Source organism: Puma concolor, chromosome D3 (genome assembly GCF_028749965.1).
Source record: "Puma concolor isolate L17-30 chromosome D3, mPumCon1.1.hap2, whole genome shotgun sequence".
NCBI lineage: Eukaryota > Metazoa > Chordata > Mammalia > Carnivora > Felidae > Puma > Puma concolor.
This window is the reverse complement of record NC_141678.1, coordinates 28,921,805-28,983,452: the sequence shown is the minus strand read 5'-3', so window position 1 is coordinate 28,983,452 and position 61,648 is coordinate 28,921,805. Positions and strand designations below refer to the sequence as shown.

Sequence of the window (61,648 nt, the reverse complement as noted above, 5' to 3'; positions counted from 1 at the left end):
TGGAGAGGAATGTTCCTGGTGGAGGAAATAGCATATGAGACGCCAGAGCATGAGAGAGAACTGGCAGCCATACGGTGAGAGCGTGACTCTGGCTCCAGAGAGGAGGGTGATGGGGCTTTGCAAGGCTCCCCAGGCTTTCTCGTGCCGTGCGCCCGCAGAGCGCAGGGACTAAGGCACAGACTCTGGAGTCAGCCACGTTCCCCAGTCCGTGGAAGGCGGGGAAGGGGGACCGATGCTGAAACCGCGGAGCACGCTCTCATCCGCTCAGCTTGTCAGCAGGCTAAAGGTCTACCCAGTCCAGCGACGGTTTCTATAGCAACCCACAACACCTGGGTTGCCCAGACGACGGCTGTCGGGAGGGGAGCGTTCCTATTGGCTGCAGCGGACGCCTGTTCGCTGCACGGCATAGCCAATTGATCGGCGCAGACGGAGGGTCCGCCCACATCCCCGGGGAAGGGCTCGAGTTGCTGTGCGGTGCAGTCTCCGCCTCATTGCTGACACTGAGAAATGGGCGTAACTATGAGGGGTCCCTACAAGAGGCCTGGGGAGAATGAAGGCGAGGAGGAGGAGGAGGAGGAGGAGGAGGAGGAGGAGGAGGAGGAGGAAGAGGAGGAGGAGGAGGAGGAGGCGGCGGCCGCTGGGCATCTTGCAGGAGCTCCGGAGGCCGAACAGCGTTCGGAAGTTGATTCAGACTCCGACCAGGAGACGGAAGGTGCTCCCGGGCAGGGATGGGGGCAGGCCTTTCTCCTCAACTGGGAGCTTATCCCGCAGGGTTGCAGAGGGCAGGCTGGGGCCAAGTAGGCAGGGGACCCCTGTCCAGCAGGGAGCGCACCCCTCCGTGGGACACCTTCAGGACAGCCTGTGGTCTCTCCAGTCCTGTGCCCTCCCCACATGCTCCTGGCGGCATCAGGAGTTCCATCTTTAGAAGATGCCTCCAGGGGCGCTTGGGTGGCGAAGTCAGTAAAGTGTCCCACTCTTGATTTCCGCTCAGGTCCTGATCTCATGGTTTCATGAGTTTGAGCTTGAGGCCCGCATCACGCGCTGTGCTGACAGTGTGGAGCCTGCTTGGGATTCTCTCTCACTCTCTCCCTCTCTCTCTACCCCTCCCCCACTCACACTGTCTCTGTCTCTCTCAAAATAAATAAACTTCAGAAAGAAAGAAAGAAAGAAAGAAAGAAAGAAAGAAAGAAAGATCTCAAAAGAAAGAAATAAGCTTAAGAAAGAAAGGAAAGGAAAGGAAAGGAGAAAAAAAAAAAAAAAAAGAAAACACCTCCAGGGGCACCTGGCTGGCTCAGTAGGTGGAGCGGGGGACTCTTGATCTTAGGGTTGTGAGTTCGAGTCCCATCTTGGGTGTAGAAATTACTTAAAAATAAAATCTTAAAAAAAAAGAGGGGTGCCTGACTGGCTCAGTTGGTTATTAAGCTTCGGACTCTTGATTTCGGCTCAGGTCATGACCTCACAGTTTGTGGGATTGAGCCCCAAGTCAGGCTCTGAGCTGACAGGGTAGAGCCTGCTTGGGATTCTCTCTTTCCCTCTCTCTTTGCCTCTCTGCTGCTCCCTCTCTCTCTCTCTCTTAAAAGTAAATAAATGAACTTTAACAGAAAGAAAGAAAGAAAGAAAGAAAGAAAGAAAGAAAGAAAGAAAGAAAGGAAGGAAGAAAGAAAGAAAGAAAAAAGAAAGAAAAGAGAGAGAGAAAAGAAGAAAACACCCCCAAAGTGATGTTAAAATGCAAAAACTCCACCAAACTGTGTAAGAGGGGGTGTCCTACCCAGAAATGGGATCAGGGCTGGGTTTTCCCAACCCCCAGGAACAACTAAGCTAATGAATGTGTAAAACAGAATTGTTTCAGTTTCTTCCCCCATAAAATGTTCACAAAACATACGTGTTCTGCAACCCAGTGGAAAACACATAGCATGCACTTTGGCATCAGACAGGCAGGGTCCTGATCCTGGCTCTACTCAGATTAGCTATTACTTTCTGTGTGACTTTAGGGAAAGGATTTGCTTTCTCTGAGCCTCAGTCTCTACTAGCAGAGGAAGAAATGCTTCTAGAGGGAAACACAGACTGGATGGTGACAGAGGGTGGGGGGGAGGAGGCTACTGTGTGTAGAGAGGGATCTACATTCATCATCTCCCTGTCTCCTATCAGGCAGCCATGGGCCTGGAGAACTGGTCAAGGACACCCTCTACCTGAGGTCTTGCCAGGCCCATAGAGTTGTGCCCGCCTCCTGCTTTCTGCGCCAAGGGAGCGCCCCAGAGCTGAACCTGCGGCACCGTGGCCTGGGGCCCCAGGTAACCTTGGGGAAACCCCGGGGCCAGGCTTGGAGTAAAAGGACCTCAGAGGCAGCAGCCATGGAGTGGCCCCTTCTTGAACCCATACTGCACACTCCCCAACTTTGCTATGTGCCAGGCATGTCCCATCCCCTGTATCTGGGTGACAGGTAGGATCGAGGCTATGACAGAACTCAGTGTAAGGGTTGAGGGGCCTGCAGGGGACCTCTAACCTGCTGGGGGGGGGGCAGTCAGGGAAGGCTCCAGGAAGTGAGATCTGGGTGAAGCCTAAAAGAGAAGCAGGTGTCCCCTGGACATGTGGGAAAGAGAGAGCCGTCCAGTTGGAGGGCACCAGGTGGGCTGAACCCTGGAAACAAGCCAGGGTAGTGGCTAGCTGTGTCTGAGGCCTTCGCCCCTAGGAAAGACCAGGCCCCTCAGGCCCCTCTTTGTCCAAGGGTGCCCGGGCTCTGGCTTTCGCACTGAACTCCAATCCCTATGTCAAGCGGCTGGACCTTGGAGACAATGGGCTCTGTGGGGCCGGTGCAGAGGCCCTGGCAGGTGCCCTAAGCAAAAGCAGCAGCATTTGTGGTAAGTGCTGAGTTTGGGGCTGGTGGGCACATTTGAGTCCTCCCTTTCCTGAGGGGTGTGGGCTCCCCCCATAGCTGGGCCTTCTCACTTGGGGCCTGTTGGTGTTGCTGGTGCAGGGGTTTTAACACAGGGTGGGGCTGATGGGGGTGGAGTTAGAATCTCTGTGGTGCCCCCAATGCTGGCTGCTACTCCTCTCCTGATTGCCTACTCCCCACTCCCCTCCTTGGCTGGCCAGCACCTCCCCCTCCATATGGTGGCCTCCCATTGCCTAAATGCAGGGTGAAAGGGTCCTCCAACAGAGAGCCAAGGGGTGGACAGTGTGAGAGGGTGGAGGGCTGGGTGGGAATGAAGTGGGGCTGGATGCAAACGCCACCTCTACCACCGATGAGCCACCTTCTACCAGGGATGACCCTGGGCAAGCCATTCACCCTTGCTGAGCCTTACTTTTCAATCTGTGAAATGGCCCCAACAATACTACTTAGCCCTTGGAGTTGTACTGAGTATTAAATGAAACTGCATATGTGACATGCTCCAAGCATGGCCACCTGGGCCGTCATTGCCAGTTCCCAGAAATGCATCAGTGAAGACTTCTGTGGATGTATTATATCGCTGCCAGGCATGAATCATCAACAGGGTGACTGGATCTCCATCGCAGGCATCCTGCACAGCTCCATGAAGTAGGCAGTTTTAACCCCTTGACAAAGAAGCTTGTGGATGCGTGGGGTGGGTGTGGGCATCAGAGAAGCTGCCTGGGGGCCTGGGGAGAGGCAGCTGGTGAGTGGCAGAGTCACCATGCGACCCAGGATGGTCCAGCTGCAAAGCCCCTTCTGCTGCCTCAGGTCTGGAGGTTTGGGGGATAGAGGAAGGCGGAAGAGGGTGGTGCCGGGCTTCGGATCCCACTGATTGAGAAGTGGTGCTGACCCCTAGATGTGGACCTGTCGGAGAACCAGCTGGGAGCAGTGGGAGCCCAGGCTGTCTGTGCTGCCCTCATGGTGAACCCAACCATGCAGAAGATACAGCTGGCAGGAAATGGCCTAGACGAGCAGGCAGCCCCGTACCTTGCTGAACTCCTGCTGGCCCACACAGGCCTGAAAGCCCTGGACTTGAGCCATAACCAGCTGAATGACCAAGCAGGTAACATCTGACCAGGGTCACCACGGGGGCACTTGAGCCCATCTTCCTGGGGCAGGGGTGGGTGAAGGTTGGCAGGACCATTCTGAACATTCATACTCTGGCTCCCATTTCCCATGTTCCACTTTAGCCTGCCCCTCTCCCTGTCCTTCCACACAGAACCCTTAATCCATTCCACGGAAGTCATGGCCTGCTGCTGCATGTGCTGGGTGCTAATTTAGCCACTAGGGACCCAGTTGTGAACAAAACAAAGTCCCGGGCCTCAAGGAACACACGTTAACTAGATAATTGTCTACAATTATTGGTGCCACAAGATAAACAAAAGGAATGATTTTAGAGAAGAATGCTATAGAGAGGTGGTTGGGGAGGGCTCTGTGAGATGACATTTAAGCTGAAATGCGCAGGGTGGGAAGGAATCAGCAATAGCAAGACCAGAGAGAGAGAGAGAGCATTTAAAGCAGAGGAACAGTAAACATGCAGGCTTATTTCCCAGACTGATAGACACCGGTGTGACTGGGCTAGTGAGCCAGGAGAGAGGGACCAAGCTGTGAGTTGAAGAGGCAGTGGAGAGCTTCAGGCCTACAAATCTTGGCAAAAGGCATGAAGATTTTATTTCAAGTACCGTCTTCACGTACATCCACTTTGATGGGATTTCTTGATCTCACCACTTTCTCTCATGTCCCGGGGCCTTTGCACAGGCTATCAGCTTTGCCAGGAGCATGCACTTCTACCTGTCTGTCCTCAAGCACTCCAGTCAGTTACAGGAATCACTCAGGACCCTGGGTTAGGAATACAAATTCCTGGGCCCTGGGTCTGCTGAACCAGAATCTTGGTGGGGGGATGCCCATGCATCTACATTTTAATGGGTACCCCAGGAGATTTATCTGATCAAGAAAGTTTGGGAATCACTTTTCTGTCTCAAGCTGCTTAGGGTAGGAATGGTACCAGCCTTGGCCTTTGAGAATCAGCCTTAGAATTTAACTGCCAGAGAGCCATTTACCTTCTAAGAAAATTATCTTTTTTTTGAGGGAGAGAGAGAGAGAGAGAGAGAACACAAGGGGGGGTGTGTGTGGGGAGAGAGACAGAGAGACAGAGAGAGAGACAGAGAGGAGACACAGGATCTGAAGCAGGCTCCAGGCTCTGAGCTGTCAGCACAGAGCCCAATATGAGGCTTGAATCCACAAACTGTTAGATCATGACCTGAGCTGAAGTCAGTCGCTTTAACTGACGAAGCCACCCAGGTGCCTCCCTTCTAAGAGAATTATCATGAGAAGTCTGTGAAATTAAAAGAGAAGTTCAGGGCTGCTTGGGTGGATCAGTCAGTTAAGTGTCTGACTTCACCTCAGGTCATGATCTCGTGGTTTTTGAGTTCAAGCCTTGCATTGGACTCTCTGCTGTCAGCACAGAGCCCACTTCAGATCTTCTGTCTCCCTCTCTCTCTGCCTCTCCCCTACTCTCTCTCTCTCTCTCTCTCTCTCTCTCTCTCTCAAAAATGAATAAATAAACTTGAAAACAGGGAGAGAAGTTTATTTCAGACTTCCAAAAAACTATGTATAGATGTCTCCCAGATCTTCACAGTGAAAAAGTAAGCACCAGAGAGACAGCCAGGATAGTAGGGGCCGGAAGCTAAAGCTCTGTGAAGCCTGCACAAATATGGAGTACGGAGGTCTTCATCTTGGAAAAGGACAGACTCAGCAGGACCATTTTGTTTCCCTAAATGGAGATCTGTGGGGATCTCAACTGCCTTGAGGGGTGAAGAGCTTAGGTCTCAATCTCCCGATCTGACCCATGGCGAAGGTAGCCCCTGCCTCATAGTTGGCTACAGAGGTCATGAAGACCAAGTATGGGAATTTCAAGAGGCCAATCATGCATGTTGGAGAATCTCCTCACCCTCTAGTTGTTCAGAAAGAAGGGTTTCCCTACAAAGTGCGGACCACCGCTCTCTCTTCTCAGCCCTAGAAGCGTCTGTATCTGAGAACCCGCCGTGTCAGACCCAGTGCAAGTGTGGAATCCAGAGTCCTAGCTCAGGAAGGCATCACTGGGAGTCCTAGCAGCCTTGCAGGGAGCTCTCCAAGGTGCCAAAGCATCTTGCTCCAGGGGGTCCTGCTGGAGTAGGCTGGCTTTCTTTTTCTTTCTTCCTTTCTCTCTTTCTTCCTTCCTTCCTTCCTTCCTTCCTTCCTTCCTTCCTTCCTTCCTTCCTTCCTTCCTTCCTTCCTTCCTCCCTCCCTCCCTCCCTCCCTCCCTCCCTCCCTCCCTCCCTTCCTTCTTTCCTTCCTTCCTTCCTTCCTTCCTTCCTTCCTTCCTTCCTTCCTCTCTTTCTTTCTCTCTCTCTTTCTTTCTTTCTTTTAAACATTTTTAACATTTTTATTTATTTTTGAGAGACAGACAGAGCGCAAGCAGGGGAGGGGCAGAGAGAGAGGGAGGCACAGAAGCAGGCTCCAGGCTCTGCAAGGTCAGCACAGAACCTGATGCAGGGCTCGAGCCCACCAACTGTGAGATCATGACCTGAGCCAAAGTTGGATGCTTACTGGACTGAGCCACCCAGGTGCCCCTCTTTCTTTCTGTCTTTCTGCCTTTCTTTCTGCCTTTCTTTCTTTCTTTCTTTTTTCTTCTTTCTTCCTGTCTTTCTTCCTGTCTCTGTCTTTCTTGTCTTTCTTTTTTCTTTTCTTTTCTTTTCTGTCTCTCCTCTCTCTTTCTTTCTTTTTTCGAGATTTTATTTTTGGGGCTCATGGTTGGTTCAGTAGGTTGTGATTCTGACTCTTGATCTTGGCACAGGTCATGACCTCACGGTTTGTGGGATTGACCCTGAGTTGGGCTCTGAGCTGAGAGTGTGGAGCGTGCTTCAAATTCTCTCTTTCCCTCTCTCTCTGCCCCTCCCCTGCTCACTCTCTCCCTCTCTCAAAATAAATAAATAAACTTAAAAATATTTCGTGTTTAAGTAACTTCTACACCTAAGGTGGGGCTTGAACTCACAACCCCTAGATCAAGAGTTGCATGCTCTACTGACTGAGCCAGCCAGGCACCCCCCAAGCAGGCTAGTACTGCTTAATTAGTGCATCTGTTTTTCTTCCGTGCATTTCTTCAAACTAGCCTCACTAAACCTGCAAGAGGAGGAGCTGAGACCATGGAGAGGAGTCAAATTCAGATCCTTGAGGGACTCCTAGGCTGATGGGAAAGACTGGCCAGGCAAAGAGAGGTCATTAGATCAGAGCCTGGAAGGATAGAAGCATAGTGACTTGGGCCTGAGGCAGCCTAGCCCAGCTGGGTAAGCAAGGCTTCCTGATGTCATGAACCCAGGTTAGAAGGACGAGGAGCTGTTATCCAGGTGAAGAAGGGGGTCAACAGTTCTACACAGGGGGACAACCCAGAGGCATGGGAGCAGGTCAGACTGGCTGAATGCTGACAGAGTGGAGAGCATGATGGGTGGCTGGGGCTTCTCTGCATTTTATAAGCTAAAAATCTCTCGGGGTTTCTTACCCTGCACTGCACCCTCTTTCCTTTCTCCACCACAAGTGTCTCCTTTGCACACAGCTGCACCAGCCTCATCACCTTTTGCCTATAGACTATGGCACAAGCCTTCCAACTGGTGTCCTGGGTTCTAACCCTGCCCCTGCCTACCCCAGTCCATACCCTACACCTGCCACTAAGGAGCCCGGCCTTGTCATTTCTTAAAGCCCTCCCTGCCTACTAATCGGTTTGTGCCCAAAAGTCTTGGTCCAGCATTGATGGCCTCTCAGTATCTTTCCAGTGTCCATCATTGCTACCTCATTTCACTGGCTTCCCCCCACCCACCAGGCCTGTGGGAATTTCCTCAGGTGCTCTATGCTCCCACATGCCTCTACACATTTGCTCTTTCCCATGTCTGTTCTCCACTGTGCATGCACACACACCTGGTGAGTCCCTCAGTCTTCAAGATTATCTCCTTTTTCCTCACTTTCCTGACCCTCCTCAAAAGGGAGTAAGTCCCCACGCTGTTCCCACACATCCCCATTTGTAGTTGTATTTGTAGTTGTACTACTATTTGTAGTAGTCCCACACATCCCATTAAGTTGTATTTACATTTGAACAATGTGGGTTTGACTGCGTGGGTCCACTTATACACAATTTTTTTTTTTATAAATACAGTCTAGTATTATAAGTGTATTTCCTCTTATGATTTTCCTTCTTTTTTTAAGTTTTATTTATTTATTTTGAGAGAGAGAGAGAGCAAGCACGTGCATAAGCGGGGGAGGGGCAGAGAGTGGGGAGAGAGAGAATCCCAAGCAGGCTCCATACTGTCAGCACAGAGCCTGACACTGGGCTTGATCTCACAAACCATGAGATCATGACCTGAGCCAAAAGCAAGAGTTGGATGTTCGACCTACTGAGCCACCCAGGTGCCCCACATAATTTTCTTAATATTTTCTTCAGGTGGGGCACCTGGGTGGCTCAGTCGGTTGAGCATCTGACTTTGGCACATGATCTCACCGTTTGTGACTTCAAGCCCCATGTGGGGCTCGGTGCTGACCATTCAGAGCCTGGAGCCTGCTTCCGATTCTGTGTCCCCCTCTCTTTCTGCCCCTCCCCCGATCTCTCTCTGTGTCTCTCAAAAATAAATAAACGTTTAAAAATAATAATAATATTGGGGTGCCTGGGTGGCTCAGTCGGTTAAGCGTCTGACTTCAGCTCAGGTCATGATCTCTCAGTTTGTGAGTTTAAGCCCCACGTCGGGCCCTCTGTTGCCAGCTCAGAGCCTGGAGCCGGCTTCTGATTCTGTGTCTCCCCCTCTCTCTCTCTGTCCTTCCACTGCTCACGCTCTGTCTCTCTCTCTAAAAAATAAATAAACATTAGGGGCGCCTGGGTGGCGCAGTCGGTTAAGCGTCCGACTTCAGCCAGGTCACGATCTCGCGGTCCGTGAGTTCGAGCCCCGCGTCAGGCTCTGGGCTGATGGCTCGGAGCCTGGAGCCTGTTTCCGATTCTGTGTCTCCCTCTCTCTCTGCCCCTCCCCCGTTCATGCTCTGTCTCTCTCTGTCCCAAAAATAAATAAACATTGAAAAAAAATTTTTTTAATAAATAAATAAATAAATAAACAAACATTAAACAAATTTTTAAAAATAATAATAATATTTTCCTCAGGTTACTTTATTGTAAGAATACGGCATATAATATGTATAACATACAAAATATGTGTTAATCAACACTTTACATTCTCGATACAGTCTTCTTTCTAAAATCCAATAGCAGTAGGCTGTTAGTAGTTGAGGTTTGGGGGGGCGGGCGGTCAAAGTTATAGGCAGATTTTTGGCTGCACAGGGGCTGGCACCCCTAACCCCTGTGCTATTCAAGGGTCAACTGCTTCTCCCCCATTAAATGTGAATTCTTTTAGGACAGAGCAGGCCCATATAGGGTTCAACTTGGTGACTGTTGTGCCAAGCAGAGACCCTGGCACACAGCGGTCACTGGTATTATTTTTTGAGGGAAAGAACAGAGTGAATAAGGCCTGTCTTGGTGTTTCTGAAGGGGAGATGCTTGGACCAGCCCTGGCAGAAAATACTGGACTCACCGAGCTTAATATAAACTGGAATCACCTTCGAGGACCAGGAGCTGTAGCCTTTGCCAGGGCACTGGAGGTATGAACACCTCTGTCACCCATCTGCCCTCTGGCCTGTCCTGTGGGGACAGTCTCCCAGGTGCCATCTTCCTATCTTTGCAGCTCTTCAGAAATGACCCTTGGATCCTTCAAGCAGAGCTTAAAGAATATTTTGTTTGGTGATTTTAATTGTCCCAGCCCCATTTCGTGACTCCAAAATACCGTGCTCACTCTCATGTCACTTACTCAAGGGTCTGCAGTTCAATGTTGTACACCTTCTCCATTTATTACAGACATATGGCTGGTGGGGGACATCGTGCAGTCTGGTGACACATGCCTGCTATGGGCACATGCAGATGCTTCCCTGAGATGACAGCCCTGCACCCTGCGTCCCAGCACATAGTCTTAAACATCCCACCTGCTTCCTTCGATGTTGTGGTTCATAAGCCTCAGGAATGTGTGGCTCCTAGCCCCTGCCAGGATGCGCCTGGTGCTGGCTAGCTTTGTGGGGCCCTCCTCAGGGAACAGCAGCAGCTGCCTTGCCCCCCTCCTCAGGGGCTGACCTGGGGATCCTGCCCCACAGGGTGGTGGGTCAGGCTCTGTCCTCCCAGTGCACCCACAAGCTCCTGCCCTTCTCCCCATCACAGCCCCCCCAAAGCCCTTCACCGGAGTCCCTCTGTCATTCTGCTCTGTGCCTCAGAGGACCTGCCCTTGAGCCTCGCCACCCCCCCCCCCCGCCCCCAGCAGCCATGGAACCAGACCACTGTGTCCCTGGGGTCTGCTGCTGAGCAGTGGGCCTCTCAGTCTCTGAGGATCATCCACACCCACAACCACCCTTGGTGCCGTGCTTCCAGTCATTTGGTTCTCCCGGTCACCGTCATCCAAGCCACAAGACTCTTACCAGGAACCTCTGACCTTCTGCTCTCAGCCCGTGCTTTTTTGCACCCTGGGCCTCCCGGGCTCTGAGGCGGTGACCCCTGGCTTTCCCCACTTCACAGGTGGTCTCCTGGCTTCACTCTTTTGCATTCTAGGCAAACATCTTCCTGAGAGTCCTGGACATCTCATACAATGGCTTTGGAGATCCTGGAGCATCTGCAGTGGGTGAGGCACTTAAGACCAACAATGTGTTGGAAGAGCTCAACATGAGGTGAGGCACACGGGGTGGCCCTGTGTCACAGTCTCCAGATCCATAGCCACCTGAGGGACCAGGGACTCCATGATCCTGCTACTGTTTACCACCTTAGCAACTCCCAAGCCTACCACAGTTTACCCACGATGGGGCTTGAGACACAATCCAAGAGCACCCAGCTCCCTCCTTCTCACTCAAGTTTAGCACTGGGTTGTTGTTTTTTTTTTAAGTTTGAAAAAAAATTTATTTAAGTAATCTCTACACCCTACAAGAGTTCAAACTCATGACCCCAAGATCAAGAGTCACGGGCTCTATCGACTGAGCCAGCCGGGTGCCCCTCAAGTTCAGCACTTGTACCTTGGAGCTCATAATTCCTGACGGATAGGTGGGGGCTGCTAGTGAAAACAGATATGTAAAACATCTTCACTTAAAAAGGGGAGGAGGGGTGCCTGGGTGGCTCAGTTGTTTGAGTGTCCAACTCAATTTTGGCTCAGGTCATGATCCCAGGGTCGTGGGGGGCGGGGGTAAGGGAGGGGAAAGTAGGGGAGGGATGCTCCAGGTGTGCTTGCTGAGTGATCTCCCTCAACACTGGGAACCAGGGTTGTTATCCAGCTTTTACATACTGACCTGCCCAGGGTCCCTGGGGCATCAGTGGAGGCTGGAACATGAAGCCCAAGCAGGTGGATGCACCAGCAACACCAGGTTGGACCCTGGGACCGTCTGGCTCTACACAGCTGCTCGGAAGGTAGCAAAATGCATATGTCTTTCTGTTGCAGCAACAACCGCATCTCTGCAGTGGGAGCCCTGAGCCTGGGCCTGGGCCTCCGGGTCAACCAGACACTGAGGATTCTTGTTGTGAGTGCTAGCCTGATGGGGCAGGCCCCAGCATAGACCTGCCTGTATGTGTCCACACAGATCCCTCCCCTGCCTCATCTCCCCACTCCAGTGGCAGCAGGGTACGAAATTTCTAGAGCCCAGATGAGGGAGGGGACCTCCTGGTTTCCTCCTATGACCACTTCTTTCCCTTGCCATTCCCTCACCCACCTCTGACCTGACCCCGGCACTTCTTCCGACTCCTCCCTCGTCCATCCTTCTCCCCCCAACCCCCAGCAGTGTCACCTCCACCTCCCGACTGTCCTTGCTCCTTCTCAGCTCACTGGGTCAGCCCAGGTGTACCGTTGGCTATGCTCAGACCTACTTGAGGCCTTGTGTGACAGATGGGGTTTCCCTTTCTTCAGCATTGCCAGTCGGGTAGGAAAAGGGAGGGTGCAATGGAAGGTGAAGCCCAAGTGGGCCACTGTGCTCAGAGGACAGGTCCTGGGGGGCATCCAGCCCTGCCTGGCTCTCAGCTCCATCAACTGGCAGAAGAGCACCGTGTGGGCGTCTGGGTGGCTCAGTCAGTTACGCATCAGACTTCGGCTCAGGTCATGATCTCATGGTTCATGAGTTCAAGCCCCGCATCAGTCTCTACTGTCAGTGCAGAGCCCACTTTAGATCTTCTGTCTCCTCTCTCTGTGGCTCCCCTGCTCATGCGCACGCTCTCTCTCTCTCTCTAATAAACATTAAAAAGAAGAAGAAGAAGAAGAAGAAGAAGAGCCCCCTGAAGCACTCCCATCCACGCTCCCCCCTGCAGCCCAGACCTCTCTTAAGCTCTGGATCCCCATTTACAGCCACCTGCTGGACCATCCCCTAGATGTCCCATGGGCATAAAGCACAACCCGAAGGCATCCTCTCTCTCTAAGGGCTGCCTCTTGGTGGTGGGGGAGGGGGGGCTCCTCACTGAGTCAGAAGTAGGCGCCCAGTGCTCACTCCTCCCTCTCTTTTCCTTGCCTTCCAACCTTCATCTTACTTCCTGCAGGGTGCTGGGGCTGCCTGCTCTTCCTTCTCACTTCCCCTCAAGTTCCATTGACCTGTGCATTTCCCATCTCTCGTCCTTCCTTCTCACCTGCCAGTTGATCTTTCTAAAGCAGAAACATGCTCCCGTCCCCTCCTTGCTTTAAACCTGTCAACGGCTCCCCTCTGGATAAATCCAAGGTTAGTAGTATGGCATTCACCGCACATTGGGCTCTGGGCTCTGCCACAGCCCCTCTGCCTTCCACCGCTGAAGCTCATTCGCTCACCCCAAGCTGCTCTGAATTTTCTGCACATGATGCAATTTCTCCCCTTTGTTTTGCTCCTCCTGCTCTTGCTGAAATACCCAGCTCTGCCCGCCTCACCCGTAAAGCTCAGTGCGGGTGCGTAAACTTCACCTCCCCAGAAGAGTTGATGTACACTCTCATTGCACTTATCACACTGCATTTTCATGATGTTTCCTTTTCCTCTCCTCCCCGTGATGGGTGAATTCCTTAAAGGCAGAGCTGTGCCTTGTGTGTCCGTATCTTTGGCACCTGGCACAGATTTGGGCATATGGTGGGCACTCAGCCAGTGCATACTCCCTTCCCCTCTTCCCCAGCCTCACCGCCTCACCCAGGGTGTTTTGTCAGTGGAGACAAATTCTGAGCTGAGACAGTGGGGCTGTCCTGAGGCACTTGTCATCAGAGATGAAGAATCCTTCCCTCCCTTTTGACTTGCTCCACCTCCAGCTTCCCTGGGCTCAGTTTTTCTCAATTGTGTGTGTGTTTCTCAGATGTCCAGGAATCCCATGCGAGGCGAAGGCTGCTTTGGAGTTCTAAAGTCTGTCCGGGATAATCCAGGGTCTGCCCTAGAACTGCTGGATTTCTCTGTAAGAGCTTTTCATAAATCTCATCTGTGATCCTTCCAACAGCCCCACGAGTTCTCATTTAGAGGAAGAAAGTAGGGATTAGAGAAACAGCATGTCCTGCTCAGATACTCAGTGTGGCTAAGTCTGAGTGCCACCCCAGGCCTGAATGGAGGGTCACAATGCCACTGTGGCTTTATTTCCACTCCTGACTGGGGGATACCGTTGCGGTCTCATCTCTGACTCATGCCTGGGTTCTTCATTGGCTGAGAGAGAATTGCCTCAGAGGACACTTAGCTCACTGTTCACTGACGTTTGGATTTGAAGGTTCAGTACTTACCCACCTCACCCCCTGGACTGTTCTGCCTGCAGGTGGATATTGGTGTTGGAAGATTCACTCGTGTGGCTTTGAGGGAGATTAAGACTCCTTTTCATTCAGTTGTGGGTTTGTTTTTTTTTTTTATTTTTAGGGGAGAGGGGCAAAGGGAGAGAGAGAGAATGAGAGAGAGAGAGAGAGAGAGAGAGAGAGAGAGAGAGAGAGAGAGAGAATCTTAGGCAGGCTCCATGCTAAGCATGGAGCCTGATGCAGGGCTCAATCCCATGACCCTGAGATCATGACCTGAGCTGAAATCAAGAGTCAAATGCTCAACCATCTGAGCCACCGAGGCATCTCAATTGTGCCTTTTTAATATAGAAAATTCAGGGCACCTGGGCGGCTCAGTTGGTTAAGTGTCTGACTCTTGCTTTTGACTCAGGTCATGATCTCATGGTTCATGAGATCAAGCCCCATGTTGGTCTCTGCATTGAAAGGAGGGAGCTTGCTTAGGATTCTCTCTCTGTCCCTCTGTGTCCCCCTCCCCTGCTTGCTCGCTCTCTCTCTCTCTCTCAAAATAAATAAACTTAAAAATATATAGAGAAAATTATATAAGCAGTAAAACATTAAGGAGAGAATCCCCAAAAACAAGTTATTAAACTGAAATCTAGTCACAAATCACTGCTTATTCTAACCCTCATTTATTTAAAACCAGTTTTGTGGCAAAGTCTTTCCAGAGACGTTTTTACAGTTCCAATCCTTCAGGCTTGGGACAACTGATGCTTCCTTCTTCTTATTGCTTATTGCTTCCTTCTGCCTGCCCAGTTTCTACAGCTCCAAAGCCAGAGAGTAGCATGCCTTGACCATGTTCCGCTTGCTCTGAGAATTCCTGTCAGCACTGGATTCCATCGTTAAAAAAAAAAAAAAAAAAAAAAAAAAAAGGAATTATATATGAAACTTCTGCAAAAATACATGCTTATTCAATATAATGTATGGTTATTAACAGAAGCTTTTAGCATAACAGAAACACCACAGACTTTGGAATCAGGCCTGGGACCAAATCCTGAGTCCATCAACATGGGATCTTCTGAATTGGAGAGCAACACCTGTCTAGATGCAATGTTCCATTTTCCTATTCCTTGACTGTTATTAGTCTAATCTCCCTAGCCTAGATCTTCTCAGTTTTAAGGGCAATACTTCGGGGCACCTGAGTGGCTCAGCTGGTTGAGCGTCTGACTTCGGCTCAGGTCATAATCTCACGGTTTGTGAGTTCGAGCCCGGCGTCGGGCTCTGGGCTGACAGCTCAGAGCCTGGAGCCTGCTTCGGATTCCGTGTCTCCTTCTCTCTCTGCCCATCCCCTGCTTGTGCTCTGTCTCTCTGTCTCTCAAAAATAAATAACTGTAAGGGAAATACTTCTAAATCCTTACAGTTCGTGTAAAACCATTCCCAGGGCTCAGCCTGGTCTTTCTGTGAAATGAGGCTAAAATCTCCCACCCAGAGTCATTGTGAAGATGGGATGAGATAGCAGACCCCACAGAAAAGGCCTATGTAGAGAAAGACACTATTGGTGCTAGTATCCTTCCCCTCACTCCCCGTGCCTTTTCATTTGTTATTGAGGAATAAGGTTTATGCCGAAAAGTGCACATGGATTGGGGTGTGAATTTCCACAAACAGCACAGACCTATGCAACCAACCTGCAGGTCAAGAAATCACAGACTCCAAGGAGCTCCCCGGAGCCCCTTCCCTTCCCTATTTTCATAGTTTGGGGACTAATGACATTGTCATCCATAGGAGAGAAGCTGCCCTAAGGATTTTCTCCAAAACCTTGTGTGTACCAGCAAAAACCAGCAAAGTTCTCAGAAGGTGGTAATGTATTGCCTTGTAATGGGTTTCTCCTCAGGATATCCAAGTGGACAGAGAGTTTGATGACCTCGCTATCTCAGTGAAGGTAATTCTTCCAGCACTTTATATCAAGACTGCTGCCCACAGAGTGGAGTACGAAAGACTTGCCTCCAGTCTACACCCCGTCCCTACTGGCGTCTGTCCCTAAGTGACTGCGGTATGTGGCTTCCTCTCACAATGGCCACTTCAACTTCCATGTGGAGAGTTCTTGGCCTCATGATGCTTTATTACCACTTGAGTCTGCAGTGAGTCCCCATGTCAGCTGGGTGGTAAGTCTTGTGGAGCCTGTCTTCATGATGACTCAGACACTTGTACCCTCCTCTCCATCCCATGGCCTCTGTTAATGCAGAGGGTGGGCCTTCCTTTGCTCACACTAATTTCCGAAACATGAACTTGTGCTGTGTGCTACATGTTGAGCTGGGTATGGGGTCAAAGATCTCCAAAGTTCCTGCCTTGGTGACTTCAAGAGACCATGAAAATATAAGGTGGTGTGTGACTGGCATTCCCAAACTCAACTTGCAGAGCGCAAACTGACACAAGGTTTTTGGAAGGTTTTATGTACCAAGAGCCTTAAAACTGCCTATGCCCTTTGATTCAATGGTCTGACTAATCTGCTCTTCAGAAATAACCAGAGATGCATAAAAATATTGATGTCCAGGGGTGCCTGAGTGGCTCAGTAGGTTCATGCGTTCGAGCCCCGCATCGGGCTCTGTGCTAAAAGCTCAGAGCCTGGAGCCTGCTTCAGATTCAGTGTCTCCCTCCCTCTCTGCTCCTCCCTCACTCGTGCTCTCTCTCTCTCTCTCTCCCTGTCTCTCACAAAAATAAATATTTTTTAAAGTTTCACAAAAAAATATTGATGCCCAAAAATGCTCACTGAAAGGCTGTTTATAATATGAAAATTGGAAATAATCTAGATGCCCAATAACAGGGGACTGATTAACTAAGAATTGGAACTCTGCAATCATTAAAAGCCAAGCGTTCAAAAAACATTGAACACGTTAACAGTTTATGAAAAAGCACATGGTTAATGTTAAGTGAGAAAATCAGGATTGAAAAAAAATCACATGGTTTGTCTGGCAATTCCTTAAAAGTTTGAACCTGTAGCTTATCACAGACCCAGCAATTCGTGTCATAGAGAAATGAAAACATGTGTTCACAGCAGCTTTATTCATGATATCCACAAAGTACAAATGTCCACCAACTGATGAATGGGTAAATAAAATATGGTGTAGGGGCACCTGGGTGGCTCAGTCAGTTGAGCAACTGCCTTTTGATTTCGGCTTAGGTCATGAGCTCACGAACCTTGGGATGGAGCCCTGCATCAGGCTCTGTGCTGTGCGTTGGTGGAGCAGAGCCTGCCTCGGAGTCTCTCTCTCCCTCTCTCCCTTGCTCTTTCTTTCTCTCAAAATGAATAAAATAAACATTAAAAAATAAAATAAAAATGGTATGCCCATACAATGGAATATTATTTGGCCATAAAAAGAAATGAAATTTGAGGTGATGATAGCATTCTAAACTTGCTTGTGGTAATGGCTGCACAACTCTGTGAATACACCAAAAGTAATTGGACACTTTAAATAGATGAATTGTAGAGTATGTGAACCGTATCTCAATAAAGCTGTTTACAAGAAACAGGAGTGAAGGATCATGCTACCACAGGAATGTATCATGTAACAGGAGGAATGTGTCATGCTACAACATGAATGAACCTTGAAAACATGATGCTGTGAAAGAAGCCATTCACAAAAGACCACATATTGTATGATTCTGTTTATAGGAAATGTCCAGAATAGGTAAATCTACCAAGACAGAAAGTAGATTAGAAGTTGCCTAGGGCTGGGGCGCCTGTGTGGCTCAGTGGGTCGAACATCTGACTCTTGATTTCAGCTGATTGTGATCCCAGGGGATTGAGTCCTGTGTCCTGTGTCTCCATGCTGAGCATGGAGCCTTCTTGGGATTCTCTCACTCACTTGCTCTGCTCCTGCTCTCTCTCTCTCTCTCTCTCTCTCACACACACACACACACACACACACACACACACACACACACAAACTCTCTCTCTCTCTCTCAAATAAAATTTAAAAGAAGTTGCCTAGGGCTAGGGAGATGGGAGGGACTGGAGGTTCGCAGCGAAAGAGCATGGGTTTTTTTGGAGATGATAAAAATGTTCTAAAATGGATTGTGATGGGGCACCTGGGTGGCTCAGTCAGTTATGCATCCAACTCTTGATTTTGGCTCAGGTCGTGATCTCACGGTTTGTGGGTTTGAGCCCTGCTTCAGGCTCCCCGCTTACAGTGTGAAGCTGCTTGTGATTCTCTCTCTCTCTCTCTCTCTCTCTCTCTCTCTCTCTCTCTCTGTCTCTCCCTCTCCACCCCTCCACCACTCATGCTCTAAATAAATAAATAAATAAATAAATAAATAAATAAATAAACTTAAACAAATAAGTCACCTACCCTAACTTTACAAATGGATTGTGGTGATGGTTGCACAACTCTGTGAATATACTGCAAACCACTGGATTGTACACCAGTTTAAATGGGTGAGTTGTGGGGCACCTGGCTGGCTCAGTTGGTAGAGCATGTGATTTGATTTCAGGGTTGTGGGTTTGAGCCCCACATTGGGTGTAGAGATTACTTACAAACAAAAAACATATTTTTTAAAAAATGAATTGTATGGTAGGTGGATTATATCTCAAGAAAGTTGTTACTAAAACAAAAAATCATATTGTTGGATCCAATTTTGTAAAACCCATGTATAAGTATATACACAGGGGGAAAAAACTAAGAATACCTTGACATATTAATAATGTTTAGCTATAAGGTGTGGGTTTGGGGATGATTTTTATTTTCCTTATGTTATTCTTCATTTCCTACACTTTCTCCTCTGAATATGTGTTACTTTTAAAACCAGAAAAAATAAGTAGTACTTTAAAATGTGATACAGGCTACAATTCAGTTATGTATGTGGAATGATTGGAGCCGTGAGGGTGGAGGAGGGTGTTATAGACTGAATTGGGTCCCCCTGCCAAATTCCTACGTTGAAGGCCTAACCCCCAATGCGACTATATTTGGAAATAGGAGGCAATTAAGGTTACATGAGGTCATAAAGGTGGGACCCTGATCTGACAGGATTAGTGTCCTTGTAAGAAGAGACACCGAGAGCTTGCTCTCTCCTCCCACCCCTATAGGCAGACACAGCAAGAAGGGAGCCTTCTGCAATCAGGAAGAGAGCCCTCGCTAGAAACCAACCCTTCCAGAACTTGACCTTGCATTACTCTCCTAGCCTTTAGAACCGCCAGAAAATAAACTTCCGTTACTTATGCTACCCAGTCCATGGTGTTCTGTTATGGCAGGTGACCTAAGATAGAAGGATTCACTCTCTTGGAGGGAAGAAGCAGGGAGGGTTTCTCCTGGTTTCCCTGGCTCTCCGTTGACCTCCTTCCATCTCCCTCCTCCCTGCCGCCAAAGCTATCTTTCTTTCAACGTTTATTTATTTTTGGGACAGAGAGAGACAGAGCATGAACGGGGGAGGGGCAGAGAGAGAGGGAGACACAGAATCGGAAACAGGCTCCAGGCTCCGAGCCATCAGCCCAGAGCCTGACGCGGGGCTCCAACTCGCGGACCGCGAGATCGTGACCTGGCTGAAGTCGGACGCTTAACCGACTGCGCCACCCAGGCGCCCCCAAAGCTATCTTTCTAAGGGCCGACCTAATCATACTATCCAAATGTTCCCAAGGCCTACAGAAAAAGCCCAGCTCCTCTACCTGCTGTGTGCCACTGCAGGAGCAGAGTTCCCCGCTCTTCTGTAAGAAGTTAAGGGTCTGCTCCAACATGCTCTAGGGAATCACCAGAAAGGATGTTGCATTCTGGTGATAAGTTTGGGGTTATGCCAGAATTCCTTTTACCCTGCTTTTCTCAGAAATAAATACACAGTGGATCCCAAAGAAAGTTAAGTCAGTCTTTACAGAATGGAAGAATCAGGTGATTGTACCAAAGTTCCCCAAAATGGACACTGCACTCCAACCCAGCCTTGGCAGGGGAGCCTGGGGTATACCCTCCAACTCCCTTGTCCCCAGAAACTCAGAAATCCCCAGATTAAAGAAGTAATCAAGTCCTGCCTGGTTCCTGGGCGCTGGATGGCAAAGGCCTTTCTGCACCGGAAAAAGGGTGGACAAGAAAGCCGGGTGCAGATTTTGGGTATGAAGCTGGCATCCATCTTGTTGGTTGTTAGTCTATCTCAAGTCTCTTGAGATAGAACACACCTCCGTGGACCAGATGAAGCCACTTGAAGTAACAAAGTAACATCTGTGAACATGACTTCATGAGCCTCCAATCAACAGCGTCCACCTTCTCAGGAGACCCCCCCCCCCCGCCCCGGGCCCCCGCCCTGCCCCCAACTTTCCCCGTAAAACCCCTCGTTTATAAGCCATCAGGAAGTTCGGGACGTTGAACACTGGTTTTACGTTCTCCTGGGTGGTGCCACACCAACAAATAGCCTATCTTCAAGGCAAAAACTTGGTGCAAGTCTTTTATTGGCTTGCGAAGCACGGGAGAGCAGCTCTCCTTTGCATTGGTTACTGGTAGATGGTGGGCAGGCCTTGAGAGGGTGTCTCGTTTGCAAAGACCGGAATCACGAGCAGACAGGTGAGTGGGCCTGGGCCTCCAAGCAAGAAGGCAGCACAAGCTTGATGTGAAGCCACGCTCACATTGAGGGCTTACGTGCACGAAAATGTGCTATGTCCCACGCAGAGAAAACCGTGACCACTCCCACCTAACATCCGAGGATGCATCAGAATGTTCGGCTTTGGCTAGGCCACAGCCTTCCCGCCAAAGCCATATCCAATCAGAAAGCACCATACTCCGCAAGTCAAGTAATGTCCAATCAGAAGCGGGATTCCAGGCCTAGGTCCGCCCCGAGGCACTGAGGACCAATGGGCACCTGGGCAGCGGCGGGCCAATCCCGGGCCGGGTGCACCGCGCAGCAGCTGCAGTTGGGCGCGTGGCATCGGTGGCAGCGGTTGAGGTCTGGTGACGGCGTTGGGTAGCAGCTGAACTCACCATGGTGAGGCCCCCGCCGGCCACTCTCGGTTCATAGAGGCCCAGGCAGGAGGGAGGATGAAGCCCGCCACATGAGGCCCCTGGGTGGGGCAAGACTGGGACAAATCCTAGGACCGGGGCTCTGTGTGTGTGTGTGTGTGTGTGTGTGTGTGTGTGTGTGTGTGTGGCGGGGGAGGGGGGTGGAGATCGGGGGAAAGAGGGGGCTGGGCTGGGCACGGGAGGCCGAGGGCTGCCCGGACGAACAGATGATAGTCCTCTCGCTTGTTCTCTGGGTGTGCGAACCCTGAGGGCAGCGGCAACCTGCGTCGTGGTAATGTCCCGGATGAAGGGGGTCGGCAGGTGCAGATGTCTTCTCGAAAATTGTAACTTGGGGCGCCTGGGTGGCGCAGTCGGTTGAGCGTCCGACTTCAGCCAGGTCACGATCTCGCGGTCCGTGAGTTCGAGCCCCGCGTCAGGCTCTGGGCTGATGGCTCAGAGCCTGGAGCCTGTTTCCGATTCTGTGTCTCCCTCTCTCTCTGCCCCTCCCCCGTTCATGCTCTGTCGCTCTCTGTCCCAAAAATAAATAAACATTGAAAAAAAAAATTAAAAAAAAAAAAAAAAGAAAATTGTAACTTTATGAGCCAGGTTGGAAGCTGGGTGACCTTGATTTGTTGGGTGGCCTTGACTCAGTCTCTGAGGACAGCCGTTATGTTGGGTTCCTGAGGCCTGGAAGGTGGTTCTCAAACGTTGGGGTCCCAGGACATCCCTAGAGTATGTATGTATGTATGTATGTATGTATGTTAACGTATGTTTATTTTTGAGAGAGAGACACACACACACAGCACAAGTGGGAGAGGGGCAGAGAGAGAGGGAGACAGAATCCCAAGCAGGCTCCAGGTTCTAAGCTGTCAGCACAGAGCCCAACGTGGCGTTCGAACTCATGTGATATGAGATCATGGCCTGAGCTGAAGTCCAACACTTAACCGACTGAGCCACCCAGGTGCCCCTACAGTATTTATTTTTTTATAGAGTTTATTTGAGAGAGAGAGAGAAAGAGTGCAAGTGGGGGAGGGGCGAGGGAGAGGGAGAGGGAGAATCCCAAGCAGGCTCTGCACTGCCAGCCCAATGAGCTCAACTCACAAACCATGAGATCATGACCTGATGGGGAAGCAAGAGTCATGCTTAACCATCTTAGCCGCCCAGGCACTCCATGGACATCTCTACAGTGTAACAAATTAGGACTCCAAAAAGCCTTTGTTTATGTGGGTTATCTCCATAGTCATTTGCCATGTTAGAAATTTTGAAAATATTTATTTACTTTCAGACAACATGCTAACTTAAACACCAGATATCCAGGTTGCAATAGCCATAGTTTGTCGGCTCTTGCAAGGAAAATAACATTCTGTGAAAAAAGCTAGTTCAGTTGGCAACTGAAAGCACACAAGTGCTGTTTCTTCAAACAGCTGTATTTCAGCAGGTGCACAAGTGCTTTATGGATACTGTCCGTTTTATCACAGTACTCGAGGGTGGATGTTTTATAAAATAATCATTTTTTGCTTCATCATGAATATTCTGAAATGAAATTGCCTGTTTTTTTTTTTTGTTTTTTTTTTGGTCTTTTTACCGTGAGTGAATAAGGGTGAAGAATCTAACGAACACTGGTATAGTTTGGTGCCACTACCTTGATTTGTACTAGGGCATTAAGAGTTTTACCCACTTTTTTTTTTTAAGTTTATTGTTTTGAGAGAGAGAGCGTGAGAGAATCCCAGGCAGGCTCTGCACTGTCAGTGCGGAGCCCAGTGCGGGGCTTAAACTCATAAATGGTAAGATCGTGACCTGAGCTGAAGTTGGATGCTTAATTGACTGAGGCACCCAAGCACCCCAGTTTTACCCACTGTTTGATTATGCACCATCAGTGAGCACGGTGAAATGTGAACACGGTGAAAAGGGCTGGTTATGTCAGTAGTCCTACTGTGAAATCGCTTTAATTTCCAATTACCCTGAAGAGGTCTGTGGATCTCTAGTGGCCTGAGAAGGCCAGTGATTACTTTGAGGACTGTTAGCGGGTAGGGGGATCAGTAGAAACAATTGACAGGAGGAAGAGAGCAGAAAGGTCTGCGCATTTGCTGTCTGGAAGCTGAAGCTTCTGGGTACGTAGGGAACAAAGTAATCTGCCAAGAATATGAAGAGAGCAGTTGGACTGGAGCTTGAAAAGAAAGAGGATGAAGATAAGGCTGAGTAAAGTAAGGTAAAATTTTAATGATCCAGGTGAGGTTGGTGATGAATTTTTAATGGCTTTCTGTTGAAAGCTAGGAATGATTTCTCTGACTGCTTTTCGTTAGTTCCATTGGATAATCAGATGGAAGTGGCCTTGCAGATCATGTAGCACACCAGCCCCCATTTTGTAAAAGAAAAACCTGAGGGATTTTCTCAGGGTACAGAGCTTCCTGTGATCATACTAGGGCTGAGTCCGTAGAAAGCTAAATCAGGCATCCTGTGAAGCATCGGCTGCCTGGATTTAAGTAAGGCAAAATGAATAATACTGATCTGTAAATGGTGTGATTGTGTGGATTCCAAAAGACTTCCCAGAGTGTTGATGAATTTCTTCTCTGAAGGAGTGCATTCCTTGTCATTGGAGAAGTTCTTTCTGCAACTGAATAGTTCCTTCTGGGATGGATTCTTAGGGTATTGTGGCGTTACGTGAATCTCTATGCCCCTAATTGGAGAGTTGGTGTTTGTGTGATAAGAAACGGGACTTCAGGGGCACCTGGCTCAGGCGGTTAAGCGTCCGACTTCAGCTCGGGTCATGATCTCACGGTCTGTGGTTCGAGCCCCGTGTCGGACTCTGTGCTGACAGCTCAGAGCCTGGAGCCTGCTTCGGCTTCTGTCTCCTTCTCTCTCTGTCCCTCCCCTGCTTGTGCTGTCTCTCCATAATAAACAAACCTTAAAAATAAAAAAAAAAAATTGCCTGCCAAACTTAAAAAACAGGACTTCAAGTTCTTGGTATTGTATATTAGGATTTAGGGTAGGTGGGACACCTTGAATTTTATTTGATCTCCTCTATGTATTTGTAAGGATAAGGTGTCTAAAATAGAACAAATGATTAATGACTGTACAGTTATGTTTATGGCAGGAAAGATAGGATACAGTCAAAATAGGTACTTTGAGTCTAAGGAAACCACCAAAGGACAGTGTGGTGTCCTACCATCTGTGATGTCTGGTTGCCATTAACTCCTAGCCTTGAGGTGAAGGGAGTGGTCACTAGAAGCTGAGAAGGTGGCTTTATCAAGAACACTGACTGCTGAAAGTTTGTGGCCTTGATAAACACACTCAGGGAGCCCATGGCAGTCCGGCAGGGTGGGAGCCAGGAAGTGAGCACCCTGACCACACTGTCCTCTAACCTCGCAGTCTCTTGCCGATGCCTGCCTTGGCTAATGCAACCAGAAGCCAGGTGCAAGGAAGCCCCTTTAATGCAGTCCAGATGGGTCAGCCTCCCTGAGCACAGCCCTGGGTGGAGAAAATAGAGGGTGGCTGTAGATGGGTAGATGGATGGCACACATATGGTGACCACGGGCACCTGGGCCATGGTGACCTGTGTCCAAGTCCACTCTTCCTCCCCTGATCTGTTACTTGTTACATTCTCTTTGGACAGGACACCATCAGAAACTAATCGCTATACTCTTTCGAGAATAACTGTGGCTGTATGGTGACTGTGGCTGTATGTGACTGTATGGTGTGGCGTTTATCATTGACATTACGTGTATGGTAGCAAACACTTTTGTGTAGGGGCTAAGTCCGGCACTTAGTAGCTAGGGTGGTTTAGAGCACCTCAGTTTTCATAGGGACTTGAAAAGGGTCACATAAGCCTTCTGGGAAAGCCATAGACAATGGGAAATACGTGTAGATGTGTGTGTTAATATGGTTTCCATGCCATATAGCGTCGGTTCCCTTGAAGACAAGGGGATCTCAACGTTTGTGTTCTGGTTCCCAGCGCGAGTGCATCTCTATCCACGTGGGGCAGGCAGGTGTCCAGATCGGCAATGCCTGCTGGGAACTGTACTGCCTTGAACATGGAATTCAGCCCGATGGTCAGATGCCAAGTGACAAAACCATCGGTGGTGGGGATGACTCGTTCAACACGTTCTTCAGCGAGACTGGGGCTGGCAAGCATGTGCCCAGAGCGGTGTTTGTGGACCTGGAGCCCACCGTGGTCGGTAGGTACTCGGGCACTTGGGCGGCTTTCCCGGGAGAGTGGGAGAGCCTCCCTGAAGCCCCCTCCGTGCCCTCTGTGCTCCTTTGAATCCTTTCTGCAGAAAGGACGGGGTGTACAAGTACACGCCTGTGGCCACATCAGGTGAGAAACTGAGGCTCCTAAGTTAGGAGAACCTAACGGACAGGAAAAACATAGGCTGGTAATAGATTCGCTCGTGGCCGCCTCAGCCCCGGGCAGGTGGTTGTGTAGACTCCACCTGCGGGGTGCCCAGGCACCGGTCCCTCCTTAACGCTGCGCACACCAAAATGCTGCTGCGTGAGAATCTTGACCCGCATCTGACAGAAAGGTAAGTAGAGAACATTCGTTGGCTTCCTCCGGATTAGAAGGCTGAAGTGGTTGCCAGGGAGAGCTGCCAGGAGAGAGCACCTTTCAGTGGCCACCCAGGGGAAGACAGGATGTCACCCTAAAGCCTGTGAGAGGCAGGCCACAGAGGGTGCCCTGATGGGACTGGCCGGCCAAGGTCATGCTGACCTGGTGACTGTCTAGTACGTAAGCGATTTTTTAGTTACACTCTTTGAGGTAGCTGTGGGTAGGAGGACATACGTATTATGCACGTGCAGAATCACCTGTGTGCGGGTGTGAGTGGTTTCCCTTCTTTGAGGACCAGTCAGATTGGACTTTGTACCTCCACTTGACACTACCTGCTGAGCCATAGATTGCTGTTGTGGTCTGCGTATGACGCAGAGACGTTTTCTACGAGACCCTGATGCCGCCGACCCGCGAGGAACGGCACGTGCTTGGTAGATCCCGACGGTCCCCAAACCCACCCCTCCTGGTGAGTTGACAACAGGCTTGAAGCCCTGCGGCCCACGTGTCCTCTTTGTAGATGAAGTGCGCACAGGGACCTACAGGCAGCTCTTCCACCCAGAGCAGCTGATCACCGGGAAGGAGGACGCAGCCAATAATTACGCCAGAGGCCATTATACCATCGGCAGGGAGATCGTCGACCTGGTCCTGGACCGGATCCGAAAACTGGTAAGGGGGTGCCGAGAAGGCTTCCTGCGGACGTTGCCCCGGACGGGAGGGTGTGCAGGGATTGCGACCAGGAGGTCGCTCTGGCAAAACCCCAGGCCAGAACCTTGAGTCCACGTTTCCCTTCACGTGTGGCTTCAGTGCGTCCGTACATCTCTAACGTCTGCCTTGCTTTGCTCCTGAGCGTCCTGCACGTGCGCTGTGGACGATTTGAATGTGTGATCATCCCGCAGAGGCAAAGAAGCGAGCGTGGCTTGTCGGAGGTCGGCGGTGAGGCTTCCGCAGGCACTGACTCACGGTCTCTGGTTTCTCTCAGGCGGATCTGTGCACGGGGCTGCAGGGCTTCCTCATCTTCCACAGTTTCGGGGGCGGCACCGGCTCTGGGTTTGCGTCCCTGCTCATGGAGCGGCTGTCGGTGGACTACGGCAAGAAGTCCAAGCTGGAGTTTGCCATCTACCCGGCCCCGCAGGTGTCCACGGCCGTGGTGGAGCCCTACAACTCCATCCTGACCACCCACACGACCCTGGAGCATTCTGACTGTGCCTTCATGGTGGACAACGAAGCCATCTACGACATATGTCGGCGCAACCTGGATATCGAGCGGCCCACGTACACCAACCTTAATCGTCTGATCGGGCAGATCGTGTCCTCCATCACGGCCTCCCTGCGATTTGATGGGGCCCTGAACGTGGACTTGACGGAATTCCAGACCAACCTGGTCCCCTACCCCCGCATCCACTTCCCCCTGGCCACCTACGCCCCGGTCATCTCAGCTGAGAAGGCGTACCACGAGCAGCTGTCTGTGGCCGAGATCACCAATGCCTGTTTTGAGCCGGCTAACCAGATGGTCAAGTGTGACCCTCGGCACGGCAAGTATATGGCCTGCTGCATGTTGTACAGGGGGGACGTGGTCCCGAAAGATGTCAACGCAGCCATCGCCACCATCAAGACCAAGCGCACCATCCAGTTTGTGGATTGGTGCCCAACTGGATTTAAGGTAGGACTGGGTGATGTTGAGTGGCGTTACCGGTCAGCAGGCGGCCGACCAAGCACGGCATGCCCTTTGTAGGGGATGCCCTGTTCCATGGCAGCCAGCCCCTTGGTCATAAATCAGTGAGCCGGAGTGAGAATTTATTCAGTGGTGCCATTTGAACTCCCTTCCTGAGTTATCACATTGTGTATCTGCGTGAGAATTTTCTTTTTTAACAGAACAGAAAGTTTTTGGAAGGATTTTTGTTGCCGCTTCTGGGGGAAAGAATTAGTGTGGGAAAAATAGTTTGGACTTAGAAATGTAGCAATTTTCAAGGGCATTTTGATAATTTATGTGGATATTTGAAATTGGGGTATCACTGTAAACATCAGTGTTCCTAAATCCCACGTCATTCTTCAGGCATAAGGAAATTAAACCAAATCTAAATGTCCCATGCAGCATTTGATTTAACGAAAAATGGTCATGGATGTTTTTGGAAGAAACGGCAACGTACTCGTTTCTCTGTTAGTAAGATTGGCAAGTTTGGGCAGAGGCTGCCTCCAACACAGTTTGTGCCGGTCTTCCATCTGATACAGAATAGGAAACTTGCTGTAGCTCTTCAGCTTTGTCCAGTACTTGGACGCTAAGCTGTCGATGCTCTCCATCTGGGAAAACGTGCTTCCCTCTGCCTTGCTTTCCATGCCGCCTAGCTGGCTCAGACCTTACTGCTTCTGGTGGGCTTGCTGCAGCGGGTCCTTCACTAGCCCTTCCTATTCTGGGTTCAGGGATCGGCACAGTTGGCAGACCAGCCACGTAGAGTTTTATGTGGACACACCCACACCTGTTCATTGGTGTCTCGTTGGGGCTGCTTTTGTGCTCCAAAGAGAGAATTAAGTAATTGTGACAGAGACCATGTGGCCCACCCAGCCTAGAATATGTGCTGCCTTGCTCTTTTTTTTTGTTAACACTTATTTTCATTTTTGAGACCGAGAGAGACAGAGCATGAACGGGGGAGGGTCAGAGAGAGAGGGAGACACAGAATCGGAAACAGGCCCCAGGTTCCGAGCTGTCAGCACAGAGCCCGACACGGGGCTCGAACTCACAGGCCGTGAGATCGCGACCCGAGCTGAAGTTGCACACCTTAACCAACTGAGCCACCCAGGCGTCCCTGTCTTGCTCTTTATAGACAAAGTTTGCCGACCCCAGCTCTAACTGACCCTGTGTATTCCTTCCTGCCCAAACCTCTGGTCGTGGTGTCTCCTGGTTTGGAAACTTAGAATGCCTCCCCTTTTGGACCCAGCCCTCGAATATCACCCCCTTTCTCCTACTTAGCACACACATAGGCCACCTCCTGTTGCGGTAGTAGCAACAGTCCTAGGACCTGAGGGTGTGCCTGTCGCCCTATTATGCACAGGCTGGCTCATTTGGTGGGAGACCGGGGGTATGATCTCCCCTGGTGATACAACCATAGTACTCTGAATCGAGTGGAAGAGGTTTCAGCTACAGAAATGAATCCCCATCTTGTAGAAGCCTATGGGGAAAATAACATGAGCAATACAAAGCAGCGTCCCCTTTTAGAAGAAACAGCCCTGTTACCTGAGCACCTGTCACATGTCTCAGTTGCTGGGACACAGCCCTTCAGGCAACTTGGGACTGAGCCGGGAGCCAGGGCTCCTTTTCCCCAGTTTTCCTGGTCTGGAAACCAGCACCCTGCTCACCTGACACCTTGCCTGGCACAAAGAAGGCACCTGCGTGTCTTTTGTTCCCATGAAAGCAGCTACCGTTTCTGGGTTTGACAGAAGTTGCACAGACTGTTTTCTTCCCCTTCTCTGGCAGGTGGGCATCAACTACCAACCCCCCACCGTCGTCCCCGGAGGGGACCTGGCCAGGGTGCAGCGGGCCGTGTGCATGCTGAGCAACACTACCGCCATTGCCGAGGCCTGGGCCCGCCTAGACCATAAGTTTGACCTCATGTATGCAAAGCGAGCCTTTGTGCACTGGTACGTGGGGGAAGGCATGGAGGAAGGGGAGTTCTCCGAGGCCCGGGAGGACCTGGCAGCTCTGGAGAAAGATTATGAAGAGGTGGGTGTGGATTCCGTGGAAGCAGAGGCTGAAGAAGGGGAAGAATACTGAATGGGGACATGGCTGGCAGGCATTCCTCTCTCCCTCTCTCTCTTGCCACCCTGCAGCACAGGTGGTTTTCAGTTGTTTCCAATTAAAGTTTCTGTATGAAACTTCGGTCTAGTGTGATGCTCATTTGGGATACACTCATGTGACTGCCCGGATGGGTAGGACCCCAAGGCCTGTCAGGCCGTGTGGAAAGCTGTCCTGGGCTGCACTGTGAGTTGTGTACAGCACTGCCTACATCTGTAGGGAGCCAGTGCATACTTGACATGATCTGCATGGCCTGGGGAAAACAGTTCTTTCCAAATTGAGGTTCCAAAGCACAAAGATTGCCTAGATTCTAGCAAAACTGAGTTAGGCTTTCAATGGAATTTGCAATTTTTCAGGTTTCTCTGTTGATGGCACATGGTGACTAATGTGTAAGTTTGGAACTGGAGGTTGAACACCTGAGGTCCATGGAAGGGGGCTGTCCATAAAGTCCTTAATGCTGTGGGTCAAATGTGTAGGGCGAGGACATTGGGCAGGGGCGGGGGGGGGGTGTTGGAGTTGTATCGGATTCTCCATGGCATTCACAGTCACAGGGTGAGCTCTAGATTACGGCTCATCTTTGACTTTACTGTGCACGTAACCCGTAAGACAGCATTTCCACTCCACCCTCAGACCCTTGCAGCTCTACCCTGGGAATGGTCTCGGCAAAAGCACTGCACCTTTCTCTTCAGCGAAACATGTTGACGTGCATTTATAAAAGTTTTAGTAACAAGAGTTTGAACTGTGCAGGTCACTTCTATGTGGATTTTTTACAGCATGGTACTGTAAATGTATTTCTCTTACGATTTTCTTCTCTCTAGTTTCCTAGAGCATAATACAGTATGTAATAGTATATGATATATATAGTATATGTATACAGTCTATAATACATACGTAAAAGATGTGTTAATTGACTGTATATTATCAGTAAGGCTTCCTACTAACAGTAGGCTGTTGGTAGTTAAGTTCTGGGGAGTCAAAAGTTACGCTTGGATTTTCAACTATGCAGGGGTTGGTGCCCCTGACCCCCATTTGTTCATGGGCCAACCATACAGATATTTTTCTCTATGACCTGAAAATAAGGTATTGTAGGGTGAAACCACTGGTTTAGGTCAGTTGGTTGTTACGTTCAGCTGCAGTACATCTAGGCCCACAGTGCAAAACTGATTCTCAATCTTTGAGCCTTAATGTATTCAAAAGGCGATAGAAAACAGCTTGGATGGACCCTCGGTTTTTCACAAAGCTTTATTACCAACCGGAGGAAACCACACGTAGCCTCTGCTAGGAGGCCGGTGGAGCCCACAGCTGGGCGGCGTGAGAAGTCTGCCCGTCTCAGGTGCTGCTCCGAGTGGGGCTCTTCCCCGGCCCGCCCCCCTTCGGCAGCCTGGTAGCACTGGGTTGTCGGGGCGTTCTTTGGCTGGATCCTTCCCGGCCGCCACGCTCTGCCAGTGCTGGGCCTCCACCCAGAGCCGTGCTGCCTTTGTTTCTCCCTGAGCGGACGCAGAACACAATTGTTAGGAACCAGGGCAGACTCCACAGTCGGCACACCTACTACATTTGTGTTCCTTGCACATTACGTCTGGTACATCTCTGTGCGACCTTTCAGCCAGGGATCCTCTCAGCTCTGAGCCCTGAGGCTGAGGACCACCTGGAGAGGGCACATCCGAGAGAAGTCCTCCACAGAGTGCAAGAGGCCCTCGAGCATAGGTCCTAGGACAGAAGCAGCACGAGGAACAATGGGGAAAGTCCGCAAGGCCCATTTAGGGAAAGGTGAGCTCAGCCGGTTGACTCCCGCCCTGGAGAGTGTAAGGAATCGCCCGACCACCAGCAGCACAGGAGGGCTCGCCACCAGGGCCACCACTTCGAAGCCTCCCCTGGCGCTCCCTGCTCCAGATCACCCACAGCTGAACTGCTGGAAGCACATCCATCAAGAATGGAAGTCAGGCTTTTGGATTTGGACCTTGGAATCTTTCCCTCAGGCGTTTCCCTGACTACCTCAAAGTATTTTGCAAACTTTCGCTGGTCAAGCCTCTTGCTCTCAAGTGCAGCTCCAGGATCCTGTGACTGGCTTCATGCTGAGGCTTGACTGCTCACAGGAAGCTTGCCCTGACCACAGGTAGTCACCTTCAGATGGAGACCACTGGTGCAGATATCCCTTGACTTGTAATTTACTTACCTTCCCCTCTTTCTGTGAAGACAGGAAGATCTGTAATCACACTTGGGCCAAACTTTATTCTAAAGGAATGGCTTCCCTGGCTTCAGGATGTTGACAGCATTCACGAGACCGAGAGGACACCAGGAGGCACAAAATGTGCCCAGGGAGCAGGCTCACCCCCTGGGTCACAGTCCCTCCCCACTGGGCCTTCCCCAGCCAGGGCTCCTCTCTGCTCCAGCCTGGCAGGGTCCATCCTGCAGACTCTGACCAGGGGATGCGTCCCATGTTTGACCCTCAACCTTAATGTCAGTTCTTAGTCAAATAAACAGCCTGCAATGGGGACATGTGGGTTTTTGGAGAACAGACACCATGAATTTCTTGGGGGCATGTTGAGTCACTCCTGGTTCACCATTTGTCACCTGGAACAAGGGGAGGCACCTACATTTGTGACACTGCAGTTCCTGGCTTCTTCAAGACATCAGACTCCCTTTCCATCCTCTCTGACACTACTTTCTCCCCAGGACTCCTGCAGAGATAGGACAGCCCTTCCTAAGAGCATTTCTGAACAGCTCCTCCCCAGGGAACAACAGGGGGTCTTTGCTGCCTAGTGGGGTGGAAAGGGTTACCATGGTGCCACTGCTTGGAATGCCACAGCTCAGATTTTCCCCTGCCCTGCCTCCCTGGGCTTGCACAGGTTTGATTCAATGGAGATGTAATAACACGTTACAGAGGGCCAAGGGCACGTGGTGGGGTGAAGCTGGGCCAACTCAGCCTGCCAGTGGCTCATGGAAAAAACAAAAGTAGAGAACCGTCACCACACATTTCCTTTTTCCTGTTACACATTCTGATATTCTGGTTCCCACTGACTGGTCAGTGGGCAAGGATCCTGTCTCCTGTGAGTGCACGAGCCCCGCCACCCTACAGCTCCCAACCTGCTGGTCAGCTATGAGGCCATGTCCCTCTCCAGGCCTGGCCAGACTGGCATAACTCATCTGTAGCACCTGGCCTACCCCTGCGTGCTTAGGCATCCTACAGACTAGGCCCAGGGCTCCTGAAGGACCTGAAAATACAGCTCAAGCATAGGCCACCCCCAAAATGGCAGTGTGGGTCTCAGACGTGGGCCCGGGTCTGAATGCAGCTTTTCTTCACCCTGCCGTATATCTGAATTTCCTCTCCCCCCTCAGTATAATGACCAGGGCCCTTCTGGAAAGTCCAGGATGAGAGGAAAGGAGAAAATAGCAAATAATGTTCATTTTTAACCTTGATGAGGCTGACAAACCCTGGAAATAAGACACCAATGTAAATTTGAGCCATTAAGAAAACCATCTAACCGTTTATCGAGCTCTGCAATTCTTGGAACCTTCAGGAATCACGTGCTCTCAGTTAGTGGAGAGACCCACTTAGGCCTCATGCAGAGCTGGGGAGGCATTCTGGTCTGAGGAGAATGGTGTGAGGGCCTGTCAGTGGACAGACCTGCTCTGTCCTGGACACAGCAGGGGACTTTCTGGAACCGGTCTTCCCTGCCCCAGCTCCCTGCAATGGGGTAGTTAGGGTCCCATGGATTGGAGGGCAGGACTGAGCCAAAGGTGACTATAGGCTAGGGTGGGTGGCAGTGACATGCCCCCAGGCCCGATGCCTGAGGAGCCCTCACGGGTGTCAAAGACAATGAGCACTGAAGGTTAAAAACCGACTGGCTCACGGTGTTAAAAAGTTGGTGCTCCTCCTACCCCTAATACCTGACCGAACCCCCCCAACCCCAGATGAAGCAAAACCCCAAAGGCAACCCTAAACACACCCCCTGCGGCTGGGGAGCTGGCCCGCCCCAGCGGGACCCACTGAACCATTTAACTCTGGTGTGGCCCATGTGATCCCAACTCCCCATCCCCTGCAAGCTCTGTTGGCAGAGGTGCGGGGGGATCAAGGGTTGACAAAAAGCCCAGAATGTGAGCAGCTGCTCCCATCTTGCCCATGTTCCCCGGGAGTGGCCTTTCCCCTTCATGGTGGGAGCACTCCCTCGTGCTCAAATGGGCCGGTGGGGCCCCTGAGGTCGAATATTAGTGACTGGCCGTAAGCGGACACCGGATGTGTGTGTGAGGAAGGAAAAGAACAAGGGGGTGAGGCAGCATAGCAAGTGCCCTGATATCCTCAAGGCTGGCTGGCAAGGTCTGGTGGCCAGGGTGAGCGTGCAGCCAGGACCACCTATCACTGCTACTCGAGAGCCCACCAGAAGGTCTACACGCACCAGCCAGTCCTGCTGCCCTCTCTGGCTGAGCACACAGGAGTGGCTTAATCAGTCAGTGCTTCTAGAACACATACAGACATAATGACAAAGACTGATGTGCACCATGGACATGCACACATGCACTTTTAGCCCTTAACTGGGCCTGTGCTTCTTAGGAGAAGTGACCCTCTCCTGCACACATGCAGTACATACAGCCCTGACTCAGCGTTTCAGGCAAAGTTCAATTGTTCTGGAGCAGCACTGTCCCAACAGAAATATGATGTGAACCACATGTAACTCATTTTCCAGTAGCAACATTAAAAAGTAAAAAGTGGGGGAGGGGCCGGGTGGGCTCAGTCAGTTAGGTGTCCGACTTCGGCTCAGGTCATGATCTCATGGTTTGGGGGGTGGAGCCCTGTGTTGGGCTCTGTGCTGACAGCTCAGAGCCTGGAGCCTGCTTCGGATTCTGTGTCCCCCTCTCTCTCTGCCCCTCCCCCAGTTGAGCTCTGTCTCTCTGTCTCTCTCTCTCTCTCTCTCAAAAATAAATAAATGTTAAAAAAAAAAAAAAGTAAAAAGAAACAGGAAATTAATGTAAATCATGTATTTTAATTAACCTAAAATGTGCAATATTACCATTTCAGCATGTAATCGATATGAAAATTACTTGTGAGGTCTTCTTTTTGTTCCAGTTCTCTGGCATCTGGGTGTCTGGTGTATACTTAAACTTGCAGTGAGTCTCAGCCGCAAGCCCTGGGGGGCCCATGGCTCCTGTACTGGACAGCGCAGCTCTGTGTAGGGCTCACAGCTTCTGCACACCAAACTTCATCTTACACATTCCAGAGGAACATCTTTTTAAAGCATACAGTTTCCCTAAGCCTCAGCAGAGAACACTCGACCGAATTCTATTTTTCCTTGGTGACCACACCCTCATCATGACAAGCATTTACCCTCTTTGTGCTCTTAGGGTCTTCTGTTTCCCCATGTTCTGCCTAGTAAAGCCAGGAATGGATGAGCTTGTCAGTGACAGTCCCCACAGGCCACCTGGATGCTGAGCATGCTGCAGCTTACCAGATCAAACTCCTGGGCGGGCCTCCAGCCCCTGGTCTGCAGCAGCTGCCACCCCAATTCTGTGGGAAACCTAAGGCCAGCGAGCCCTAACAGCCCCAAACCCCCATCATGATCCTAGGCTACCACAGCCCCCCAACTGATCACTCTGACAACTCTCCTCATTTTTTTCTACCTCAGATTCTGCCCAAGGTCTGTGTGGACACAGATTCTGCAACATGTGGCCTCAGAGCTCTTGGTCTCCGATGGCCTCTGCCTCTTGGCCACAGCACACTCCTGGCATGGCCCCTCATGTGCCCCACTCCCCTCCACTGCCTCCCCACCCACCCCCTCTCCAGGCTGCCCTCTACCCTCACTGGGCACCTCCCCAGGACCTCTATGTCCTCATATCCTGGCCACTGGCTGCCCAACCCAGCAGACCCAAGGCATAAGCACTTGAGAAAACCCTGTGGGGCCCAGCACTCCATGCCACTCCTGTCCCTATGCTTGGGGCTTCTTCCCCACCTCTCTCCGAGCCCCTCTGTGTCAGTGCTCTGAGCACCAAAGCAAACCCACTCCACCTCTGGGCTCTCCGCCCTCCCTTTCCCACCTCTCCCCTCCAAGCTCAGGCCCGCTCCCACCAGTGACCTGGGCCCGCATCTCAGGCTGGAGCGCTCCCCACTACTCCTACCTCAAAGGGCTGCAGGGCAACAGGACTCTGAGCCTGCTTAACCCTTGCTGCTCCAGCAAGGCTGGCTACACTGGCTTCCTCCTGTCTCTGTCACCATTGGTGTCTCTAGCCATCTCCCAAACCGGAAGGGGGACCTGTCCATCTCACAGCCCCCCTGAGCCCTCAGCGCTGAGAGCCAGCCTGGCACCCAGTCACTGGGTGAGCAAGCAGCAACACCCCCTTGAAAGAGGAGGGCTCCATTCCCAGTTTCTCCCTCCCTCTGCCCACTGATTCCTCAACTCAGCCTTGTAGTCTACTGGCTCTACCCTGACCTGCCCCTTGGCCCTTCCCCATGCCGAGTTTCAGGTGGCACCTAGAACAGCGAGGTAGGTGATGTGGGAAAGGATATGGAGAGCACAGCCAGGGCATCTGTGGGATCTCAGGCCCTCACACGCCCCTGGCTCTGGGCCTCCAGCCTCACCACACCGGGCAATGCCTGGAAGGTACCCTCGGCTCAGGAAACAGGCAGGAAAGGACAATCACATCTTACCCTCTAGGCTACCTGTCAGGTGACAGCATCTAAGCAACCAAGGTGTTTCTCACACCTAAGGCTTCCCTCTCTACAGCAAAGTAAAGGCTCTCCTGCCCCTCGGCCTGTTGCCCTCCTCTCGGGGTGAGGGCACCTCTACAGAGCACAAGTCACACCTGGCAGAATTGGCCTCTGGGGGCAGGGGGCGTTGGTCCCATTCCAGAAGTACTGCAAGTGGTCTCTAATAAACCAAGATCTGAAATTGTGTCCCCAATCCCTAAGCTGTGTAACTGGCATGGCCCATAGGGTCCTGCCCTGGCAGTTCATCTCCAAGTTGCTCTGACTCTCGAATAGGGGCCACAGCAGTTTCCACAGAAACAAGAAAGAGCACCAACCCCCAGAGATAAACCAGTAAACGCAACCTGCAAAAGGAGAGAACAGGCAGCAAGAGAACCGGAGGGAACCGGGGGGCCCTGGAGAGAGAGGCGAGTGCGTGGCAGCTGGGCCGTGGAGCAGAACCGGAGAGGCCGCAGGCCGCGGGGCCGAGGAAAAGGAGGGCCTTGCAGGGGGACTACAGCTCTTGGCAGAGAGAAAGGAGGCCTCTGGAGGTCAGAGAGAGACACAAAGAGAGCAGACAGAGCGTGGATCAGTAAGGAAGCCTGCGCTCCAGTGCCCAGGGCCTCTCAGGAAAGGGGGCGTGGGTACCCAGGGCCCTGGCACTCCCTCCCACAGGGACCCAGCCTGCCCCCCACCTGAACGTCGGCCCCTTCTCAGGATGTCTGTGAGTGCCCGAATGCTTCTGGCCAAGCATTCAGGTTGTTTCTGAAACTGGGGGCAGATGCGACACACCAGGAGGATGCAGCTGGAGCTCCACTGTGACACCTTTGTCATGGGCACCTGCTTAGCCCCCAGTCATGACTCTCGAGAGTGAGGAGGCCCCTCAAACTTGAGCCCAGTGCGGGGCCCACTCAGGCCTCTGCACCCTGCGTGTCTAGGGCAGCCAGGGGCTGCCATGATGACCCGTCCTGCAATCCGAGGAAGAACGCTCAGCTGGCTAGACTCCTGGGCAGCACCTGGGCCCAGATGGGGTATAGGCTAAGGGGCGGCAGTAAGACCTCTGCCTGCCCCGCTCCCTGAACACTTTCCTGGAGGCTGTACACACCGTGAGAACAGGAACCAAAGCCACCTTGTTCCCGCGTTTGTGGAATGAAAGCATTTCTACCCAAGGAAGGAGGCAGAATCCCATATGAGGCTTAGCCTGCTGGCCACCCTGGACACCCACTTTGCGACCACCTGATCTGGACTTGCATATGTAGCAAAGGGTAGCAAAGAAACGAAACTGGGGACTGGAAACCAAAAGGCGAGCCCTTGGACAGTCCCTGTGGGTCCTGGGAGAAGACGCACAGTAAGGCCAGGCCACTCAGGACCAAGCCCACCTTGTGTCTGGCACCGCCCACGTGCCTCCCCTGCCACCCGCCTCCTGAGTCACAGGGGCAGGGAGCACCGGGCCCAGCTCTGACCTCGGGTCTCCGGGACGCTCGATGTGGGCAGAGACACGGCCACAGGGTCCTGGGGCTCGCTCGCCAGCCTCTGCCCAGCACACATGGACTTGAGCATCTGGAAGACAGCGAGGGGCGCCACGTTCAGCTTCAGCAGGTCCACCAGGATCCTGGAGAGAACACACGCGGTGGGCAGTGAGCCTTCCTCGCCCAGGCCCAGGAAGGCCACTTCCCTCAAGACCCCAACTCTACTCTGGGCGCTCAAAGGGGTCCGAAAAGGGCGGGGTGGGGGTGGGGGTGGGGGTGGGGGGCTCCTCCAGATCAGAGGCCCGGGCGGGGGAGCAGGGGTGTCTGGGGGGGGGGGGGTAGGATGGGCGCGCACTCCCACCCGCGCGCGCTCACTTGAACACGTCGGGGTCTATGGCGCCACCCGCCGCCTGCGCCAGCTCGTAAAGTTCCATCTCCTCGGCGCTCAGCACCTTCTTCCGCCGCAGCGCGAGCTTCTGCAGGGCCGCCTCCAGCCCCGGGGGTGCTCCCGGCCCGGGGCCCGCGCCCGGGGCCGCCATGTACCCGGCTAGCGGGAAGACGAGCGCCCCGCCCCGCCGCGCTCCCTCCTCTGACCCCGCCTCCGCCGGGCCCCTCCGGCAGCTCCCACAGCGCCTTCTACTGGCTCCGCCGGTCGCTTCTCTCCCTGAAGCGCTACCGCCTGGCCTGCCCCGCAGCCCTACAGCAGAGGGCGCAAACCGCTTTGTCTCCTCTCCGCCATTCGATCCGCAGAAATTTCCCTGCGGGATGATGAGGGATAAAAGCAGAAAAATGTGCGTCTTTAGCCCAGAAAGCTGATAGCCTGCATAGTTTTGATAAGGATCAAATAAGTACTGGCTGCTACATTCTTAAAGGGTCTCATGACCGCCTGTATGTCTCATCGATAGTTAATACCGAACTGAATGATAAGCACCAGAGAAATCTTGTGACAGTAGTTTTAGGAGTAGAAATTGCAAGAAGACATTTATGATCTATACTCCCTGCACGTCCTCTCCCCCTTGAACACTAAGCATATAACCACTAGCTTCATACAGCAAAAATGCAGCTCTTTCGGCCCACAAGTCCTGTATCGTGCTACCTAAATGAACTTACTAAGTTGCACGGATCATCTCAAGAATTCTTTTTTGAGGGTCGCACTCAATGATCCCACAACTGGGAGACGTGTTAGGCGTAGGGGATGCCGTGGCGGACCTCAGAAACCCGTTTCTGGGCCATCAGGGTCGGGCCGCATTGGTCGTTCTCGCTTGGGCAGCAGCACCCAGGGCAGTGCCTGGCATATTGAAGGCGCTCAATAAACGTCTATCGTAAGAAGGTCAGTCAATCAATGCACAGTGTATGATTTTTCCGCTCCAGTTCCCCATTAGAGGGCGCGCTTCCAGGACCTCAATAAACGGCTTCTCTTTAGCAGGCGCACGCGCGCTCCTTCCAGGGCACACGGAACTCTGGGCTAAGGGACACAGCTGCCCCCGCTGCACACGCGCATCCGGAGGTGTAACCCATAAACCCCGCCGGCCTTCACTTTGCGCACGCGCCCTTTGAGGTAACTGCTCGCCGAGGTAGCGGTGCGTTTCCCGCCAGGCCAGGGGAGGCGTGACGCCAAGCGCAGCTTGATGACGACATTTCGGCGCCGGGTAGCCGAATGGCGGTCTCCGTCCCTTAGGCGGGCGACTTTATGGGTCCCACAGGTGAGTGGTTGGGGCCGCGTGCGGGACGGCCCCCGCGTTCCGCCCCCCCCCCCTTCCGGACCTCCGCCTAAGTCATTTCCGTTTCTACGCGAGCCGCAGGCCTTAGGCCCGGCGCCGGTAGCTCTGCCCCCGGCCGGGCGGGCAGGCTGGGAAGCCAAGGGCTCGGCTGTGCGCTCATGCCGTCTTCGTGGGCTGCGCACTCGTGCCACCTTCTCGCGCGCCTCGCACACCCGGTCCTGGTGGGTGCTTGGTTAACGTTCGTTGACGGGTTGGCGGAAGGGAGAGATTCAAGTTAAAGTTGAGCCTTGGGCTCCACAGGCTGTGTGGGAGGAAGAGCCGGGTGTGGCTTCTCGCCTGACTCTTCCTCCCTGTGTGGACCGACCTTTGTGAGCCTCAGTTTCGTCTTCTGTAATATGGAGCTCCCATGCTCACTTAACAGCATACTTGTGAGCATACTCTGGGAACATACTCTGCTTCTCAGAGCGCAACCAAAGGGAGGCCTTGGCAGTAGTGTGATTTGCTTGGCATGACTGGCGATGCCTCTCTGAGAAGAAACCCCAACAGGATCCGAAGCAGCCATTGAAGCAAGTGGGTGTAAAGTGGCGGATGAAGGGAACACTTGGTACACAGCGGAGAACGGTGTGATGGACGAGCCAGGCTGTGGCAGCGTTAGAGAACAGGGCAGACGAGACACTGCCCTCTCTTGGAAATACTCCTTGTTTTGGTGCCTCTGGGCCTCAGTTCTTAAGCTGCTGCCTATGCAGGCTTCGTCTAAGAAGGAGGTGCTTCCACCTCATCGTCTCTAAAGCTCTGCCCTTTGCAAACAGGCCAAGATTTTACGCTGCTTTGATCCTTCTGCTTTGGTCATCTTAATCAGTGTTCTCCTGGCCACTTGGTTCAGGAGCAAAGTGTTTACATTTTCCCTGAAACCGAATTTGATAGCGGGTGCCTGGATGGCTCGGTTGGGCTTGATGGATTGATCACTCGTGGTTTTGGCTCTGGTCACGGTCTTGCTGTTCATGGGTTCAAGTGCAGAGCTTGCTTGGGATTCTCTCTCTCTGCCCCTCCTCTGCTCATGTGCTCTCTCTAAATAAATAAATAACCATTTAAAAAAGACACCTGAATTTGATAGCTAATATCAAGAATTGAAGAAAACCTGGAAGATGCTTATATTGCCAAGAAGCAGAGATGCACATCTCCCCTCAACTCCACTGCCTCACAGCCTCCTTGCATCTAGTCTTTCTCCATCCACATACACTTTCATTTGCCACCTCAGCACCTTTACTCTTGCTGTGGGCACAGCTGTGCCAGGAAAGCCATCATCAGTGGGACTCGGCAGGCTCCCTTCCTGTTCAAGTCTGGATATTTTCCGTTTCTGACCTGGATGGTCAGAGAAGGGAATCTAAAGAGTTGCTCCTGATTTTCTGATGGCTTGTTCGAAAGCTTCCTCCAGCTTGCTCATCCCCTCCATTCATCCTCATAGAGCACAGGTGACATTCGGGAGATTCACCCACCTGTCTCTGTGGGAGATGTGTTAGGAGATGAGTATATTAGAGTCTTGGCTCTGCTGAGTGAGGGCAAGTGAGTTACCTCCTCTCTGCTGCTAGTTCTTTATCTGTATTGGCCCAGCAGATTGTCGTGAGGAAGTAGAGTCTGTTCTTGCTTAACAAACTTAGCAGCTTAAGACTGCGTCCATTTATTATCTCGCAGTTCTATAGTCAAGTCCAGGAGGGCTTGGCTGGATTCTCTGCTTAGGATATCACAAGACTGAAATCAAGGTGTTGGTTGGCTTTGCTGTTACCTAGAGGCTCTCAGGAAAAATCTTTCCAAGCTTCTTCGAGTTGCTGGCAGAATCCACTTCCTTCGGGCTGCAGAACTAAGGTCCCCATTTCCTTACTGGCTGGCAATGGGAACTGCTCCATATCTTAGGGTCCGCCCACTTGAGACTTCAATTGTATCTGCAGAATTCCTTCACAGGACCTGCATGAGCATTTGGTTGAATCGTGGAGGGCTATCTTTAAAATTCTGCCTACCACTGAGTATTAAATGAGGAAATACGTGGAGGGTCCTTAGAACCAGGCGTGCCACACAGCAAGTGCTGTACAAGCTTTACAGATTCGCCACTGCGAACTCGGCTCTGAAGCTGGCCACCACGTACTGCATCAGCACAGCGTTTTTGTAAAACGTGAAACTTGGCAGCACAGGCTGTGCTGTAGTATAGTGTCGTGTGGCAGATGTTGAGATTTCGCCTTGGTTTTTTCACAGTGGTTTCCTAAGGTGGCCGTTTTCAACGTTCCCCGGGAGGCTGCTATGGCGTTCCCTCACCTGCAGCAGCCCAGCTTCCTCCTGGTAAGTGTCAGTTGCCGGCGTGAGGGTCAGTGAGATGATGGTTCTACAGCTGAGGGACTTGAGAGTCCTATCCACTGACTTGAACTTTGCACTGGTGGTTTTCTGAGGGGCATGTGAGGAAAAGAACGTTGGACTTGGGATTAGAATCCTTAGACCTGGCTCTGCCCCCTAATGGTGTAGGACCTTGGGTTTACTCAACCTCTGAGCCCTGTTTTTCTTATCTACAAGAGGAGCTTCTTACCTACAAGATAAGTTGATTCACATGCCATTTTTACTGCTTCCTGAGGTCTGGGGAGGAGCACGGGAAAGGACATACATCAGAATTTTCATGTCTTGTAAACCTTTACACATTTATGGGATATTCTAATAATCGTACTGTCATCCCTGGACAATGGAGGGGCAGGGACCCTGCTGTGCTGGGGGCAACCAGGACTGTACTCTAAGTATTAAACGTGACACCAAGAAGTTAGGTGTGAGGCAGATATCAGTGGTGAGGATTCCTAATTTCAGGTCCCAGAAGATACTTCTCGTAAACATTTATTCAGAAGGACATCCTTCCATGGTGCACCCTCTAGAGCCAACAGATGCAGTGCCTCTGGCATCGAGTGGGTAGAGACCAGGCATGCTGCTAACCTACCCACCCTCCGTGGCTGCAACAGGCCAGGTTTCCACCTCTGACTGAGACACCACCTTCATTTAGAGGTGGCTAAGGCCTTAGGTATCCTTGGGCAAAGCCCCCTTGGTTCACATTCCGATATTTTCTCCTGATCTTAATCCATACCCCATGACCTTGGGTAGATTTCCTTCATTCTTGTCCTGAATTTCCTAGCCTGTCCATCACCTTCATGATTAGTGTCAACATTTGGTTAAAGCTATCTATCATTTCTCACCTGCGTGCCTCGTTTCTTAAGATAGTGAGTTTAGTTGGTTTGTTACCTACTGAATAAAGGGTAGCTTGGTTAAGAGGCCTTCTGTCACTCTCATTTTGCTGGGCATCCTCACTGATGATCACAGTGGGGTCATCACAGGGGGTCGTCACATGGGAAATTTCCAGTTCACGTGTATACACTCAGTGAGTACCCTGTGGTCTCTGAGGGGTGTCCTACGCATAAGCATCCTCTTCTGGTTGTGGGACTGACCCTGGAGCTGACCCCCTGCTTATGGATTGTGTGGAAGTCACCTCGGTCATGCAAATGTGCAGTTCTCTGCTATAAGTGGGGATGCCTGACAGAGGGTGCAGGGAAGAAGCCTGAGAGCTGGCGATGTGGAGAGCCAAGGCGTCTCCTAGTCGTGTCCTTTAGGCCACTGACACAGGCACGAGGTGCCGGGGAACCAGGCCGGTGGTATGTCTGACTCCTACCTATCATTTGGATTTCTGTTTTGATTCGAGCCAGGATAACCGCAAAAGCCACCAAGTGAATATGCTCATGATCTTTTTGGTTTGTTCTATCTTCTAGGCTAGCCTGAAAGCTGATTCTGTAAATAAGCCTTTTGCACAGCGGTGCCAAGACTTGGTTAAAGTCATTGAGGATTTTCCAGCAAAGGTACAGCTGTGCTAGCATCTCCTTGGGGCATGTCTCATACTCGTTGAAAAACATTTTTTTTTAAGTTTGTTTATTTATTTATTTTGAGAGAGAGAGAGAGAGGGAGACAGAAAGAATATCCCAAGCAGACTCTGTGCTGTCCAGGCAGAGCCCTGTGCAGGGCTTGATCCTGTGAACTGTGAGATCATGACCTGAGTGGAAATCAAGAGCCAGATGCCTAACCGACTGAGCCACCAGGCGCCCCTGAAAAATGTTCTTATATAAGCCCCTGATTCCTACCTCTGAGCATTGCCCTGGACAGAGGCTTGACCCAGTATTGTAACTGTCGCGTGTATGGACACATTTAAACATGTCAGCATGTAGGCCAGGGGTTCTCAGCCACAGGTGCTTCTGTCCTGCATGGGATACTTAGCACCGTCTGGAGACATTTTTGGTTGTCACACAGGGGAGGGTGCTACTGGCATCAAGTGGGTAGGGACCAAGTGTGCTAGTAAGTATCCCAAATGCACAGGACAATCCCCGCCCCAACAAGGAAGCATCCAGCTCAAAAAGATTGAGAAACCCTGATGAAAATACTGAAAAGATAACATTTAAATCACACCCAGAATTATCAAATAGTAGTGTAAGCCCAGGCAGCTGGCCTGGACAAGGATTCTCACCGATGATCAGAGGAATGTCATCAGGGGTGGTCAGTGACTCCAGAAATTTCCAGTTCATGTGTACACACTCCATGAACAAGGTGGGCAGTTTGTGGCACGGGGCTGGACTGGGTGGGAGGCTCACGTGGCATGGAGCCCGGCAGTGGGCACCGGTCCTCAGCAAGCCTGCCCGCAGCCTCCCCTGCACACCCATTTCAGGAGCTGCACGCCATCTTCCCGTGGCTGGTAGAGAGCATTTTCGGCAGCCTGGACGGTGTCCTCGTTGGCTGGAACCTCCGCTGCTTACAGGGGCGAGTGAGCCCTGTGGAGTACAGCATTGCAATGGAGTTTCTAGACCCCGGGTAGGTAGGTTTGTCACCCGAGAGGGGCCGGATGTTTCCTCATGGTGATCCCATTCTTGAAGCACTGAATTTCTCAAAACTCAGAAAAAACCGTCAAAGCAAGATGGTTTGCAGTTCGTTGCCCTGTTTTTGTTGTTTTAATTTCATCTCCAGTGGCCCAATGATGAAGTTGGTTTATAAGCTCCAGGCCGAAGACTATAAGTTTGACTTTCCGGTTTCCTACCTGCCTGTAAGTAAGCCGTGGGGTGAGAGCCGTGCTCGGTCAGAGCACCCTGCACAGCGGCTGCGGCCGTGGGGGAGGCGGGCAGGGCTTGAGGGGCTGCGGCAGTGGGCACGGCACCATGGTGTCTGCTCGGGGCCCAGGGGGCGTGGCACATAGAACTTCAGTGGCTACTTTTTTTAAAGATCATTCCAAACTCTGCCCATGGGGAAGGCGCCACACTCCTGGTTTGTACCTGGCTGAGTGGCAGGCAGGGCCATGTGACCAGTTGCTGTTTTTCTGAGTCTCCGGTCCAGGGGGCAGAATTAAGGGATGACTTGTTCAGGGGGTTTGAGGAGCAAAGAAGACGGGGAACATCAAGTGCTTGACAAGGCTCAGAAACTCAAACAGCTGCTGCCCTTGCTGTTTGCGGGTGTTCCTGAGGATGGCGTGAACAATTCTGAGTGGAGGCCCTCTTGCTCTGGTGCTACCCAGAGGACGGCACCACTCCCCCAGGCAGGGTCTGAGTGCCTGTGGCCTCCACCGCACCCCTCCCAAAGGCTGCGCTGCATGGGGCGCCCTGCCAGAGCCTGTCCACAAGCCCAACACGCTCTCTCCGCAGGGCCCCGTGAAGGCATCCATCCAGGAGCGCGTGCTCCCCGACAGCCCCCTGTACCACAACAAGGTCCAGTTCCCCCCGACGGGGGGCCTCGGCCTGAACCTGGCCCTCAGTATCCTTTGTCAGTCCCCCAGGGGTGGGGAGGCCATGGGTGGCCAAGACGTAATGCTGAGGGGGGTCCAACAACCCCTGCCTGTTTGCCCCCTGACACTGCCGTCAGATCCGTTCGAGTACTACATGTTCTTCTTTGCGTTGAGCCTCATCACTCAAAAGGTACGAAAGGGATGCCCCTAAGCAGCTCTTTACCAAAGCCCCCATGAAGGGTGAGGGCTGTGGCCTAGGACTTTCTTTCTCTTCCGTCTCCACCTCATTTCTCCAGCTCCTCCTTTGCATCCTCCTCCAGCCTTCGCCCTTCAGGCCATTCTCACTTAGTGAGGATGACAGGCTGGTGGGCGGATTTGACAGGTCATGTGGGGTGACCCGATGCCTCGAGTGGTAGTCGGGAAGGCTTCCCACAGGAAGTGCTTACTGGGCATGGGCGCAGGGCAGAGGTGCCCGGGAAGTTTGCTGTACGTCATCTTCCCATGTGCCGAGAAGGACTGTGGGGTCTAGCCCCCTGTGGTGGGAACTTTGCTCCTGGCACTGCCCAAGGTGCTTGTGTTCGGGCCCTTGGGATATGGCCCATGTCCCAGGGCTCATGTGCAGTGATTTGAGCCCTGCAGTTGCTGGGGTTAGCAGCCAGGGTGGCACCCAGAGCTACACACCAATGCAGATTTGCTTTTCCAGCCACTCCCTGGGACTCTCCACATACGAACTTCAGACTGTGCCTATTTCATCCTCGTGGACAGATACCTGTCATGGTTCCTGCCCACAGAAGGCAGTGTGCTCCCCGCACTCTCCTCCAGTCCTGGGGGGCCCAACCCCTCACCCGCTCCCAGGTAAGGCTCTCTGGTTGCCCTGGCCCTTGGCCTGGAGTGGCCCAGTCCTGTGGCTAGCCTTTAAGGCCTGGTTCTTCCATGAGGGGGTGGTCTGGTCAGCGGGCATTGCTCATAGGGACAGTAGTGCCACTCTTTGTTCATGGTGTCCCAACTTTTCTTATGCCTGAGATCTCAACCCCAGCTGCCCTAGCACAGACTGGAGAGGAGGGTAAAGGAGGACATCTGTGTGGGTTTTCAGTGATTAGGTCCTGTGGCCACAAGGACGAGGGCTGGCTTTGGTCTGGGAGTGGGCTGGGTTCTGCCCACAGCAGCCCTCCCCACATGTGCATCCAAGCCCCACACTGAAGCGGTGTGTTGCCAGGGCTGACTGATGGCACTAGGCAGGTGGTGCTGGAGAGAAAGGGGCTGTGGGCAGGCCACAGCAGGGCTGACATGTGGAGGAATAAGAACAGGAAGAATGTGTGTAGGCTGCAGGACCAGGTCTTGGCCTGAGCCAGAGGCCCTGGGGCAAAAAGCCTTTCGTGCCAGTCCAAGGCTGGGCTGTGGCTAGACCGTGCAGGACGGGAGTGTACAGCCAGCCTCAACTCGAGGGTGAACTGAGGCCTTGGCGGGGTGCATTTAGCCAGTGGCTCATTGGCCGCCTCTCCCCAGGAGACGCTCCTGACCTGGGAGCTGCCAGCTGTGCTCCTCACCCTCCTCAGTCTTGCTGGTGTGCCTTCTTCCCTGGGAGGCAGGTTCAGGCCCACCCCACATCTGCTGACATGTGCCGTGCTGTGACCCAGACCTCACATGTGTGCACAGATGTGCCCAAGGAGGGGAGATTGAAAAGAGGAGGTGGGGGCACGGAGGTGGGGAGAGGCTGCTCCGGCATCAGTAATGCTGCGGCCAAGAAGGACCAGGGCTGGCCAGGTTCACACCCTCTCAGAGGCAGGTTTCTCTGGGCCCGATTTTGTTGGCTTGTTTTAACATAGAATTTCAGACTTCTAGAAAACTTGCCACGATAACAAAAAACTTTCATAAGTCCTTCACCTACGTTTCTGAATCATTTCATCCTTTATCTGTATGTGTTTTTCCTGGGCCATTTGAGTAAGTTATAAATGCAATGCCTGTTCCCTCTTAATGTCTTGGAGTGTATTTCCTAAGAGCCAGTGCATTCTCCTACACAGCCTCCTGCACTTCTATCCAAGTCAGGGAATTAATATTGCTACCCGGCTGCCATCTAATCCTCAAACCCCATTCGGGCTGCACTGTCTACCCCACTAATGTTTGCCACCTGGCTGGGATCTGGGGGAGGGTCACTCTCTGTGTGTGGTTGGCTCTGGTCCCCCTCCAGTCTGGAACACTCTCTCAGTCTTTCCCTGGTTCCTGACCTCAACACCTTTGAAGCGTGCAGCCTGGAGGTGTGCAGAATGCCCTTATCTTAAGTTCTCTGGTATTTCCTAGTGATTAGACCCAGCAGCCCGTGGAGTCTGTGTGCTTGCAACATTGTCTTGTTCGCTGGGCCAAGGGGGTGTTGGCCAGGTTTTCCTACCATAAAATTAAATGGGTCCTTTGTGCCTAAATTAATTAACAAAAGGGATTTGTTGGGAAGATCTACTGAGACTCTGTAATTATCAGTGGCGTTCGTGTCCCTTGACGATCGTCAGCCAAATCAGTTATTAATTGGTTGGTTGCCAGAGGATAGCTGTCTGGTTTCATCCTATAGTTATCAGTGGGCATTCTGTGGTAGGAAAGACTTTTCTTCCTGTCTGTTGATTGTGTGTATCGATATGGATTTGTATGGATTTGGGGGTCGTTCTATGATTCAACAAGTGGTAATGGTTACTGTTGCCAGTGATGTTGATGTTGAGATTGCCCCTGGTTGTGCCAGCAGGATCCCCTAACGAAGGCCTTTTCCTGTGTCTCCCTCAGAACACCAACCATGCCCTTCGCTTCTTATGGCCTCCACCACACCAGCCTCCTAAAGCGACACATCTCTCATCAGACATCTGTGAATGCAGACCCTGCCTCCCATGAGATCTGGAGGTCAGAAACTCTGCTTCAGGTGAGCGCGAGGAGGCTCTTCTCATCTTCTGTTTCAAAATAAACTGCCTGGCCACCTTCCACCCCCAGGGGCAGAGGCCTAAAGACTGTCCTCAGCCTGAAAGTGGCTCTGAATTGTTGGTGTTCTCCTGCTGTGGCGTGTGGGAATCAGACTAGAAGAAACGTGCCCATGTGTCTAACCTGTATGTCATTGGTAGTATTTTTCATCCCAGCGTCCCCTTTCCAAAGACTTTTGTCTTTCTCGTGGTAATATGAGCGCTGCTCAGTTTCCATTGGATCCGTGTAAAAGCTTTCCCCACCTTCGACATTTTCAACCTGTTCCCACGTTGCTGGAGATGTTTCCTGTGATCACCATCATTTGGATATTAAACCCCTGCCCCAGTAGCGTTTTTGTTGTTGTTGTTTGGTTTTGTTTGTTTGCTTTATTTTAGGGAGAGAGCGCATGCACACGAGCAGGGGAAAGGGGCAGAGGGGGCGCAAGAGAGAATCTTAAGCAGGCCCCATTCTCAGCGCAGAGCCTGACACAGGGCTTGATCTCATGATTCGTGAGATCATGACCTGAGCCGAAATCAAGAGTCCAGTGCTTAACCAACTGAGCCACACAGGTGCCCCAGAGTTCAATAATGTTCTGTCATGTGGATATTCCCCTTTGTGTGTTTCTGTTCATCTATGGATGGCCACTTGGGTTGTTAGCACATTTTAGCTATTGTGAATAGCTGTTTCTACATGGATGTACAGATATCTCTTAGAGACTCTGATTTCGGTTCTTTGGGGTATATACCCTGAAGGGGAATTGCTGGGTCATACGATAGTTCTATTTAATACTTTAAGGAGCCGCCATCCCATTCTCCACAGGGGCTGTACCATTTTATATTCCTGTCAGCGGTGCACGACCTTACCAATGCCCATCATTTTCTATCTTTTAGTATAGCCATCCTCATGGATGTGAGGTGGTGTCTCCCTGTGGTTTTGATTTGCACCTCCCTCATGGTTGATGATTTGAGTATCTATTCATGTCCTTATCGGCCATTGGTACGTCTTTGGCGAAATGTCTGTTCAAGTCCTTTGCCCGTTTTTTAATTGAGTGGCTTTATTTTTTTGTGGTTGAGTTTTAGGAGTTGTCTTTCTATCCTGGGTATCCGTTCTTTATCACATACACGATTTGTAAATACTTTCCCCCATCCTGTGGGTGACCTTTGTCTGTGGATAATGTCTTCTGACGTGCAAAATATTTTTGAATTTTCATCAAGTCCAATTTGTCTGGTTTCTTTTGTTGCCTGTGCTTTTAGAGCTAGAAATCATAGCCCCAGTCCAGTGTCCTGAAGCTTTCTGCCCACAGTTTTTGCTAAGAGTTTTAAGTCTTAGCTCTTACATGTATGCCTTTCATCCATTCTGAGTTATTTATTATTCATGGTGTGAAGTAAAGGTCCAGCTTTATTCTTTTGCATGTAGATACCCAGTTTTCCCAACACCGTTGGTTGAAAAGAACTGCCCCTGGAATGGCTGTGATACCTAAGATGGAAACCATTTGACCATCCAGTGCTCTCTTGCAGGTTTTTGTTGAAATGTGGCTTCATCATTATTCCTTGGAGATGTACCAAAAAATGCAGTCCCCTCACGCCAAGGTAGGTTGCCACACTTTTTCATCCCCTCTGCTCTGGCCCTGGTGTGCCTGGTCCACCTGCTGCTTCTTGTCCTTGATCTCAGCTCGTTGTCAAGGGCTGGATGGTGGGAAGCAGAAACTCACCATCACCCCTTACTCTGATGCCGGACGGCAGGTGGGTTTCATTCTGGGGTGGGCTTGCACCCTGCGGGCTGCAGGCCTGTCCTCTCTGGGGTCCTCCCCATGCTATTTCCAGAGCCCCCTCCCTGGCAGCCGGAATGGCTGAGGTTGTGGTGCTCGTGCTCTGGGGCCAGGAGAGCTGCGGATGCCTCTGGGAGTCACATCCGGGCCTGTTCCCTCTGCTATCACAGCGTCTCCTGCTTTCCCGCTGAGGTGGCACCCGGCCGACTTCGCTCACCTTGGTGCCCGTACTGCCTTCCACCTCCTCCAGAGCATTGGCAGGCAGCCCTTTCTGCAGTGGGTGGGATCTGATGCCTCCCTGCATGCAGCCTGGCCTGTCTCCTCCTCTTTTTCCCCTCTCTTCCCTCACAGGGCAGCATGCTCATTTGCAGAGGCGTGAAGGCAGCTGTGTCCCTGGAACGTTCCCAGGGCCGGCAGCCTACTGGACTCGTCAGAGTACAACAGCTCTGTTCGCCTCTTATTAGGCAGGGTGGGCACCTAGGTTCACGCTCCATGAAACCGCCTGAAACGTGTGAACTGGGGCCTGTAACCAACTGTGTGATCTGTGGCTTCTGTGCACTTCTGTGTTTGCTCCTCAGACTTTGCTTTTGTCAACGCCAGACAGAATTCTTGAGAGATTCCTTACGACTTAACACTCTGTAGGCTAAAATTCACGAGGGTGGCCTGTGACCTTCCCTCTGTGATTCCAGCAAGTGGTGGTGGTTCTGCAAAGTGTTGGCAACCAGTTCTGCTTCTCTGCTGCCCTTCTGAGTACCCATTTGGGGAGCAGCCCCCAACCACTGCTCTCTTAAAGTGCAGAGTGACCCAAATCTCTGTCCTTGACATCACAGGGAACAGAGGGAAAGCCAGAACTCTGTCTTGGGCCTCTCGCGTTACTAAGTGCTTGCACTGCCATTGCTGCTTCCACAGTGGACTGGCTGCATGTTCCTGGCTGGTGCACGGGGGTCAGGGGCCAGGCTTCCCCCTAGGGCCCTGGGGGCTCACTCAGCCCCTGTGCATGTGGCTTTTGCAGAGGCCGGGGCTGCTTTGCTGCATTGCCTTCCCATCTGCTCGTTCTGTCTTCTGAGCCAGGGGGAGCACATTCACTGTCATTTTTAGCAGATCTGCCAGTCACAGAGGTCCTCTAGGTTGTCTCCTGTGAGGATCCCGAGCCCTATACGAGGGAGGAGGGTGGGCCGTCCCTGCCGGAGCAGGGGAGCCTTCCCCTTCTTCCTCACGTTTGCTTCCTCTTGGCCAGACCACAGGGCGGGGGAGAGCTGCTCAGAATGACTGGTAGTCAGGGGGCGACTGGGAAGCCCCCACCAGGTACCCATTGAGGTGTTTAGTTGTGTTTTGTTTTGTTTTGTTTTGTTTTGTTTCCTATTTGTCTTTGCCTCCTATTGAGGCTGAAAGCAAAACCTAAGAAAACCTGGTGTGTGGGAAGGGGAGAAGGACAGCCATGGGGGTCTGCTTCACCTGAGGCTCCTTACCATTTACCCAGGCCTGTGCTGTACCGTTTGGAAATCCTAGCCTTGGGGTCAGTTTTCCTGATGTGAAAGATGCAGGAAACGCAGCTCTGAGAGGTCCCGTGGTGCTTCCATGCCTAGCCTGGGTCCGGAGTGTATGCTCGCTCCTTACAGCCCGGGCCTCTGCTCTGCCTCAGCTTACTGGGCAGGGAGGGCTTCAGGAGAGTCAGATGGTCGGTAGAGACCGCATATTCCCGCAGGACACTGTGGGGCCTGCACTGTGTTCCTGCAGGCTGGGCAGACCCCCCACAGGGGAACCATGTGCTCCCTGATTCCTCACTGAGAGCTGTCGCTGAGCCCGGGTCTGGCCCAGAGGAAGGCCATGAAGGGCAGACACCTCCTTGCTGTGCTGCTTCCTGCCCCTGCTCTGCGCGTCTGTGGCTGTGCCTGTCTCCTCGAGGTCTGGCACACGCATTCTGACCTCTCCCGTGTGAAGCATGGTACGCGGTGGGAGGCATGGCCCTCCCAGGGCAGGATGTGTGCCAGGGCCGGCTCTGGGTTGTGCTTGGCTAAAGGGGACTGCTTTAGCAGGCCTTGTCGCTGCAGCGGGGCAGGGCAGAGGTGGGGTAGGGGTGGACAGCTTAAGCCAGCTCTGCTGTCATCCCCCATGGCCCAGGCTGTCCCAGCCTCAGGGTTCCAGCTGCCTCTGGGTGTGTGCGGCCATGACCAGATTCTTGGGGCCCGTCGGGACTGATGGAGGGCTCTGTGTGTCTGGAGTTGGGGAGTCCTGGTGAGGTACGAGAGGTGGGTCTCCCAGGATTCGAACCCATGAGTGTTCACGTTACCTTTAACGATTTCGGGAATGTGGGGTGTGGAAGGTGTCAGGCCTGGTGAGCTAAACCTTGCTTGCCTCTGTGCCACCCTGGGAATCAGCCCCATTCAGGAGGGGTCGCTGATTGGATCTTTGACACCTAGGAACTGATCTCATCATATATCAGTTTGGTAACTTTCTTCTTGGGACAACACAGGGAAGTCCAATAAGTTCCAAATTTTTCTTTCTTGAGCAAAGAGGTCTCCATCTGGAACTAGCTCCTCAAAAATTTCTCTTCTGAGCCTCGGGGCCTTCAGGGCCTTGGTGGCCATCAGTGTGTCCCAGCAAGACTCCTGGGATCCTGGTGGGCTCCAGTGTGCACACGCTGCACACAGAGCATTCAGGGTTGGGGGAGGGCAGGACCCTCTGGAAGGAAAGTGAGTCAGGCTGACCTCAGGGAGCTGGAGAGAACTTCAGGCCCCAGAGACATAAAGGAGGCTGCCCAAGTGACCTTGAGGGTCTGTCTGTCCCTCTGCCTGGCAGGTGGAAGAGCACCCCTTGGGCCTGGCTCTAGTCTGCCCACCAGGAAGGGCTCCGTCTGGGCGGCTGAGAGGGTGGTGTCCCATTGGTCTGAGGCTGCTGGGCTGTGATTGTTTGGATTGTCACTGACGTGCTTTTGTTTTTGTTTTTGTTTTTGTTTTTTGTTTTCTCTCCTTACTTCTGGGCTCACTTTTGTCTTTCTCTCCCTGCTGTCCCCTCCCCGGTCTCTCCCCTCCTGTCCCCTGCCCTGTCCTCTGCCCTCCCTGCCTGTTCTTGGCTTCTCTGTTTTGTTGTCTCTCAGCTGGAGGTTCTGCACTACCGACTCAGTGTCTCCAGCGCCCTCCACAGCCCTGCCCAACCCAGCCTCCAGGCCCTCCACGCCTACCAAGTACTGGCCGCTCTCATATTGTTTTGTTTCACCCCTGCCCTGTGGTGTGAGCCATGGAGCGCATGGCAGTGCAGTGGTAAAGCGAGGGTCCGGCCGGGGGCCAACTGGGGTGATTCAGGCCAATTCCAAGCAGAGTGAGGCCAGTGTGTGTTGGGGATGGTGGCAGGCATCCGTCTTTAGCCTGGCTCAGCCCTCAGCTTGGTAGACTAGCCCGGGTTTGGGGTGTGGGGCCACCAGATCTGCCTGGCCAAGCCCCAAGCCAGTTGGAATGTGGTAGGCTCTTGGGAGTTGGTGACTTCTGTGCTTGCCCCTGGGTTGAGGGAGCGGAAACAGTGTGGCCTTCGCAGTGGCCTGACTCACCTGGCTTTGCGGGCCTGGTACCTAGGAACTGACTGAGCCCAGGGAAGCCCCAAGGCTCATGGTGGCATGGTCTGTCAATCCCAAGCCTGTGTGAGGCCAAGGGGCAGGGAGGACAAGGGCTTCGTCCCCTAGCCTGGAGAGGCTGTTGGCCCTTGAGCATGCTGGGGCCTGGCCTCTTATGGACTTTTGTGCTCCCACAGAGGTAGGCGAGAGCAAGAGAGGGCCTCACGGAGACTGGTCTGCTTTAGGCAGAGATGACCAGTGTGGAGGGATTTGAAGTCTTGAGGTCGGTAGATGGAGTGCAGGACTACAGGCTGTTTCAGGGCAGATGGAGTCTGGTAGTTCATGGATTCGTGAGATGAATGTCAGGAAGTTTGGGCAGAAAGCATGCATCTAGATCCCATGCTCGAGGCCAGGGGTCTGTCCAGTTCCCCCTCAGTGGGAGCACACCGCATTTAACCTGATATTTGAGCAGAAGATAAGAAATCACGTTTGCTGGGATGGGGCGGTGAGTGCGCACAGGGTTCCCACTCAGAAGCAGCAGCCACAGGGAAGAGGAAAGAGAATGATCCAGAAGGGCCAGCAGGGGCGGGTTTAGCACAGAAGTGGTACCACTCCAGCGTGTGTTGGGGAAGGGCTCACTTGGCCAAGAGCAGCATCCCTGGAGAAAAGTGCACAGCAGGAGGGGTAAGAGCCCTCCCCCCACCCACCATGGGAAGGGTTGCTGAGCTGAGAAGGGCTGGGCCCAGTGAGAAATGCCACTGGCTTTGGGAAAGTGTCCCTAACGGCCGTGCGGGTGGAGGAGGCCCACTTACAGCAGCGGTGGCTGGATTCCTGTGGGGATTTGGCTCTCGAGGGTCGGGGGTGGGGGGGGGGGGGGTGAGAAGGAAGGTTTGGCTTCTGTCCAGAGGGAAGATAGCCCAAGGAGCTTCCCGGTTCAGTGCAAATGCTCTGTCCTCCGCTAGGGAGATGGTGGGTGGGTCGGCGAGGGGCCAGGAATGAGAAAGGGGGAGGCTCCTGGGGGGAGTCACAGCCTGGCAACAGTGCCCTCTGATCCTCCGTTACTGTGAAAATATCTTACGTTTTTTTTGTTGTTCGAATGATGCAAGTTCAGCGCTTAAGCTTACAGATAAGCAGAAGAAAATCTCCTCCTGAAGCCCCGTAGCTTCCCCCGCAGTCTTATCGAGTCGTGTGGTGTGTTGCCTAGGCCTGTGGAGACAGATCCATGGCAAGGAGAGCGGAGAAGGCAGTGCCGCGGGCAGTGGTGGGGCTGTGACTGGGTGCCCGGGCTGTGCCAGGAGGCACGGCTTGTGCCAGCCTCAACGTTGCGCGGGATTTGGACTAGGCTGCCAAAAGCTCTATCGAGGTTGTGGGGGTCCCAGAGGCCTGGGGGGTGAGTGTGGGGAGAGGAGCGCGTCCGGGCACCCCAGAGCTGGGAGCCGGAGGCAGCGTATCCTGCCGGTGCCATCCTCTGCCACTCTGGAGACTCCATCCTGTATTCCGTCACAGAAGAGCCAGCAGACAGGCTTTCCCCTCGGGGCTGGGTCTTAAAGATCCTACCTGAACCTTGTGAATGAGAATTTCACCTGACAAGATAGAAAGCACTCTTGTCTTGTGCTGACGGCAGGGCTGTTAGCAATAGAGGAAGGGCCACCCTGCGCCAAGCCCCAGCTGGCTGTGTCCAGGACAGGAAGTGGATGGAAGGGTGAGGGTTACAGCAGGAGAAGGAATTTGGGAGTGTTTCTCCCTGAAAAAGGAAGCCATGGGCCCCAGCGAGCTGTCTTCATATACCTGGGAGGCAGGCAGGAGACCCTGAGTCCGGATCCAGGGTGGGATACTGGCCTGCCTTGCCCCCTGCTCCTCCTCTGGCTGGCCAGGAGTTGGGGGGGACCCCTGAGGACTTGGCCGGGCAGCAATGACCCGAGTCAGCCGCAGAGGGTGCAAGAAGCGGTTGGAAGCACACAGGGAAGCATTCAGGTCTGCTTTAGCAAAGCCGTCCCGCCCTGCCTTGCGTGCTCTTAGCGGGTCTCAGAGCTGGCATGCGAGGTCTATCTGCTGCGTGCCAGGCCCAGGGAGGGCCCTGTGGGTGGCCCACACATCCTGTCGGGGAGAAGTGGTCCTGGGCGGGACATACATGGCCAGGCCTGGGGGCCCCACCCTGGGACCAGTCTGGGTCCTGACACAGCTCCCCCTCAACCTCAGGAGTCGTTCACACCCACGGAGGAGCACGTGTTGGTGGTGCGCCTGCTGCTAAAGCATCTGCACGCCTTTTCCAACAGCCTGAAGCCTGAGCAGGTCTCTCCCTCCACCCACTCTCACGCCACCAGTCCCCTGGAGGAGTTCAAACGGTGGGTACAGGGCATGCACAGGCCTCCCGTGTCCCTGGCTGCCACTGCCTCCTACTGCACATACTTGTTGCCCACAGTAACCTATCCTTAGGGCATGGGGTCGGCCTGTGAGGCGTCTGCAGGGTGGGGCAGGTGGGAAATCACCTTGACCCCTCCTGGGTCTGTTTCCCGACGCCTCCTCTGGCTCCACAGGCGGGTGGGGGCTGCCTGGCTGCCACGGCCTTTCCTTCCAGGCCTGCCGTCTTCAGTAGAAAGAGCCAGGCTGGCCAGAAAGAGGCCCCATCTTGTTGCCCTGTCTTGTCCCCTCCTCCCCAGTGTGGGCAGAGTGGAAGATCTACATTGACCGCACTCAGAATGCCCAGGAAAGCCGATGGGCTGGGAGTGCCTTCACTGCAAAGTGGCTCATTTGTCATGGGAGGCTGAGCTCTGTGTTGCACCCTCCCCCTCCTCTTCCCCTCTGCTCCCCCAGTCCTTCTGTCAAAAGGGCCAGGACGGTGGCCTGACTCCTAGGCCAACTGGGGCCAGCAGAGCAGGTGACTTGTGTGTGGTGACCCAAGCAGAGGTGGTCACAGGAGCCATACTAGGTCAACCGCTTGTGTGCTGTGTGTCCTTGGGACATTCCCTAATCTCTCTGAACTTTGGTTTCTTTGTGAAAAATGGGGCCCAAAATAGGAGGCCTTGCCTTCAGGGGTGCCCAGTGTTCACCCCGGCAGAGCTGGCCCTTGGAACCGGGAGCCACTTGGCTCACCTATGAGGGGACCCTCTCCTCGCCTCCCCTCCCCTGCAGGGCCGCCGTCCCGAGGTTTGTCCAGCAGAAACTCTACCTTTTCCTGCAGCACTGCTTTGGCCACTGGCCCCTGGATGCGTCCTTCAGAGCCGTGAGTGTCAGCCCCATCTTGCTTTCTTTGTCTTTGCCCTCTGTGCCTGATGAGGGAGGTCCCGTGGGGCGGATGCAGGAAGGAATCAGCTATTGCCGCAGAGGGTCACATTGGTGGGTCACATTGTTCTGCCCATTTGAGTTTTCAGAGCCAACCCCCAGGTACAGAAAAGCTGTCTGCCCTGACCTGGAACCCAGTGGGTCCACGCTGGGTAGGTTCCCAGCCCCACTGAGCCTCACAGGCTCCGCTCCCTCAGCTGGGGAAAGCACTCCTGTGTTCCACACGTTCCACACTCGCTTCCGAAGGGCTGGCACGAGGGTTACATATCCTGAGGGTTAAAACTAATGTAACGTTGTGTGTCAGCTATCTGCAGATTAAAAAAATCATTTTAATTAAAGATGAAAAAAGAAACATCATAGGGGATGCGGAGTTCCCTCCTGCTCCCTCTCGGAGTGGCGTGTGGGAAGAGAACGTGGTAACACCTCCAGGAGAACCGAAGCCCCACGGTTAGGATCACCCCCTCCTCACCTGAGCTGCCTGCCGGGAGCCGAGCTCCAGGCCACCCAAGGACCTGGACCAAAGCCCCAGCCCCACAGCCCAGCAGAATGCCAGCCTCCAGGCCCTCAGGGCACACGTGTCCCACCAGGTCCTGGAGATGTGGCTGAGCTACCTACAGCCCTGGAGGTATGCACCTGAGAAGCAGGCTCAGAGCAGCGACTGCCTGGCCCGGTGTGTGTCGGAGAGATGGTGAGCCCCGGCCCGTTGTCCTCCCTAGGGGGACCTGCTTCCAGGTGGGGCACAGGCCCCTCCCTCCTTGACTGTGCTTTGTTGTCTGGGCCCTGGGCTTGATCTCCCACAGAAACAGCTGGTGACTCCTCTGTGCTGTCCCCTTGCCGTTGACTGTCTCCCCTCAGATGTATGTTTGCACTCGCCCCCAAGCACCCCCCGACCCGTCTTCACTAGCGTTCTGCATAGCAGCCACCACCGCCTCCCCTCCCGCCCTCACGGCCAACCCCCCAGCCTCCGCCAGCGCCTCCTCTCCACGACTGCCTTCCTCGTGCTCCTTCTGGTGCCCGGGCCAGCCTCTGCTGCGGAGGCTTTGGCCCTCTCGGGAAGGGCCGCATCCTACAGAGGATTGCGCCGTCTATAGGAGGCCTAGGTCTTCCCTGCCTCCCTTGTGCCTCCTCCCTTGCCCCCACCCCTGGTCCCTCAGCCACGATGAGGTCGTGGCAGGGGAGAACCTGGAACCCAAGGAAGAGAGCGCTAGTGAAGCGGGGGCATAGACTGGTGTAGTCCTGCCTCCAGTGGGAGTTCTGGGCCCTGATGCACTGCCTGGTCCCCAGGGCACCCTTTGTGCAGGAGAATCTGCTGATGTACACCAAGCTTTTTGTGGGCTTCCTGAGCCGCGCGCTCCGCACCGACCTGGTCAGCCCCAAGAACGCGCTCATGGTATTCCGAGTGGCCAAAGTCTTTGCCCAGCCCAACCTGGCTGAAATGATCCAGAAAGGTAAGCCCTCAGCCAGAGGGAAGCAGCACTTAGAGAGGGACCCACGGACCCTGCATGTGCCTCACGGGCTCGCGGTGGGCTGGCAGAGGTGCCACGGGGACTCCTGGTGCACGGTGGCGGGGTGGACGTCGGAGCCTAGCGGCATCCTGCCTTCCCTGTGGCACGCGTGCCGGGCAGGAGCTGCGGGGGTGCTGGGCGGGGGAAGCAGAGCTCAGAGCTGTGTCTCCCTGGTGACTCTTGGTGGCATCAGAAAGCAGTCTTGGCCCGTGTCGTGTCTTAGATGGCTTTATCGGGTGTTAGCTTCTCTGGTTTTCTTTTGTGCATGTCGGCCTTCCTGTTGAGACTGGTGGGGGCTCCGGGAACATTAGGAGTTGGGCCCCTGTGCCACTCGGTCCCTATCCCTCGGAAGCCTCAGCGGCACCCAGGAAGCCAGCCAGCGGCTACTGGCTGTTTGGTGCCATGGAAGCTGAAGCCAGAGTCGGGTTCTGCTTTCCAGGGGAACAGCTGTTCCTGGAGCCAGAACTCGTCATCCCGCACCGCCAGCACCGACTCTTCACAGCTCCCACTTTCACCGGCAGCTTCCTGTCCTCGTGGCCCCCAGCCGTCACAGACGCCTCCTTCAAGGTGAAGAGCCACGTTTACAGCCTGGAGGGCCAGGACTGCAAGTACACCCCAATGTTTGGGCCCGAGGTCCGGACGCTGGTGAGTTGGGGCTCCCCCAGGCCACACGGCCGTCCCGAAGCCGTGGCAACAGCAGGGCCAGGGAGAGCACACGTGTTGTACGGAAGGAGGAAGGTTGGGTGTTGGTGGACGCTGCTGTACCTTGGCTTTTTTTCTTTTTTCAGTGCGGTCTACGTTTTTTCTGATGATAAAGGCAGCACTTGCTAGAAAGTTTTCACATTTAGAATATGGGCGTCCTGGGGGCGCCTGGTGGCTCAGTGAGTTCAGTGTCTGACTTTGGTTCAGGTCATGATCTCAGGGCTCCTGAGTTTGAGCCCCACATCGGACTCTGTGCTGACAACTGGAGCCTGGAGCCTGCTTTGGATTCTGTGTCTCCCTCTCTCTCTGCCCCTCCCCTGCTCACAGTCTGCCTCCGTGTCTCTCCAAAGGAAATACACACACACACGCACACACACACGTAGAATATGCACGTCTTAGTCTTGAAAGACCCTGGCCTCCTCCTGGCCTGCTGAGGGCCTCCAGGTCCGCCTGCCAGCCTGTTTGGTGGCTGGGTGGCGTGCGGTGGCACCACCCGAGCTGGCTGACCTGCCCCCATGCCCCGCAGGTCTTGCGCCTGGCTCAGCTCATCACGCAGGCCAAGCAGACTGCCAAGTCCATCTCTGACCAGTGCGGGGAGAGCACGGCCGGCCGCCCCTTTCTGTCGTGGCTGGGCTTCTGCTCCGCAGACACGAACGGCTCCTACGCAGCCAACGATCTGGACGAGATAGGGCAGGACAGTGTCCGCAAGACAGACGAGTACCTGGAGAAGGCCCTGGAGTACCTGTGCCAGATGTTCCGAGTACGAGCCGGGGGAGCTGTCCCCTTCCTGGCGTTCGGTCCCGCGGCCCTCATCCCCTGCCCAGCCCGTGGGAGATACAGCCCGTGCCCACGATGTCACGTCTGGGCCCCCTTGCTGTCGCCGTTAGAGGCCCAGGGGGGCCAGTCTCCTCCCTTCACCCCGAGAGTGAAGGCAGGTAGCAGGAAGCGGCACTGCCTCCTCACGGGGCTTCCTCCCTCACAGCTCAGCGAGGCTCAGCTCACCCAGCTCACGCTTGCCTTGCGGACGACTCAAGATGAGAATGGGAAGAAGCAGCTCCCAGACTGCGTCGTGGGGGAGGACGGGCTCATCCTCACGCCGCTGGGCCGGTACCAGGTAAGGGCCACACCCCGGAGGGCTCCGCTCTCCTGGCGGCGTGGCCGTGGCTCCTGCTGGCCGAGCCTCCGAGCCCTGTTGTCCCGGCAGGCCCGGCAGCGGAGACCGCACTTGTGAGGCGTCGCAGAGGTGCGTTCGCAGGGCTGCTCGCACGGCCCAGGTTTCACCCGGGGCTCGCCTCCTTTGCTGCTTCTAGATCATCAATGGGCTGCGAAGGTTTGACATCGAGTACCAGGGTGACTCAGAGCTGCAGCCCATCCGGAGCTATGAGATCGCCAGCCTGGTCCGCGTGCTCTTCCGGCTGTCCTCCGCCATCAACCGCAGGGTGAGTGCACGCGGGAGGGCCGCCCCCGCCTCTGGTCCTGCCACCCTCGGGGAGAGGCCGGGGCAGCGTGCGGCCCTGCCCGCGCCCACTCCCCGTGCCTCTGTCTCTGCCCAGTTTGCAGGCCCGATGGCAGCCCTGTGTTCCCGTGCCGACTTCCTCGGCAGCTTTTGTCGGTACCACCTCACGGAGCCCGGGCTGGCAGACAGGCACCTGCTGAGCCCGGTGGCACGAGGGTGTGCGGCCCGCCGTCCCCGGGGCCCTAGGCTCAGCCTGCGCTTCCTGGGCAGCTACCGGACGCTGCTCTCGCTGCTTCTGGCCTTCTTCGTGGCCTCCCTGTTCTGTATTGGGCCCCTCCCTTGCGCCCTGCTCCTCGTGCTGGGCTACCTCCTCTACGCTGTGGCCATGACGCTGCTCACCGAGCGCAGCAAGCTGCACCATCTCTGACCTCAGGCCGGGTGCCGATGCAGGGCCGCCAGCGAGAGGCCCACACAGCCTCTCCCTCGAGCCTGAGAGGCCACCTCCGGGCTAGGGGGCCACTTTCCTGCAGCCACGGAGCCATGCCACGCGTAAGAGGAGATGAAACCGGAAGGTTGTGGTCCAGGCTTGCCAAGGAAGGGAGTGACATCAAAGGGCCTGTTAGTGTCACAGGACGGTGCCGGACCCAGCCGCTCGGTCCTCCCTGCTTCCCTCAGCCACAGGCCCTGCAGTGAAATGGGCCTCCAGGCGTTTCTCCAACCTGACGCCCCAGGGTCTAGCTGTGTGAGGCCTGGGAGGCAGTGCTGCCCAGGAGGGGCTTCGCCATCCTTAAGGTTGGCAAGGTGGCGTGCCTCTCCTCTCCCTGCCGACAGCAGGACGGTCCCTCAGTGTCTGGTTCCAGAGAAGATTCCAAAACCCTAGAGGTTCCTGAGAAAGTTAGAGGATGGTTCTCTGATTCCTGACTTTAAACCTAGATTTTGCCATCGCATTTGGCAAAGTGAGGGTCACTCTTCACGCATTGCCAGCAATTCTGGGGCTGGGCCCTACAGCTCCACTTTCTAGAAGAAAAGATCCTCCAGGAGCACAGATGCTCAGTGGGCCAGTGCTTCACCTCTGGCTCCCTCCTGGCCCCCAAGCCATTAAGCACGTTGCTTGGTGGCAGCCCAGCGTCACTGCCTCATCCGGGACAGGCTCGCTTGTCCCATGGGCAGAGGGGATGTGGCTGGGCCATGGGAGTTGGGCATCGTCTGGTGCTGCAACCAAAGATGGTCAAAGGCATTGTTTGTACCTTCAGTAGAATCGAGTGCAAAGACACTAACTTTTTGATGACATTTGAATGTTCATACTACACAGCAATTTCATGTTCTCTGTCGAAAGTCATCCCCACAGGGTCTCGAGCACATGCATTCATCTTACAGGGGACGCACCAGAGAGAACATCTCAACGACGATTTTAAACCAAACCTTTGTTTTGGGTGTTTTGGGTTTTTTTAAGTTTCCAAACTAAATGTTGAGCTTTGTATTTTGATGTGAACTCAGAATAATGGCATTCTGGGGCCTGTGACCAAAAAACAAACCAAGTTTGTAACTGACCGCAGATCTGAATAAAGCAGTTTTTGCTCCCGAGTCTTGTGGTCCCAGGGCTCAGCCTCCAGCACGGTCGTCTGCACAGGTCTCCCAAACAGCTGGGGTTGGCAGAGACCACTGAGGGCACCATTGTCCTTCCCAGGGGGACGGTGGGTTTGTTTACAGCAGCAACAGACCAAGGCAGCCATAAACCCCTAAGTGGCCATGATGGGAGAGGGCAGGCCTCCGAGAGCTCTGGGAACCAGGCCCAGAGTTGGCCTCAGCC

At 53.2% G+C, this 61,648-nt stretch overlaps 4 protein-coding genes across 10 annotated transcripts; 3 read left to right on the top strand and 1 right to left on the bottom strand.

Annotated features, from left to right (window-relative positions):
- The first annotated feature begins 519 nt into the window (after positions 1-519).
- LOC112870378 (leucine-rich repeat-containing protein 74B) lies at positions 520-17,663 on the top strand. The gene is given in 10 exon segments (XM_025933535.2): positions 520-712; positions 2,149-2,291; positions 2,726-2,858; positions 3,786-3,992; positions 9,489-9,598; positions 10,590-10,705; positions 11,464-11,542; positions 13,314-13,409; positions 15,599-15,696; positions 15,698-17,663. Coding segments are annotated over 10 exon segments (1,230 nt in total). The 3' UTR covers positions 15,753-17,663.
- A 2,868-nt stretch (positions 17,664-20,531) lies between these two features.
- Positions 20,532-29,085, top strand: LOC147575449 (tubulin alpha-3 chain). The gene is made up of 5 exons (XM_086682308.1): positions 20,532-20,661; positions 24,628-24,850; positions 25,736-25,884; positions 26,198-26,878; positions 28,688-29,085. Exons 1-5 carry the CDS (start codon positions 20,659-20,661, stop codon positions 28,982-28,984), a joined length of 1,353 nt encoding a protein of 450 aa, XP_086538434.1. The 5' UTR covers positions 20,532-20,658; the 3' UTR covers positions 28,985-29,085.
- Positions 29,086-30,231: 1,146 nt separating this feature from the next.
- LOC112870236 (mitotic-spindle organizing protein 2B) lies at positions 30,232-38,644 on the bottom strand. 2 transcript variants are annotated; one of them, XM_025933345.2, is made up of 5 exons: positions 38,258-38,644; positions 37,523-37,905; positions 37,142-37,290; positions 36,044-36,223; positions 30,232-30,492 (listed from the first exon to the last, which is right to left on the bottom strand). In XM_025933345.2, exons 2-5 carry the CDS (start codon positions 37,684-37,686, stop codon positions 30,335-30,337), a joined length of 651 nt encoding a protein of 216 aa, XP_025789130.1. In that variant the 5' UTR covers positions 37,687-37,905; positions 38,258-38,644; the 3' UTR covers positions 30,232-30,334. The 2 variants fall into 2 exon arrangements, with proteins under 2 accessions (XP_025789130.1, XP_025789131.1); XM_025933346.2 differs by lacking the exon at positions 36,044-36,223 and having other exon boundaries at positions 38,258-38,614.
- A 45-nt stretch (positions 38,645-38,689) lies between these two features.
- LOC112870190 (sphingomyelin phosphodiesterase 4) lies at positions 38,690-61,422 on the top strand. Of its 6 annotated transcripts, none has more exons than XM_025933284.2 (20): positions 38,690-38,850; positions 41,116-41,199; positions 42,657-42,743; positions 43,601-43,743; positions 43,897-43,972; positions 44,565-44,673; positions 44,782-44,834; positions 45,348-45,499; positions 47,411-47,543; positions 49,096-49,167; positions 52,444-52,530; positions 55,093-55,238; positions 56,026-56,116; positions 56,763-56,863; positions 57,460-57,623; positions 58,120-58,325; positions 58,909-59,142; positions 59,365-59,496; positions 59,693-59,821; positions 59,936-61,422. In XM_025933284.2, the coding sequence occupies exons 1-20, from the start codon at positions 38,776-38,778 to the stop codon at positions 60,263-60,265; spliced, it is 2,604 nt and encodes an 867-aa protein (XP_025789069.2). In that variant the 5' UTR covers positions 38,690-38,775; the 3' UTR covers positions 60,266-61,422. The 6 variants fall into 6 exon arrangements, with proteins under 6 accessions (XP_025789069.2, XP_086538431.1, XP_086538429.1 ...); XM_086682303.1 differs by lacking the exon at positions 38,690-38,850 and adding an exon at positions 38,931-39,089; XM_086682306.1 differs by lacking the exon at positions 38,690-38,850 and adding an exon at positions 39,135-39,438.
- Positions 61,423-61,648: the final 226 nt, after the last annotated feature.

Coding starts and splice junctions, on each gene's coding strand:
- LOC147575449 (XM_086682308.1), top strand. Junction 24,851..25,735: donor CCTGGAGCCCACCGTGGTCG/GTAGGTACTCGG, acceptor TCCTCTTTGTAG/ATGAAGTGCGCACAGGGACC. Junction 25,885..26,197: donor TGGACCGGATCCGAAAACTG/GTAAGGGGGTGC, acceptor GGTTTCTCTCAG/GCGGATCTGTGCACGGGGCT.
- LOC112870236 (XM_025933345.2), bottom strand. CDS start 37,686: ATGGCGGCCCCGGGCGCGGGCCCCGGGCCGGGAGCACCCCCGGGGCTG. Junction 37,291..37,522: donor ATAGACCCCGACGTGTTCAA/GTGAGCGCGCGC, acceptor TGTTCTCTCCAG/GATCCTGGTGGACCTGCTGA. Junction 36,224..37,141: donor GAGCGTCCCGGAGACCCGAG/GTCAGAGCTGGG, acceptor TCTGACCTCCAG/AGGCCTCCTTTCTCTCTGCC.
- LOC112870190 (XM_025933284.2), top strand. CDS start 38,776: ATGACGACATTTCGGCGCCGGGTAGCCGAATGGCGGTCTCCGTCCCTT. Junction 43,973..44,564: donor TTCCGGTTTCCTACCTGCCT/GTAAGTAAGCCG, acceptor CTCTCTCCGCAG/GGCCCCGTGAAGGCATCCAT. Junction 56,864..57,459: donor CGGTGTGTGTCGGAGAGATG/GTGAGCCCCGGC, acceptor CCTGGTCCCCAG/GGCACCCTTTGTGCAGGAGA.